The sequence below is a fragment of the Podarcis cretensis genome, assembly GCF_951804945.1.
Source record: "Podarcis cretensis genome assembly, chromosome: 2".
NCBI lineage: Eukaryota > Metazoa > Chordata > Lepidosauria > Squamata > Lacertidae > Podarcis > Podarcis cretensis.
In genome coordinates, this window is record NC_137171.1 from 113722764 (window position 1) to 113792077 (window position 69314).

General features: G+C 46.2%; 5 protein-coding genes across 6 annotated transcripts; 4 read left to right on the forward strand and 1 right to left on the reverse strand.

Moving 5' to 3' along the window:
- Positions 1-3102: 3102 nt before the first annotated feature.
- On the forward strand, positions 3103-18385 carry LOC307208686 (tripartite motif-containing protein 10-like). Its single transcript, XM_079963554.1, has 8 exons — positions 3103-3171; positions 5724-6149; positions 9437-9532; positions 11158-11388; positions 11932-11954; positions 12636-12751; positions 15034-15087; positions 16354-18385. Exons 2-8 carry the CDS (start codon positions 5736-5738, stop codon positions 16905-16907), a joined length of 1488 nt encoding a protein of 495 aa, XP_079819680.1. The 5' UTR covers positions 3103-3171; positions 5724-5735; the 3' UTR covers positions 16908-18385.
- Positions 18386-22824: 4439 nt separating this feature from the next.
- On the forward strand, positions 22825-34838 carry LOC307208717 (zinc finger protein RFP-like). The gene is made up of 7 exons (XM_079963601.1): positions 22825-23322; positions 26079-26174; positions 28009-28239; positions 30262-30284; positions 30408-30526; positions 31590-31616; positions 33419-34838. Exons 1-7 carry the CDS (start codon positions 22921-22923, stop codon positions 33964-33966), a joined length of 1446 nt encoding a protein of 481 aa, XP_079819727.1. The 5' UTR covers positions 22825-22920; the 3' UTR covers positions 33967-34838.
- A 6110-nt stretch (positions 34839-40948) lies between these two features.
- Positions 40949-46265, forward strand: LOC307208827 (uncharacterized protein). 2 transcript variants are annotated; one of them, XM_079963812.1, is made up of 5 exons: positions 40949-41178; positions 41778-42270; positions 43428-43532; positions 43801-43875; positions 44823-46263. In XM_079963812.1, exons 2-5 carry the CDS (start codon positions 41778-41780, stop codon positions 45308-45310), a joined length of 1161 nt encoding a protein of 386 aa, XP_079819938.1. In that variant the 5' UTR covers positions 40949-41178; the 3' UTR covers positions 45311-46263. The 2 variants fall into 2 exon arrangements, with proteins under 2 accessions (XP_079819938.1, XP_079819939.1); XM_079963813.1 differs by lacking the exon at positions 40949-41178 and adding an exon at positions 41217-41255 and having other exon boundaries at positions 44823-46265.
- A 4296-nt stretch (positions 46266-50561) lies between these two features.
- On the forward strand, positions 50562-57354 carry LOC307209005 (E3 ubiquitin-protein ligase TRIM11-like). Its single transcript, XM_079964081.1, has 3 exons — positions 50562-50969; positions 53225-53428; positions 54836-57354. Exons 2-3 carry the CDS (start codon positions 53353-53355, stop codon positions 55471-55473), a joined length of 714 nt encoding a protein of 237 aa, XP_079820207.1. The 5' UTR covers positions 50562-50969; positions 53225-53352; the 3' UTR covers positions 55474-57354.
- A 479-nt stretch (positions 57355-57833) lies between these two features.
- Positions 57834-66311, reverse strand: LOC307209058 (galectin-1-like). Its single transcript, XM_079964156.1, has 4 exons — positions 66211-66311; positions 62068-62147; positions 60097-60268; positions 57834-58051 (listed from the first exon to the last, which is right to left on the reverse strand). Exons 1-4 carry the CDS (start codon positions 66217-66219, stop codon positions 57905-57907), a joined length of 408 nt encoding a protein of 135 aa, XP_079820282.1. The 5' UTR covers positions 66220-66311; the 3' UTR covers positions 57834-57904.
- Between the last annotated feature and the right edge of the window lie 3003 nt (positions 66312-69314).

Here is a 69314-nt window from a genome sequence, read left to right on the forward strand (position 1 = left end):
TTGGCCACGTGAGGCTGCCTATCCCACTAAAAAGCCCCTCTTTTATGTTGCTTCCTTTCAACTTGTGTGCACAGAGAACCTGATTATCCAAAACAGTGCAACGGACAGAAGCTGCTAATCTTGTTTTGTGGTCTTGGCAGTGATCCCTCTTTTTAACGCCAAGGACACACAGCTGTTCCACCTTTCTTCATCTTTTAATGGTTAGCAAAGCCTAGTAGCATAGGTGCATTTGCATGCAACCCTATTTGAGTCCTCGGCCAATAAAGCAAGATTAGCGCCTCAACCCATATTCCCCTCTTTTTCCCTTTCTCCTCCTGTGATGAGGCTGTATTTTAATGATTTAATGTTGTATTTTAATCTTGTTTTTAAGTTGTATTCATTCAACTTGTATTTATTATTGCTTGTTAGCTGCCCTGAGCCCAGCCTTGGCTGGGGAGGGCGGGGTATAAATAAAAATTATTATTATTATTATTATTATTAAACTCCAGAGTCATTCACGACTGGACTTAACTGTCAGGGGTCCTTTACCTTTTTATTGAGTTCTGTGAGGTTTCTTTCAAGGAAACACCAGATTGCAGCCATGTTACTGTGAGATTATGACCAGCTTCTGCCCGTCTGAAGCTGATACAGGCCCCTTATCTGGAGCCTGCTAGATGAAAGGGTTTTCCGTTTTGGAGGCGCTTCGCAAAACGAATTTCCCTATGGGCTTGCTTCGCAAGACGAAAATGTCTTGCGAGTTCCCGCGGGTTTTTTTCACTTTTTTCACCCTTTTCCTAAGCCGCTAAGCCGTTTATCAGCTGATCCGCTGATAAGCCACTTATCAGCAGATCCGCTAAAAGCCGCTAGACCGCTAATAGTGCTAATCCGCTAAGCTGTCAATGGGCTTGCTTCGCAAGACGAAAAAACCGCTAGACGAAGAGAATCGCGGAACGGATTCTTTTCGTCTTGCGAGGCACCACTGTACAAACATGCATCTTGCCTCTGCGAGAGCAGAGAAGCAACTCCTCTCGGAAACAAAGAACACCGAGAGAAACAGTGAAAAACAGGAAACCAGTGAACGTCACATCCAGTCTCCCATTCCCGTGGGAACCCAGCAGTAACGCTGACTGTGGAATGTAAACAACTGTCTTGTGACAAGCATTTTGCTGCACAGTGAAGGAAGCAGAAACCAACAGTTACCTTCCCAAGGAATCTAGTTTTGGCTCAACCAGCCAGGCAGGACCTGGGAGGGGCCTTATCTTAGGTTTCCCCCTCTTTTGCATGTGGTAGGTGAGAGTTTGCACCAGAAGCTTCCATGGGCATAACCAGGATTTAGGAGGGGCAGGCTTTGTGTTTGGGGGGGCAGAACTGAGTTATCTGTGACACAATTGACCAGTTAAGTATTTTATTTACTTACTTGATGGGGGGCAGCTGCCCCCCCCCCAGGCTATGCCCATGGCAGCTCTCCTGCTTCACCCTCAGACCCTAGAGTGAAATATTTTGATTTCCTTTTGAATAACACATAAAACACTACAGTCATACCTCATGTTACATCCGCTTCATGTTACGTTCTTTCAGGTTACATCCTGCGGGGACCTGGAAGTACTGGAAAGGGTTAGTTCCGGGTTTCACCGCATGCGCAAAATGACGTCGCGTGCGTGTGCAGAAGCGGCGAATCGCAACCCACACGTGCGCAGACGCGCTGCTGCGGGTTGTGTTCTTTTCATGTTGCGAACGGGCCTCCAGAACGCATCCCGTTCGCCACCAGAGGTACCGCTGTTTATGCATATATGGTGTACATTTTTTCAGTGATAATCTTAATTGCGTTATCCTTTTTCGTAAACCGCTTTTGGAGGTGTTTCCCTATAACTGAGACAGATATAAAATTTTATGAAATAAAAAAATACAGGGAGATTTCCCCTATCCCCCCCCCCAAAAAAAAGCTCATAAAGATCCCATACCAAAAAAATAATTAAAAATCTTATTTCATATCCTGGTGGGCTCTCCTTCCTTGGAGGTTTCTAAGCAGAGGTGGGATGGCCATCTGTGACGGATGCTTTGGCTGAGATTCCTGCGTTGCGGGGGGTTGGACTAGATGACCCCTGGGGTTCCCTTCCAACTCTTAAATTCTAATAATTCCTTACACGGAGGTTTCAGAGAGGGGACTCATCCAGCCACTTTGCACAGGGCTGGTCCCAGGTTCAAATCCCCGTGGGAGGCAGCTAACACTTCTTCCCAATTCTTCCCACCCCAGACAGCATCGCAGGTAGGGGTGGCAAGAAACTAGATTTCGGGGCGGGGTGCGTTTGTGTGTTGTAATTGCTCTTGGTCCGCCCCGCCCCTCTCCCCGATTGGCCAGAGGAGCGCAGCCTGAAGCGTCCTGACCAATCCCAGGCGAGACGCTTTCGAATTTTCAGCGGGACTAGCGCCTTTTATCCCCCTGGTTTTGTTTTGTCTCGAATTCGCAGCCTGGGAAAGCGGCGCTCGCTCTGCAAGCGGAAAAGCTAAGAAGGTGATGGTTTTGTGCAGCAGGGCTGTGAGAAGGCAGAGAGCCTTCTTTTTTTTGGGGGGGGTGGTTTGCAGGGTTTGGGTGGTCCCTTGTCCTGAGCAAACAAAACAAGCCACCGTGCGAGAAATTCAATCCTCCTCCTCCTCTTTCGTAGAAATATTAGAAAGTATGTATTGTATTTAGTTGCATTTTCTATTCCGTTTTCCATCCGAGGAGCGCAAGGTGGTGCACGTGGTTCTCTTCCCGTTTAAAAACGCTTATGTGTAATTTGTTAGTTTCTGAATTCTTTTTTTTTTTAACACGGTGTTTTAAATGGCTGTGATCTGCCCCGAGGCCTGGGTAGGCAGTAAATCAAATACAGTCAGTAAAAAAAAAAAAAAAAAATGTATATCTGGGTTGCTGTTCTTTTAATTTTAATTTACTTTAATTTCCTTCTGGATTTCAGCAGCTTTTCATCTACCGTTTTTACTAGAGCCTGCTTTGATTAAGCGGTTCATAAATGCTATCAGAATGAAAAGTGACACACGTGGGTTTAGCAAAGGGGTGCGTAAGAGAAAGCGAGAGTGAGGGATAAGCGTTTCAAAGTACCAGTTTTTTAAATGCCCCCCCCCCCGCTTGAGTTTGCAACAGGGTGTGGTTAGCAGCCAAGAAAGCTTCAGCTTTCAGTTTGGAGGCAAAACGAGGTAAGGCAGGAAGGCAGGGCCTTGCTGTTTCAATGTGTTGGCCCCACTTTGATTCAGTATTAAATGCTGAACATTAAATATTTCAGCTATTGGCTCCCCTTTCCCATCTATAGTCCATTTGTGCCACAGCCCCATGTAAAGTTTTATTCTACAGTGGCACCTCGGGTTAAGAACTTAATTCGTTCTGGAGGTCCGTTCTTAACCTGAAACCGTTCTTAACCTGAGGTACCACTTTAGCTAATGGGGCCTCCCGCTGCCACCGTGCGATTTCTGTTCTCATTCTGAGGTAGAGTTCTTAATCCGAGGTACTATTTCTGGGTTAGCAGAGTCTGTAACCTGAAGCGTCTGTAACCTGAGGTACCACTGTACTTGAAGTGTGCCCAGTCGTATGTGAAATGGTATTCAGACATCTTGTGAAGGCGTATCTTCTTCCTCAGGAGTTGCCTGCTCCTTTATTTTATCATTGTATTGTGTTTATATCGCATTTTCTCAGAAGAGCTCAAGGTAGCGTTCAGCATTTTCACCCACCCTCCTTTTTTCAAGGCTTTTTCAACAACCCTGTTAAGCTGAGAGTTGGAGACTGGCCCAAGGTCACCCAGCCAGCTTCTTGTTGGGGATTTTAACACTGGTCTCCTGAATTTCTGTTTTTATAATGCTGTTTGTTTGCATTTTTTTTGTGTGTGTGTGTGTGAGAGAGAGGTAGTCTTGTAGCCTTTATTTGTTATTTTGTTATATCCCCTGGGAATTTTAAAGTGATTTAGGTGTGGATTTTGAATGAGATAAATAAAATCTCAAAACAATACAGCTTTTGAGCAAGTGCAGAGTAATAATGACTCTGAGGCTCCTCTTCCAAAATTGCAAGTGCCGTTCTCCCTCCTCATAGGAAGAAAAGCACATTAAAAAGAAAAGGTGGAAACAGGAGCCCTCTTTTGCCTTCAGCTTTGTCTAGCATGACAAAAGGACAAAAAGCTGAATGTGGCAAAGGAAACATTTTTAAAGAAACGGTTTGATTGGTAGAATTAAGTAGCAATGGAAAATTTAGTTTTTTCTCAGTGTACAACAGCGAAGCTCTACAGATTCCTCTTTCCAGTCCATCTTAAGGAGCAAGAGTTGTGTCTGTACTTCCATAGGTGGTGGTTTGTGTGATGGTAATTATATGGGATTGTCCCATATAAAAGAATCAGAGCAGCAGAGGAGTGAATGTAAAAGAACTGGAAAAATACATTAAATGAGGTGTGCGAAAGCAGTCATGTGGACCCAGGGGATCTCAGTGGGTCTCCCTGCCCCCATCTCCCACAGTTCTAGGCAGGGAAAGACAGTGTGGTGTAGTGGTTAAGGCTAGGACCTGGGAGACCAGGCTTCAAATCCCTGCTCAGCCATTTTGTTCACAGGGTGACTTTCTTGTGGCCTTCCTCACAGGCTTGTTGTGAGGAAAGACCACGCATGCTTCCTTCAGCTCCGTGGGGGGAAAGGTGTGATAAAGACAGGGCTTGTTTTTAGCCGGAACTGAGTTTCCGGCACCTCTCAGGTGGGCGCCATTGACATCCTAAGAGAACAAGGAGGTATTCATGGTGAGTTCTGGCGCCTCTTCCCCCCCCCCCCCCAGAAAAACAGCACCAGATAAAGATGTACAGTGGTACCTAGGGTTACATACGCTTCTGGTTAAATACACTTCAGGTTACAGACTCCGCTAACCCAGAAATAGTGCTTCAGGTTAAGAACTTTGCTTCACGATGAGAGCAGAAATCGTGCTCCAGTGGCGCAGGGGGAGGCCCCATTCGCTAAAGTAGTGCTTCAGGTTAAGAACGGACCTCCGGAACAAATTAAGTACTTAACCCGAGGTACCACTGTACAGTGGAACCTCGTGTTACAGACAAGATCCGTTCTGGAGGCCCGTCCGTAACACAGAACTGACGCAAGCCGAAGCGCCACATTTCCACATGCACACATGCAATTTATCGCTTCTGCGCATGCGTGAGCAGCGAAACCCAGAAATAACCCATTCTGGTACTTCAGGTTGCTGCGGGACGCAACACAAAAACATGTAACCTGAAGCGGACGCAATATGAGTGTGACTGTACAGTGGTACCTCGGGTAAAGAACTTAATTTGTTCTATAGGTCTGTTCTTAACCTGAAACTTTTCTTAACCTGAGGTACCACTTTAGGTAATGGGGCCTCCCACTGCTGCCCCCCCCCTCTGCCTCACGATTTCTGTTCTCATCCTGAAGCAAAGTTCTTAACCCGAGGTACTATTTCTGGGTTAGCAGAGTCTGTAACCTGAAGCGTCTGTAACCTGAGGTACCAATGTAGTGATAAATAAACGAAGCACAGCCTCATTGGGTTGGACAAATTCATGGCGGACCGAACTATCAATGATGACCATATCAGAGGAAATGCTTTGCTGAATAACAGGGGGAAGGGAGGGATGTTGTCCTCACGTCCTCCTCACAGGCGTTTGGTTGGCCACTGTGAGAAAATATTGCAGGCCTTCGATGGGCCTTTGGCCTGATCCACAGAGCTCTCGCTAACTAAGCCTGTCCTTTTGCTTCAGAGGGAGGCAGCCATGGCAACCAGGAGTCCCACCAGCACGTCATTCTACGATGAAGTAACCTGTCCCATCTGCCTGGACTACTTCGAAGACCCGGTGACTGTAGACTGCGGGCACAACTTCTGCCAAGCGTGCATCACCCAATATTTGGGGGAGTCTAACGCAGACCCTTCCTGCCCGCTGTGCAGAGAACGGGTTGAGGCAAATAACTTCAGCCCAAACTGGCAACTGGCAAGCCTCGTGCTTATCAAGAAAATTCAGGAGGAAAGACAAGTCGAGGGAAAGGATGGGGTATGCAAGACGCACGGGGAACCCCTGAAACTCTTCTGCATGGATGACAAAGTCCCCATCTGCGAGGTGTGCGACAGGTCGGACTTGCACAGAGGCCACAGCGTCTTTCCTGCTGAAGACGCTTCTCGCCAGTATAAGGTAGGCAATTGCTGTAGCAGGTGGCTGAGGAGCAGCGTTCGAAATTAGCCAGGCGCATTTTGCACCTGGCTACCGGCCACTTGCTGCGATGCGGGTGGCGCTGTGGGTTAAACCACAGAGCCTAGGACTTGCCGATCAGAAGGTCAGCGGTTCGAATCCCCGTGACGGATTGAGCTCCCGTTGCTTGGTCCCTGCTCCTGCCAACCTAGCAGTTCGAAAACACGTCAAAGTGCATGTAGATAAATAGGTACTGCTCCAGCGGGAAGGTAAACGGTGTTTCCATGCGCTGCTCTGGTTCGCCAGAAGCGGCTTAGTCATGCTGGCCACATGACCCGGAAGCTGTACGCCGGCTCCCTCGGCCAATAAAGCGAGATGAGCGCCGCAACCCCAGAGTCAGTCACGATTGGACCTAATGGTCAGGGGTCCCTTTACCTTTACCTTACCGGCCACTTGCGACCCATTGAAGATGCCTGGATGTCAGGATGGCACCTGACATCTCCACCATCTAGGGATCTTTGGATCTGGACTGTTTTCTTTTTTTCAATTTTTAAAATTAATTTTCATATTAATCACATAGAAAAGGAACAAGAAAAAAAGTAAAAAAGAAACATTACAATACACATTACATTGATAACTTTCATTACATTGATAACTGACTTTCTCGAATCCCCTCTAACTGAATTTCATTATATCACCTGATTAGCAATTCTCCAAATTCATATTTCTAATAATATTAACTTCTTTCATTTACTAACTTCTTTTCTATTATTAATACTCCATTCCTTAATATTTATTAACAACGTAATCTTATTCTAACCCTAGGCCTTTTTTTTACTTCCAAGAGGTTTCTCTTTATCTTATATTACAGTATTTAGCCAAATATTCTTTAAAATTCTTCCAGTCCTTTTGTGTCTCCTCTTCTTTCTGGTCGCGGATTCTTCCAGTCAGGTCGGCCAGCTCCAAAAAATCCAACATCTTCATCTGCCATTCTTCTATTGTTGGTATCTCTTGTGATTTCCAGTTTTTTGCTAATAAAATTCTTGCCACTGTAAAGGTAAAGGGACCCCTGACCATTAGGTTCAGTCGTGACCAACTCTGGGGTTGCGGCGCTCATCTCGCTTTATTGACCGAGGGAGCCGGTGTACAGCGGGTGAACCAGAGCAGCGCACGGAAACGCCGTTTACCTTCCCGCCGGAAGTTTGACGTGCTTTCAAACTGCTAGGTTGGCAGGAGCAGGGATTGATCAACGGGAGCTCACCCCGTCGCGGGGATTCGAACCACCAACCTTCTGATCAGCAAGCCCTAGGCTCTGTGGTTTAACCGACAGCACCACCCGCCTCCCCTTTGCACTGTAGTGGCATACAAAAACAATCTAACATCTTTTTTGGGCAATTCCAATCCTATTATTCCAAGTAGAAAGGCTACTGGATCTGGACTGTTTTCACACACTGATACCCCTATCCTGTAGAATTCTATCCATTATATTTTATCTGCGCAGTCGGAATGAATATATTGGAACCCAAATGCTTCTTCTGTGCAGCCTGAGCGAGAGCAGTCACCATTAAGGAGCAGAGGCAGAAATAGGCTGATATATATGTGGACTATCCCTGGATCAAGTGACTTTTAAAAGGGACGCTGATGGCACTGTGGTCTAAACCACTGAGCCTCTTGGGCTTGCCGATTAGAAGGTCGGTGGTTCGAATTTCTGCGTTGGGTTGAGCTCTTACTGCTCTGTCCCAGCTCCTGCCAGCCTGGCAGTTTGAAAGCACACCGGTGCAAGTAGATAATTAGGTACCCCATGGCGGGAAGGCAAATGGTGCTCGGTGTGCTCTGGTTTCCGTCACGGTGTTCCGTTGCACCAGAAGTGGTTCAGTCCTGCTGGCCACATGACCTGGAAAGCTGTCTGTGGACAAACACCGGCTCCCGTGGCCTGAAAGCGAGATGAGCTTTCTCCGGCAAGTCTTGCCCAAAAAGTTCTTGCAAAACTAGGAGCCAACACTGATTAAGTGCCGGAAAGCCCTATGCAGATGTCCAGTACTATTATGGTTATCTCCATTTAAGCATGGTATTTAGTAATAATAAGTTTTACTTTGGTTTCAAACCTTCTGGGTTTCCTGTTTTCAGTTGCTGTTCGCTGTTCTGTTTTGCATTGGTATGTTGTTGTTGTTTAGTCGTTTAGTCGTGTACGACTCTTCGTGACCCCATGGACCAGACCACGCCAGGCACTCCTGTCTTCCACTGCCTCCCGCAGTTTGGTCAAACTCATGCTGGTAGCTTCGAGAACAACTGTCCAACCATCTCGTCCTTTGTCGTCCCCTTTTTCTTGTGCCCTCCATCTTTCCCAACATCGGGGTCTTTTCCAGGGAGTCTTCTCTTCTCATGAGGTAGCCAAAGTATTGGAGTCTCAGCTTCAGGATCTGTCCTTCCAGTGAGCACTCAGGGCTGATTTCCTTCAGAATGGAGAGGTTTGATCTTCTTGCAGTCCATGGGACTCTCAAGAGTCTCCTCCAGCACCATAATTCAAAGGCATCAATTATTTGGCGATCAGTCTTCTTTATGGTCCAGCTCTCACTTCCATACATCATTACTGGGAAAACCTTAGCTTTAACTATACGGACCTTTGTTGGCACAGACGCTGGTATAAAAAGGTAAATGTACCCCTGACCATCGGGTCCAGTCATGACCGACTCTGGGGTTGCGCGCTCAAGAGGCTGGGAGCCAGCGCTTGTCCGCAGACAGCTTCCAGGTCATGTGGCCAGCGTGAACAAGTCCTGGCGAACAAGTGCAGCACACGGAAACGCCATTCACCATCCTGCCGGAGAGCGGTCCCTATTTATCTACTTGCACTGTGAGGTGCTTTTGAACTGCTAGGTTGGCAGGAGCAGGGACCGAGCAACGGGAGCTCACCACGTCGCGGAGATTCGAACCACCGACCTTCCGATCGGCAAGTCCTAGGCACTGTGGTTTAACCGACAGCACCACCCGCGTATAGAAGGCGATTAATAGCAATAATGAAGCATGTGACCCCAAAGTTTCAACTTCTTATTGAAGTTCTTCCCATCTCTTCCCAAAATATCGCCACTAGGCTAGTCAGAGATGGGGACAAGAAGAAGAAGAAGAAGATAAAAGCAGTGACACTTGATTGTCCTGGAATAAAAGGGGGGGGCGGGCAGGGCAGGGCAGAATCTGTTGTCTTGAATCGGGCTTTATTTTCTAAGGAAATGACTGGTTTACATCAGGTGGGTTGAAGTCCTGTCAGAGCTAAATGACTTTTCTGTTCTTTTCAGGAGAGAATTGGTGTCTATGTGAAGTCTTTGAAGCAAGAGAGGAAAAGGCTTGTGGACCGGAAATTAGCTAAAGATCAGAAAAAGCAGAAATGTCTGGTAGGTTTATGTCATTACGGTGGGGAATCTGTGGGCCAGTATTGACCGATGGACAGGGGCCACCCACCTATCAATCAAATGACATCATGGCCACGTGACTGATAAAGTCACCTGTGAAGGTCAACCTGCAGGACTGAGATGGGAAGGGGTTTGCCTCTCCAGTACACTTCATGCAGACAATCTCTTGTCGGAGAGATTGTGGGTACGATACTGAGGCAAGGTGCCTCCTTTTCTGTACCCGTAAGTTCTGAACAACCAGCCGTGTCGGTTTTTGTAATTTAGACCTGCCTGGCTTGGTGCCCTCAAGACTGTTTTAAAAATAAATAAATTATTAAGACTTTTCATAATGTGTTACACTAAAAAAACTTAATCTAAACAAAAATAAAATCAGAAAAAGAATAATACAAATCCTCTCTCCATGGGCATAGCCAAGGGGGAGCGGGGGCCAGTTGCCCTCCCCATCAGTAAAAATTAATACAAATCTGAAGTTCTGTCCTCCTTGCAAAAGCCTGCCCCCTCCCAAAAAATCCTGGCTACTCCCATGCCTCTCTCAAAGGTAGATCTTAAGTTTTATCCCACTACGAAAGAGGTAAACTCTCCCAGCTGTCCCTTGGGAGCTTCTCTTCCCATCAGTCCCAACAAGGACAACCAATGACCAGGATGGTGGGATTTGTTGTTCAGCAATATCTGAAGGCCTCCAAGGTTCCCCAGCCTGATCCACCCCCACTCTCTTGGGGGACCCCATAAAAATTAAAGGGGGAAAAACTCTACATTTCCAAAATTATATTTCAGTTCAACAATTACTTTGATAAAATGCATATTTTGTTATGTGCAAATGGCTTTAGATACCTATGAGGTCCATAAATTACAATATAGCATATATTCAACTGAAAACACAGCGACAATTTGTTGACAAAGGACAGCTGGACATATAAAGGGCCCCATTACGTTCAGTAGCTTGTTGTTGTTTAGTCGTTTAGTCGTGTCCGACTCTTCGTGACCCCATGGACCAGAGCACGCCAGGCACTCCTGTCTTCCACTGCCTCCCGCAGTTTGGTCAGACTCATGCTGGTAGCTTCGAGAACACTGTCCAACCATCTCACCTCGTCCTCTGTCGTCCCCTTCTCCTTGTGCCCTCAATCTTTCCCAGCATCAGGGTCTTTTCCAGGGAGTCTTCTCTTCTCATGAGGTGGCCAAAATATTGGAGCCTCAGCTTCAGGATCTGTCCTTCCAGTGAGCACTCAGGGCTGATTTCCTTCAGAATGGATAGGTTTGATCTTCTTGCAGTCCATGGGACTCTCAAAAGTCTCCTCCAGCACCATAATTCAAAAGCATCAATTCTTTGGTGATCAGCCTTCTTTATGGTCTAGCTCTCACTTCCATACATCACTACTGGGAAAACCATGGCTTTAACTATACGGACCTTTGTTGGCAAGGTGATGTCTCTGCTTTTTTATATATATCATATATTCAACACAAAAACCAGTGACAATTTGTTGTTGGCAAAAGACAGCTGGGCATATAAAGGGCCCCATTACCTACAGTAGCTTAGGGCCTCCTCAAACCTAAATCTGGCCCTGTTCTTCTCCCTTATTTTTCCTTAATGTATTCTCTCCCACTCCCAGAAACAGTTAGAAACAGAGAAGCAGAAGATCATGTCCGCCTTTGAGATAATGCACGAGTACCTCATTCAGAAACAGCACCTCTGGCTAGAGCAGCTGGAAGACCTGTCCAATGAGCTGGAGAGGAAGCAGGAAGAGAACCTCACCAGAGTCTCTGAGGAGATTTCCCGGATCAATGGGCTGATTGCGGAGATGGGAGGGAAGTGCCGGCAGCCCCCGAGCGAATTCTTGCAGGTGAGACTTAGAATCACATACACACAAACACACACAAAATGCATGTTTCAGGAGCCTTGGAATGAAGGAGGCACGATCCTAGGAACGGCCATTTGCTTTCCACAGACAAAGAAATCACCACTAGGACAAGAGGAAGCCCTGTGTGTGTTTTGTCTGTGTAAAGGTAAAGGGAGCCCTGACTCTTAGGTCCAGTTGTGGCCGACTCTGGGTTGCGGCACTCATCTCTCTTTATTGGCCGAAGGAGCCGGCGTACCGCTTCCGGGTCATGTGGCCAGCATGACTAAGCCGCTTCTGGCGAACCAGAGCAGCGCACGGAAACGGCCTTTACCTTCCCGCCGGAGTGGTACCTATTTATCTACTTGCACTTTGACGTGCTTTCTGCTAGGTTGGCAGGAGCAGGGACTGAGCAACGGGAGCTCACCCCGTCACGGGGATTCGAACCGCTGACCTTCTGATCAGTCCTAGGCTCTGTGCTTTAACCCACAGCGCCACCCGTGTCCCTTTTGTCTGTGTAGCTGAGATCTATTTCTCTCTTTCTTTCAGGACGTTAGCAATGTTATCAGTAGGTATGTAGCTCCCCTTTTTGTGTCCTTTGCTCTTTGCATGGACGAGTTTCGATCACACTGGGGGTGTTCCTGCAAACAAATGACGCGGTTTTCCTTCACTGTGTGTGGTTCACACTGTTGTCTCTCTGTCTCTTTTAATTTTGAGTTGGTGCTGCCCTGCTATTTTTCCCGGGGGGGGGTGTGTTCCACCCCCTCACACATTTGTTTTCATTTTAAAAAACAAGCATAAATGGATCTCTGCAAAATATGGTTCTAACATTCCTTAGATACACTCAACTGCTGCAAGCAGTTTTCTTCGTAGGTGTAATATGGAAGATTGTGACTTTCTTATTTCCTCTGCAATGTGAGAGCTGTCTACCTGCTTTTGGGGTTTCATGGAGGAAAGTTTGTCAACGACAAAAGGATACTGGGCCAGATACAATCTGGGCCTGATCCAGCAGGAGAGAAGCTCTTTTTTATTACTATTTTACATTGTTTTATGTCACCCACTTGGAGGTTTTTTTTTTCTTTTATGATTAAGTGGTCTATAATTTTTATTTTTACTAGGGGTATCAAGCTTTAGAACACCAGGCCCAGGCACTTGTTCAAGAGAGGTTTTTGAGTGAAAAGCCCGTCTTGTCCTTTAATGATACAAGTTCACGGGAGAATGGCATTATTTTACTATTTTGTATTTCCTTCCAGGTGTGAGGAGAATTTAGTAGAGCCTGTGGTGGACCTTCATTCCTGCTTGGAAGCCCGTTTCAGAATCGCCATTCAGAAACCCACTGCTTTAGAGGAGGCCATGGAGAATTACAAAGGTACAGTTTGTTGTTGTGTGTGCAGCATTTACACTTGGCTTTTCTTCTTCTAATAGACTTGCAGCGGAGTTTCCTTTTAACTGAGTATCTTTATTATTTACAAACATGTACACTGCTTGAATACAAATAAAATAACACAATCCTTTCCTCTTCTACCCATCTGGCCAGAAACTCATGCTCATTTACACACCGACCCTTGTTGATCACATGCCGTTAATAAAGGCACCTGTTGCTGGGTAGATTTTTTTGTTGCCTGGCAACCTGTTCAAGACCAATTCTCAAGTTCTTTCTAGAATATTCCAACACAGTTGACGTTTGAAGGAAGGGAAATGGCTACAGGTGTTCTCAGAAAGTTCCAATTTCAGGCTCCTCTGCATAGCTGTCAACTTTTCCCCTTTCTTGTGAGGAATCCTATTCAGAATGAGGGAATTTTCCTTTAAAAAAGGGAAACATTGACAGCTATGCTTCTCTGCAACAAATGTCATTAAAAAGGGGGGGTCAATTCCCCTATAAGGTCCCTCAGTAGGTCTTCAAAAAAGAGGCATCGCCTGCTTCTATTTCTCCTCCATACAATCTATATTCCAATCTATACGGAATTTGCCACCACAACATGTAAGGCTGCTGTCTTAGATGAGTTTACAAAAGGCTCTTGGTGGCTACAAATCATGATAGCTGCAAGTCCTGTGAAGGTCCTGAAGTGTAGGTGGGATCCCACAAGGCAAGACACAGTGAATAACAGCAAGAACCTTTATTGAACTAACAGAACTGGACAACAGGGGCAAAGCAACTGCTTATATACCTTTCTGAAGGCATGGGCCACTCCCACCCCCAACGTGATTGGCTGTCTGAACTTCCAAGCTGCCAATTATGACTCAGCGTTTCAGGGCCAATGGCAGAGGCCCAAATCCTGAAATTTCCTGTGATTGGATATCATGTATCGAATCAGAACCCAGGGGCTCAGAATCCGTAGTCCAGACTCAAGCTCAGGCAAACACAGCCCACTGAATAAATAAAGGGTGATCCTTTGTGGCTTGCTCAGTAGGGCAGGTGGGCATGGTTGACCGAAAAGGCTTCACAGGTATAAATGGGCAGATACAGCACCACCATTGCTCTGTCTCTGCCCCAGTTAGCAAAAAGTCTCTGAGTGCACCGGCACAAATGGAAAGAGCCTCCTCTTCCTGCTTTGGGAATCCTCCCCTCACTTTCACCTCCGTATGTCATTGGACTCGATTACAGGCCTTAAGAATACAGTGTAATTCCAAACAGCATGATCTCAATTTAAATGCTGACTCCCTAGGGTTTTCTGCACCTTGAGAGAGCTGGTTTTTGTTGTTGCTGTTCGTGAAATCACCATCAAAATAAAATTTATATGCCGGCCTATACCTGCAGGGCGGTTCACAAGATAAAATTACAATAGGAAAAACACAAAATACATAAAATATAAACAAAAGTGGCTGGATAACTCCCCCCCCCAACACACACACACACACAGAGTGTTAAAAATTTTTTGAAAACGCAGTTACAAAGCAGTTTAAAAGAATGTAAGCAGTACTCTCTGCTGGATGGTAAGCAGTCCTTTTGTAGTCTAGATTCAGGTAGTAGTAATAATAATAATAATAATAATTTTTATTTATATCCCGCCCTCCCCAGCCGAAGCCAGGCTCAGGGCGGCTAACAACAATAAAACAGTACAAAAGTACAACACAAACAACACTCTAAAATCATTCTTTATAAAATTAGGTAGGTAGTCGTGTTGGTCTGATGCAATAGAAATAATGATGATGATAATAATAATAAATATTGTTGGACGAGATGGTTGGACAGTGTTCTCAAAGCTACCAGCATGAGTTTGACCAAACTGCAGCAGGCAGTGGAAGACAGGAGTGCCTGGCGTGCTCTGGTCCATGGGGTCACGAAGAGTCGGACACAACTAAACAACTAAACAACAACAACAACAACAATAATTAATTGTCCAGTAGCACCTTAGAGACCAACTAAGTTTGTTCTTGGTATGAGCTTTCGTCTGCATGCACACTTCTTCAGATACCAAAAGCAGATACGAAAGCTCATACCAAGAACAAACTTAGTTGGTCTCTAAGGTGCTACTGGACAATTTATTTTATTTTTTATATATATTTCTTTTGTAGTCTGTCAGGCCCCACTCTAGGCCTGGGGAAGAGAGGCAGGAACAGGACCCTCAAACTCTCTGCAGATGTTCCTTCCTTGCCCCTGGCCATTTTCTTTATGTTTGAGGGTCTGAGCAATTTCCCTCTCCTTCACAGATTCCCTGGAGCGAGCTCTGGACGCAAACAACTTGGAGGAAGCTGTCAACACAGGTAACTTCCCTGGGGAGACAGAGAGAGAGGGGACATTTTAACAGGAGGTGGGATTTAGGCGTTGGGGTCTAAGAGAGCCCCCCCTGCACAACCAGGTGGCTTACTTTTGCAATGAGGATGTACGGGAGATGGAATAGCATAGGATGAGGTGAACTGCCCTGAGCGTGAGATCAAATGGCAGTCCAGCCACGAACCCACAAAATTGTTTGAGGAACCTGTGGCTATTTGCTGTGCCTCCTTGCCTACATTCAGCTGAAGTTTTGGGGAAGAGGCTGGGGGTGATTCTGCAGCAGCTGAAGATTATCCTTTGCATGGGAAGCTGTGTTGTACTGACTCCAACTACAGTGATACCTTGGTTCTCGAACGGAGTCCGTTCCGTTCAACTTCCGAAAATGTTCAGAAACCAAGGTGCAGCTTCCGATTGGCTGCAGGAGCTTCTTGCACTCAGTCGGAAGCCGTGTTGGACATTCGGCTTCCAAAAAACGTTTGCAAACTGGAACAGTCACTTCCGGGTTTGCGGCGTTCGGGAGCCAAAACGTCTGAGTCACAAGGCGTTCGAGAACCAAGGTATCATTGTATTGGCCGATCCAGTTCAGTATGGTCTACAACCAGGGTTTCCCGAACTTAGGTCTCCAGCTGTTTTTGGACTACAACTCCCATCATCCCTAGCTAGCAGGACTAGTGTTCAGGGATGATGGGAATTGTAGTTGGAGACCCATATTTGGGAAACCACGGCCTCTCCCGGTATGCCCCACGGAGAGCCTCAAGGTCCATAAATAGCAACACCCTAGTGGTCCCGGGCCCTAAGGAAGTTAGATTAGCTTCAACCAGAGCCAGGGCCTTTTCAACCCTGGCTCCAGCCTGGTGGAACGCTCTGCCTCATGAGACCAGGGCCCTGCAGGATCTGATTTCTTTCTCTGTAAGACAGAGTTGTTCCGCCTGGCCTTTAGCTTGGAGCCAATTTGATTCCCTCCCCCTCTTTCTTTTTTCTTTTCCTTTCTCCTCCTGCGATGAGGCTACATTTTAATATTTTAATGTTTCAATATTTTAATGTTGTATTTTAATTTGTATTCATTCAACTTGTTTTTATTATTGCTTGTTAGCCGCCCTGAGCCCGGCCTTGGCTGGGGAGGGCGGGGTATAAATTATTAATTATTATTATTATTATTATTATTATTATTATTATTATTATTATTCTCATTACTCTGACATGCAAGTCACAGGCCTTCTTTCCTGAAGCCACTCAATCTTCCCTCTTTCCTGCAGTGAATGTTGTTCTGGATCCAAACTCAGCACACCCCTATCTCGTTCTCACTCCGGACCGGAGGAGCGTGCGATGGGAACCGTCGTGGAAGGAGAGGGAGTGGAGGAGGAAGAATGTTTCCCAGCATTTGGACAGATTTGACTGGGAGGTCTGTGTGCTCGGCTGCGAGAGGTTCATTTCGGGGACGTATTGGTGGACGGTGGAGGTCTTGGGAGAAGGCAGCTGGACCCTGGGGGTGGCGAGAGACTCGATTGCGAGGAAAGGACCCTTCAACGTCAGCCCTGACCAGGGCATCTGGGCTCTGAGGAAGCCGTTTTGCGACACGTACCTGCCTCACGAAATCTTGGCCTTAACTTTCCCCGAAACCACTCCATTGATGTTGACAAAGGAGCCCAAGAAGATTCTGGTGGCCCTGGACTACGCGTTAGGCTGGGTGGGCTTCTTCGACGCCGATACCGACGAATTCATCTTTGCTTTCCACTCGGTGTCGTTCGCTGGGGAGAGGATCAGGCCCTTTTTCCAGCTGCGGGAGAAGGGATTCGCTCTGAAGTGCTGACTCTTGAGGGGGCCTCCTGTCACCCCCAAAAATCCCACCCAGAATGGTGGTGACACACTAGAGTTTTATCTGTGACTATATAAGGGCGGCCATTTTAACTGGTTTTCAGGCAGGATTCCGTTTCCTGACCACAGCTTTTAGATTGTTTCCCCATCTGCTTTATTTGCATGTTTCCAAGAAGGCTTAGAGCCCCTCCGTGTCATTACTGTGTTTTGAAATAATGATTCCTTCTAGCTTTTTTTTATATATAAAAAAAGCTGCAGACAATCGAAAAATTTAGGGGTATTGATCCAGTACCTTTGACGGGGGGGAAATGAACGGATTTGAGAATTGCCCTCACTGTGCAAGTGTCGGGGGCAAACAAAAAAATGTGAACTCTACCAGAAAAAAATTATTTTGGGGTAGAAAGCAGGTGTTTTTCAGGATATTGCAGTTGGAGGAAGCGTCTAACTGTGCTCACTTTGGGCTTTTGCGTTTATTTCCCTGTGCTTTATTTCCACCATTCTTTCCCTCCGTATGAAGGAATATATATATATCTGTCCCTCAACAACTGCAAAGGGGCACGTTGGCCCTTTGTAGCCATTCCACGCAATTGGGTCCCCTCCGTGACCAGGGGTTGCGATCGCAAAGAGTGGTCTGTACTTAAACAGTTGTTCATGCCTTACTCTCTCTTTTGGAAATGTCAAGAGGTGGGTTTGGGGTGCAATTTTGGGATGGGGCTCACGGTGCCTGCCTCTGCTTCCCTTCTACACAAAGAGGCTTGTAGCTGCAATGGGGAGGTCTCACTGGTGAGGAATGCGTTTATTTTGGTGGGTGAAGGGCTTAGGTAGTCATGTGACATTCTAGGTCAGGTGACTGAATCTGAGAGCCTAGGCAGGGGTTTCCTGTGGGAGGGGAGCCACTATAAAGAGTGGACAAGTGTGGTAGTGGAATGAGGTCAGAATAAGACAAGCTTAATTCCCATCTTTGCAATACGTTTGAAGCTGTTTTGAATAGTCATGGCTTCCCCAAAAGAGTCCTGGGAATTGTAGTTTATTAAGGGTGTTGAGAGTTGTAAAGAGCCCGCTATTTCCCTCTCAGAGCTAGACTTTCCCTGGGAATGGGGAATGATTGGAAACCACTCTGGAAATTGAGGCGTGTAGGGGTTTCCTAACAACCCTCAGCACCCTCAACGAACTACAGTTCCCAGGATTCATTGGGACTCTACAAAGTGGCACGCTACAGCTTTAAATATTTAGTGCAGATGGGTCCTAAGAGATTGGGACACACCCCTCAAGTGATTTGATTGCTAATAGGGAGAAATTCCCACTTTTAAAATTCTTATTTTATTACTTTTGACACGATACTGATTTGGGAACATGTAGGTCACACTTTCCTCGTAAAAGTGTTGTTACTTCTGTTTTTAGGGATTTTTTAGCCATCACTTGTGTGCTTTTAAAAGGATTATGTAACAGAGAATAAAGTTACTTTTTTTGAAATTTACATTGCTTCAGCTGGCTATGTGTGTTTCCTCCCACCCCCCAAAGCCTGCAGGTGTTCATAACATTTTAAAATACTTGCAATTTGAATGCTAGCAGCTTGAATTAAATATTTCTGTCCTGTCATTATGCACTCTTACAATATTGCATGTCTGATTTTAAACACACACACACACACACACACACACACACACACAAAAGCAAGCAGCTAAAACACACCAGTTCCACTTTAAAACCCGTAGCAAAATAGTCCCGATAGGCATGTTTTAGAAAACAACCAACACAAAACAGCTGTTCTCAACTTTTGGGCCTCAAAGCACTCTCTAAAGAAGAGGTGGCGAACCCGGTGACCCTCAGGATAATAGTTTTATAAGCAGAGGTTGGGTGCCCATCTGCCACGGATGCTTTAGCTGAGATGTCTGCATTTCAGGGGGTTGGACAAGATGACCTCTGGGGTTCCCTCCCAACTGTATGATTCTATGATCCTTGCAGATCCTGCCATCTTCCATTCTGTCGACGTGGAATAGCATAGACGTCGCTGAGACAGGCATGTAAACACCTGACCATGAACCTGTTTACTAGCAAGCAGGGCATCACTTGCAAACAGAAACCCTTCTGAGAAACGAAGCTGGTGGAGGCGAGAGGACAGAGAACATCTTGGACAAAGAGGATGATTCAGAGATATCATTAATCCTCTCCAAGGTTGCAGAAAAGGCCTTGTTTTCTTCTCAGTTCTCCTCCCAAGGCCAAATCAAGCCCTCAGTTGCCTGCCAAAGCCTTGTGCTCAATTGACTTGCATGCAGAATGGTTACACTTTTAGATATCATAGTAGAGTTGGAAGGCACCCAGTGGTCATCTAGTCCAACCCCCCGGCAATGCAGGAATCTCAAGCATCCATGACAGATGGCCATCCAACCTCTGCTTAATAACCTTCAAGGAAGGAGAGGCCGCAACCTCCTGAGGGAGTCCGTTCCACTCTTGAACAGCTCTTACTGCCAGAAAGTTTTTTTCCATATGTTTACAGTGGTACCTCGGGTTAAGTGCCGAATTTTTCGCTCTATAGGACGCACCTTTCCCCCTCCAAAAATTAAGGGGAAATGTGTGTGCATCCTATGGAGCGAATGCAGGCTCCCTGGCTTCAGCGATAGCAACACGCAGCCTCCGAAGCCTTCGCGTTGCTTTCGCTGAAGCCAGGAGAGTCTGGTCTTTGAGGCTGGCAGTGGGGGAAAGCAGCGCTTCCGCCCACCGCCAGCCCCACAGGCTCGGGGGGCAGCGGGAAGGCGCGTGACGCCTTCCCGCTGCTCCCCGACCTGGTTTTGAGGCTGACCGCCAGCCCCACAGGCTCGGTCGAAAAGCCCACAGGAGCCGCACGTTCTTTAAAAGGTGCGCGGCTTCTGCGGGCTTTTGCAGGAGATGGGGGAATTCTCCCACCTCCTAGCAAAGCCCGCAAGAGCCGCGCAGCCTTTAAAGATCGCGCTGCTCGAGAAAGTTGAAGAAGACTGGAAGAAATTTAAGATTTATTTTAAAAAGCATTGTAATTTGGTTGAATGTTAAGAAGGATGCTAGATCATAAATAACTGAGCACCACTAAACTAGATGGAATTAGGATGACAAGTGAGATTGAGGAAAAAACATAAACCTTTGGGAGAAATATTAGATTATATTTTAAATGAATGGGATACAAGAATGTAAACAAGATGATAAATTGCGGGTAAGAATTGACAATGATGCAAGTGGGAGCGGGAGACGTGAGGGAGTCCCATGAAGCTAAGAAAATATGTTATGATATATGTTTCATTGTTTTTTATTTCTGCATTTATGTTTAAAAATTTTAATAAATATATATATATATATATAAAAATAAAAATAAAGATCGCGCTGCTCTTGGGGGCTTTTCCCCAAGGAGGAAAAAGGGACTGACTGGCCGAGTCCGTCCCTTCTCCCTCCTGTGGGCTTTTGCGGGAGATGGGGGAATTCCCCCACCTCCCGTAATAGCCTGTCTGCTGCTCCCAGAGCTGGGGGGAGGGGGAATATTTTTTCCCTTCTGAAAACTAGGTGTGCCCTATGGTCAGGTGTGCCCTATAGAGCGAAAAATACGGTACTTAATTCGTTCCGGAGGTCCGTTCCTAACCTGAAACCTCTGGCTAGGTTGCCCCAGCCACTCTGGGCGGCTTCCGACACATACAAAAAAAAAAAACATAATAGAAACAGAAAGCTCCAAAGAAAAGCAGGTGGTCTTCTCAGGGAAATATTGGAAGGGGAACTCACTCGCCCCAATAGCTGTGGGTTCAGCCTGGGCAGCCAAAAGAACCCAGGCCCCAATTTGTCTGTGAAACCGGGTGTCTTTATTAAAAGCATTGCAATGGTTGTCACTTCACCCCCACAGGTACCCTTTAGGCAAAGTGCCACTGCCTCGGGGTAAAAGACACAATATTGATGCCTCAAGCATTCATAAACAGCAGATGTTCCTCCTTGCTCCGGCAAAGTTGCATAGCAACGGCCTTCGGCCTTCACTCCTTATCTCCTCTTCCCTCCAACCTCCTCCTGCTTACGTGCTACTTTGACCTTCTCTTTTGAAAAAGCAAACTTCCCATGCTGAACCCTTCCCACACATATTTCAATTTTCATTCTGTAGTTTCTATAGTCACTCCAAAAACCTGAGTGGGCTTATTCAGGCACACCCCTAGCAATTTTGTGGGGGTGAGAATGAGTTAATCAGCTTTTACCCACTGCTCGTATTAAAATGTCCCATCTAAAGCTTTTTTGACATTGGCCGAAAACATTTCTCCCATGCGTTGACAAATGAGAATCAGGGAATTGTAGCGTTGGAAGGGACCCCAAGAGCCATCTAGCTGAACCCCCTTGGCCATGCAGGAATCTCAGCTAAATTAGCCTACTTTAATTTAATTTTTCCCATTCATGTCTGTTTGGACACCTTAATATTGTTTCTTTGCAATCTGTATACAGTGGTACCTCGGGTTACATACGCTTCAGGTTACATACTCTTCAGGTTACAGACTCCACTAATCCAGAAATAGTGTTTCAGGTTAAGAACTTTGCTTCAGGATGAGAACAGAAATCGTGCTCCAGTGGCGTGGCAGCAGCAGGAGGCCTCATTAGCTAAAGTGGTGCTTCAGGTTAAGAACAGTTTCAGGTTAAGTACGAACCTCCGGAATGAATTAAGTACTTAACCTGAGGTACCACTGTAATGCTTTATTTCATAAAATGTGTACAGTGGTACCTTGGTTCTCAAATTTAATGCGTTCCGGAAGTCCGTTCCAAAACCAAAGCGTTCCAAAACCTAGGCACGCTTTCCCATAGAAAGTAATGCAAAATGGATTAACCTGTTTCAGACTTTTAAAAACAACCCCTAAACACTCAGAATGCAGCACGTTTGGCTTCTGAAAATAGGTCGCAAACCAGAAAACTTACTTCCGGGTTTGCAGTGTTTGGGTTCCAAGTTGTTTGAGTATGAAGGCATTTTGAGGACCAAAGTACCACTGTATACGTCTTGATGGTAAAAAAAAAAAAAAGTGGTTTTGTAAAAACGATAAAATGATGAGTACAAACAGCTATTTAAAGCATTCAAAAAGTAATCAGAATCAACAATAAGCTAATAACGGACGCAAACGCATGTCAAATGTTGTACAGTGGTACCTCGGGTTACATACCTTTCAGGTTACAGACTCTGCTAACCCAGAAATAGTACCTCTGGTTAAGAACTTTGCTTCAGGATGAGAACGGAAATCGCACAGCGGCAGCAGAACCCCCATTAGCTAAAGTGGTTCTTCAGGTTAAGAACAGTTTCAGGTTAAGAAAGGACCTCCGGAACGAATTACCGTATTTTTTGCTCTATAAGACTCACTTTTTCCCTCCTAAAAAGTAAGGGGAAATGTGTGTGCATCTTATGGAGCGAATGCAGGCTGCGCAGCTATCCCAGAAGCCAGAACAGCAAGAGGGATTGCTGCTTTCACTGTGCAGCGATCCCTCTTGCCGTTCTGGCTTCTGAGATTCAGAATATTTTTTTTCTTCTTTTCCTCCTCCAAAAACTAGGTGCGTCTTGTGGTCTGGTGCGTCTTATAGAGCGAAAAATACGGTAAGTTCTTAACCCGAGTTACCACTGTATTTTGTAAGTCTTATAGTCAGGTGGATGGTTTGATTGGAGACGGTAAGCTGTTCTATGGTGGCATACATTTTTGCAGGGCTTTTTTTCTATTAAAAAAAAAAGTTTAAATGTACTCTCATTTTCCTACTCATTTTGAAATACTGCCCCTCAATGAGGCCAGACGTAGATTCACGAAATGTTTAGGGGTATGCATACTCCTGCATACCCCCAGAAAAAAAGCACTGCGCTTTTGAACGAATCTTTGGCAACTGTCAACGCCCACCTTTTAATATGAAGGGATGTGGCTTAGAACACTTAATCTGGGATGACTCATGCTGGAGAGCCTGGCAGTTCCAGGAAACAGTCGGTGCCTTGAAACCAAAAGCAAAACATCCTCCCTTTCTCCCTTCTGCTTCAGAGCGGAGCAGACATGGCAACCGTGCGCCTCACCAAGCAGTTCCTGGACGAAACCTCCTGCCCCATCTGCCTGGACTATTTCACAGACCCGGTGATTCTGGACTGCGGGCACAGTTTCTGCAAAGCCTGCCTCGCCATGTGCTGGAAAGAAACCCAAAGACCAGCATCATGCCCCAATTGCAGGCAAGTGGCCCAGAGAACCAGCTTCAGGCCGAACCGGCAGCTGGCCAACGTGGTGGAAATAGCCAAGCAGCTCAGGTCTCAGGCGGAGACAACCGATTGTGAGAGACATGGGGAGCCCTTGGAGTTTTTCTGCAGGGTTTGTGTAGCCCCCATCTGCAACGTCTGCAAGAGGTCGCAAGAGCACAGCGAACACGCCTTGATTAATCTGGACCGGATTTCACAGCAGATGAAGGTAGGAAATCTCCTTCAAGCATCAATTCTCAGAACTGTGTCTTAGGTAGCATGAGCACTCTACCTGGAAAGCCCATTTTCCCCTTCAAAGAATTCTGGGCATTGTAGTTGGTTCCTGAGAGTTGTAACGCTGCGTAGGCTAAATTATAGCGGCCAGAATTATTTGAGGAGGGAGATGTGCTTCAGAGGTCTAGCTTTAATCCCCACCGTACTATGATGTATAGATGGTACCTAACGCCAAGCAAATTAGCCAAAATATACCGTATTTTTCGCTCTATAAGACGCACCAGACCACAAGACGCACCTAGTTTTTGGAGGAGGAAAAGAAGAAAAAAAATATTCTGAATCTCAGAAGCCAGAGCAGCAAGAGGGATCGCTGTGCAGTGAAAGCAGCAATCCCTCTTGCTGTTCTGGCTTCTGGGATAGCTGCGCAGCCTGCATTCGCTCCATAAGATGCACACACACTTCCCCTTACTTTTTAGGAGGGAAAAAGTGAGTCTTATAGAGCAAAAAATACGGTATATAAATCAACGTCAGAGCTTTGTTGGAAATGTAAAGAAGTAGAAGTATTGCATAAATAAAAGTTTGTAGGGAGGTACAAAGAAATTATATAAGAAATATGTAACTGGGCGGTATAAAGTAATGGATAGATAAAGTACAGTGAGATTGGAAGTCAGTTTTAAATTTCTTCTCTGTAAGTTTTATAATTGTGTTCAATACCAGGAGTGTATATACGATGAGAATTATATTAATCTTCTTATATCTTATAGTGTGGTGGTTTGTTTGATCATTCTGTTATTTGTTTGTTTGATTGTACAGTATGTTTGTTTACCTGTATATATGTCTGTTTTTTCATAAATGTGTTTATTTTAAATTAATAAAGATACATTTTTTAAAAAAATAAAGAAGAAGTAGAAGGCTCCTTTTACCACATGTGATGGACGTGCAAAGTAGCTAAGGACTTTTGGGAGATTGATTTATAATGAGTTGGAAAAAATATTTAAGGTAGCTTTCCCAACAAGACCGGAAGTGTTGTTGTTTATTTCCTAAGGTTAACTGGAGCAGCCTTTTCCATTTGCAGCTTCTGCTTAAAAGGGGGTAGCTGAGTCACCTCCAAAGTGCGTGTCTGTCCTTTAGCATGAGAAAAGTTGAGCTACAGCACACTTCACCCCCGAGAATAATGCCAGGGCAAAAGGTTTAGTGCAGTGATGGAGAAACTCGGCCCTTCAGCTGTTTTGGGACTACAACTCCCAACATCCCTAGCTAACAGGACCAGTGGTCAGGGATGATGGGAATTGTAGTCCCCAAACAGCTGGAGGGCCGAGTTTCACCATCACTGGTTAGCGGTTTCCAAAGATGGATTTGTTATCAGTAGGAAGTGGTATCGTTGATTTTGCGGCTTAATTCTATGTTTTTATATTATTAAGTGCCCTGTGATCTTTAAATCTTCAGGCGGAGTGTAGCGTTTAAATTTAATACAGTGGTACCTGAGGTTACATACGCTTCAGGTAACATACGCTTCAGGTTACAAACTCCGCTAACCCAGAAATAGTGCTTCAGGTTAAGAACTTTGCTTCGGGATAAGAACAGAAATCATGCTCCGGCGGCACGGCGGCAGCAGGTGGCCCCATTAGCTAAAGTGGTGCTTCAGGTTAAGAACAGTTTCAGGTTAAGTACAGACCTCCGGAACGAATTAAGTACTTAACCTGAGGTACCACTGTAGATGTAATAATTAATTGCCAGTGGATTATGTAGTGCGGAGCCTACTAATAGATCTTTGGTGATGGAAGGAATCGGGAGGAAGGATTCCACTTATAAATGGAATTAATAAATAAGATATTGGCAAGGATTTCTGACTCTTAATTGTTTCACAATGGCGCCACCTGCACATTTGGAGCACTATGCGTTTAATACCATTTCAACAGCCATGGCTGTTCTGGGGGCTGGAGCTTGTAAAAAGTGCTGAGCGTTGTTAGGAGACTCGCTCTTCCCCTCACAGCTACAGTTCTCAAAATTCCCAGGGAAGAGGGATTGGTTGTTAAACTAGGGTTCTCATATTTCAAAAAAGTGAAAATCTGGACACAAAGGTGTTGAGGTGTGGGGTTTTTTTTTTTTTGGCAAAATCTCCAAAAATATTTTAAAGGAATTTTCCCCTCAGGCATTTTAGACGTCTGGAATTGTACCTCTGAGAGGCGAATGAGGGGGTCTCCAAACAGCTCTCAGCACCCTAAGCAAACTACAGCTCCAATAATTTTTTGGGGGGCGGGGGGGCGGGAAGCCATGACTGTTTAAAGTGGTATGGCAGTACTTTAAATGGGGATAACGACAACAGCAAAAAGACCCTTTCTTTCTCTCTCTCCACACACCCATCAAACTTCTGAAATGAGGAAGCTTGTGGGGCAAAACTGGGTTCTTGAAAAGTGTGGTAAAAAAAAAAAAAGACTAATAGCATGTACACATACCCCACAAATGAATAAAAATGAATGCTCAATAAAGACTGGATATAAGGCACTTCCAAATGACTTGTTTATTGAGCATTAATTCTGATTTGTTCGGAAGCTATTTGATTAGCGTTAATTCCGGTTTATTTCTGGGGACGTTTGATGACTTTTATCCCATGCTTTCCAGTGCATTTCCTTGTCACTCTCCTTATTGCAAAAATAAAAATAAATCCAATATTTTGTGGGGGGAATTGTGTCTGGGCATCAAACTGACTGATTTCTCACAGGTCAAAAAGCCTCATTTTGTTTTCCACAGCAAGGAATCCAGACTCGGGTGCAGTTTCTGGTGCAAGAGAGACAAGTGGTTAGGGAATGGAAACTGGCTGAAGAAGAGAGGATCAAGGCATTTCCGGTAGGTCTTTGCTGTTATAGTTCCCACATTGGGGATGAGTCCTGGCTGGCCAACAGTTCTGTCATCCTAGATATGTATGCCGTCAGATGTATCAGGCTGTGTTCACGTTTGTTTGTTTTTAATGATTTTTATTAAGTTTCTAGGGACACGGGTGGCGCTGTGGGTTAAACCACAGAGCCTAGGACTTGCCGATCAGAAGGTCGGCGGTTCGAATCCCTGCGACGGGGTGAGCTCCCATTGCCCGGTCCCTGCTCCTGCTCCTGCCAACCTAGCAGTTTGGAAGCACATCAAAGTGCAAGTAGATAAATAGGTACCACTCCAGCGGGAAGGTAAACGGCGTTTCCGTGTGCTGCTCTGGTTCGCCAGAAGCGGCTTAGTCATGCTGGCCACATGACCCGGAAGCTGTACACCAGCTCCCTTGGCCAATAAAGCAAGATGAGCGCCACAACCCCAGAGTCGGTCACGACTGGACCTAATGGTCAGGGGTCCCTTTACCTTTACTATTAAGTTTCTAGCAAATATAACACCTATTACAACAGAAACTGAAGAGACAAAATTAATAATATAAACAAAAAAGATAACAAGAAAAATAAAAACACATATTAACAAACACCCAAACCACACAAATGAATTGACTGTTTAAACTTCTAGCGTCATTAACATCATTTCGACTTCCTCTGAGCCCTCCTTTCTGAATTTCCTTGTATTTAAATGTAGCAGTTTTCCAATATCATTATTAAAACACAATATTCCAATTAAATTCTAATTTGTTAACTTTTCTTAAAGTTCAGATCTCAGTTATGTTACAACTCTTACTGAGCCCACCTGAGCCCTTCTAATCAAAGACAGGGATAACATGAGGGAGCAATGTTATGGCAGGCAGCCTTTGCAGGGCTGGATTAAGACCTTTGGAGTCGCTTAAAAAATTTTGGTGCTCCCATATATATCTAATTCAAAATATAAACACATAAACCTTGGTGAACCGAGTGGCCATTTTTACCAGTTACCTGATTCTAATTTTGTTGCATTCCCAAGATTAATGTATATCATTAATCTCTAATATTGCTATTTATCTATTTATTGAGTGTATTGTGTGTACAGTGGTACCTCAGAAGTTGAACAGAATCCGTTCTGGAAGTCCGTTCGACTTCCAAAACGTTCGGAAACCAAGGTGCTGCTTCCGATTGGCAGCGTCAGACGTTCGGGTTCCAAAGAACGTTCGCAAACCGGAACAGTCACTTCCGGTTTTGCGGCATTCGGGAGCCAAACCATTAGACTCGCAAGGCGTTTGGGAGCCGAGGTATGACTGTAATTTTTTTCATTTATTGTGAGAGCCTTTCCCCCCAGCTTGCACCATAGGCTCTATGGTAAATCTGGCAATGGAAAAATTTCTGTGGTGTCCCCCTTCCAAAGTCAGTACAGTGGTACCTCGGGTTAAATACGCTTCAGGTTACATACGCTTCAGGTTACAGACTCCGCTAACCCAGAAATAGTACCTCGGGTTAAGATCTTTGCTTCAGGATGAGAACAGAAATCGTGCTCCGGCGGCAGCGGGAGGCCCCATTAGCTAAAGTGGTGCTTCAGGTTAAGAACAGTTTCAGATTAAGAACAGACCCCCAGAACGAATTAAGTACTTATCCCGAGGTACCACTGTACCACCAACGAAAAAAAGGTTCTTAAGAATCCTGTGGAAATTTACTGCACTGTGGTATGTTAAAGAAGCATTATGTGTAGAATTCTTTTGCAGTATCCGTCACAGGCCTGTAGCTATGCTCCCCTGAACGGCACTCAGCTTCCACATCTACTCCCTCCCCAATTTCTATTTCCCCTTCAGGCGGAGCTAGAGGAGGAGAAGAACAAGATCACGGGCGCTTTTGAGCAAATGCACAACTTCCTGCACGAGCTGCAGCGCTTTTGGCTGACCGAGCTGGAGGATCTGGAGAAAGAGATGAAGAAGAAAAAGGAAAGTAATATCGTCAAGCTCTCACAGGATATCGCCTTTCTCAGTAGCCACATCACAGACATGGAAAATAAGCGCCACCTGCCGCCTTTTGAGTTCCTGCAGGTGAGACAGAGAAACACAAAGGCAGCTCCCTGATCCCGGGAGTACGGGTCCCTAGTGAAATATACTCAGAGTCGAGAGTGGATTTCATGCTCTTTATTCAGCTCATAGTGGTGAGGAGGAATGAAAGTTTCCCCAAAGTATCTGCTTTATATACATTATTTACACAATGGGCTGCACGTGATTGGCTAATTCCGGAATTCTCCCGTAGGCCAATCAGGTTGTGGATTTACTTCCATCTGGAGCTGGATTGGGTGGCTCCTGCAGACCAATCATACCGCTGCATTGTTCTAGGACCAATCAGACTGCTGCATTTTGGATCCTATTCAACTCAGTACATAACACCTGGGGAGGACACTTGGGCTCTGTACAAACTTATTATCCGTTTGTTGCGCAATGGAGTAGCTTTTTCTCAGCGTTGAACCATGCATGCTCATCCTCAACATGCTGGTTTCAGTCCAGGTTGTTTCTAGAACCTTCCATCCCCAAAAGTGGGTGTGGTTACTTGATACACATTTGAAGATGCTCTCCTTGAATTAGGTTTTCTATGGCTTTTCCTCCCTGCCCCATATCCCAGGTGAACGAAGAAGGAATTGGGGGTTGAAATATTGGCGTACACCCAGCCACAGTGACATTGGGCAGGTCCCAGCCCCCATTTTCAAATGGAGGGGGGCGGGTAACACAGAATTGATCTGCATTAAGCTTTTATTTTGAGAACGAAACTGATTTGTGAAAAAGCACTTTTCCCAGGGCACTGAATATGTAATAGGTCCAGGTTGTATATGGACTACTTGATAGAAGAAAATACAGTCTCTGTGTCCATTGAATGTACAATGTTTCTGTGTGATCTGGCTTTTGTCACGGTGTCCCGTTGTGCCAGAAGCGGTTTAGTCATGCTGGCCACATGACCCAGAAAGCTGTCTGAGGACAAACGCCGGCTCCTTCAGCCTCAAAGCGAGATGAGCACCGCAACCCCATAGTCACCTTTGACTGGACTTAACCGTCCTGGGGTCCTTTGTGGTTGTTTAGTTGTTTAGTCGTGTACGACTCTTCGTGACCCCATGGACCAGAGCACGCCAGGCACTCCTGTCTTCCACTGCCTCCCGCAGTTTGGTCAAACTCATGCAGGTAGCTTCGAGAACACTGCCCATCCATCTCGTCCTCTGTCGTCCCCTTCTCCTTGGGCCCTCCATCTTTCCCAACATCAGGGTCTTTCCTAGGGAGTCTTCTCTTCTCATGAGGTGGCCAAAGTATTGGAGCTTCAGCTTCAGGATCTGTCCTTCCACTCGGCTAATTTCCTTAAGAATGGATGCGTTTGATCTTCTTGCTGTCCATGGGACTCTCAAGAGTCTCCTCCAGCACCATAATTCAAAAGCATCAATTCTTTGGCGATCAGCCTTCTATTTTAAAGCTATAAACAAGTAAATACTGTAGAAGTAATTTCAGAAACCCTCTTGTGCTGTATTCAAACATGAGAAGTCTTCTCTTCTCATGAGGTGGCCAAAGTATTGGAGCCTCAGCTTCAGGATCTGTCCTTCCAGTGAGCACTCAGGGCTGATTTCCTTCAGAATGGATAGGTTTGATCTTCTTGCAGTCCATGGGACACTCAAGGGTCTCCTCCATCACCATAATTAAAAAGCATCAAGGTAAAGGGTAAAGGTAAAGGGGTCCTTTACCTTTTTATAATATTGTGTGCATGGAGCCTTCCAAGAAAAGTAATATCCAATACAGTCATACCTCGAGTTGAATGGGTCGAGCGCGTTCGAGTTGCACTCCGCGGCAACCCGGAAGTAACGGAGCGTGTTACTTCCAGGTTTCACTCCTCGTGCATGCGCAGACGCTCAAAATGACGTCACGCGCATGTGCACGCACAGACGCGCTGTTGCATCTTATGTTCCTTTTGGGATACGAATGGGGCTCCGGAATGGATCCCGTTCGCATCCCGATGTACCACTGTAGAGCAAAATGCCCTGTTTGTGTTCTGCCTGTGCAGCTGAGACCCATTTCTCTCATTCTCTCTTTCAGGGCCTTGGGACTTGCGTGGTCAGGTACGTGGCTCTTTCTCAGTCTCCTTCCTATCCTTTTCCAGTGGCCGGTCGCTCACATTTGGTGCTGTTGTTGTTGCTGCTGCTGTTTGAACCATCTCTTAGGCTGACCCACCTTCCTTACAGGTTTGTGCTGTGGAAAAGAAAGCGGACAGTGCTGGGAATCTCTACAGGCATGGAAGAGAGACTCACAAGTTACATTCAGAAAAATTCGTTTCTGAAGGATACCTTGGAGAAATGCAAAGGTATTCTTTGGGGTCTGGGGGTCAGTTCATGGAATGAGGAAGGACGCCGTTTGTCAGGCAGTTCCGCATCTCTGTTGGTTGCTGCGAAAGTCAGAATTTTGCTAAAGAGGAGCTGACTCTTACCTGGAATGATCCAGCGGGTCTCGAACCACATTTCCCTCATTCCATCCACTTCCTAGAATCCCTTTGATGCAACTATCCTCCTTGGCCGTGCACACACACAGCCATTTGTAGCACAAAAATGCAGTTGATCTCAGACTGGAATTTTTTCCTCCTCGTCCTCAACATGCTGTTTTCAACCTAGATGGATTCTAGATCCTGCCATCCCTAATGGGGTGTGTGGTTACCCTATAGGTGTTTGAAAACCCTTCCCTTGAATAGGTTATCCATGCCTTTCCCTCCCTGAACATGCCCCAGGTGAGCGAAGAAGCAAGGAAGTGGTGTTTGTGATCTTGGTATATACATGGCAAGGTCACGCAGAATCCATTTGCGATTATATTTTTTTCTCCACATACCAGGGATACTCTGAAAAGGAGAGGGGATGAGAAAACCTGGGATTGGGGAAGGCGAAAGTGTGGGGAGGTGCTGATTTAGAGGAGACCGATCATTTGGGTAACAGAGAATTGACGGAACCTTACGGCCCACATTAAACAACAGTATGGACAAGCCCTTAGAGGAAAAGAGGATGGAGAGAAAACTAGAAATAGTTTTCTTTGCTTGTCATTGACTCTGGCGCCATCTAAAGTTTGCCTTTATGCCTGCCTACCCCCCCCCCCATTCCCAATGGCAGCCATCCACTGCTGATCTATGAGCAGAACGTGTGCCAATTTTATTCACAGTTGTTGTTTTTCTTTTTAGGCGATGCATATCCTTGTTTTTCGTCTGTGAGTAATTGGCCACCTGACCCATCTTCCGTCCCCCCAATTATATCCACGATAGGCCTCATTAACCAAGAATTTAGTATGAGGGTGGGGCTTGAGGGGGAAGGGACGGTTAACAAATTATATACTTGATGGACTTTTGACCACGTTTTTAATTAGTCGCTCTTTCTTCTGTATAACAGGGCTGCTGATGCAGGCACCGAACAAAGGTAAACTATCTGTAAGGAATGGAAGAAGAGAAAATGTTCACAAGTGTTCACAATTTCAACTGGTTGCCTTCATTTTTCTTTTATTTAGTTTGATAAATTTATATATCCAATCTTCATCAGAGGATCTCTGGGCCTTAGGCGGGTGGCTTGTTGCAACCCTCTTCTGGAAAAGTCAATTTATTTCCTTTCATATGAACAGAAATTGGGCTCATTAATGAGAGAACAAATAAGATGCTGGATGGCAGAGATTCCACATATGGTAAAGTCAGTGCCTGCTTAATCCAGAATGGGGCAGCTAGACTGGTGACTAGGACTGGCCGCCGAGACCATGTAATACCGGTCCTGAAAGACCTACTTTGGCTCCCAGTACGTTTCTGAGCACAATTCAAAGTGTTGGCCTTTAAAGCCCTAAACGGCCTTGGCCCAGTATACCTGAAGGAGCATCTCCACCCCCATCGTCCAGCCCGGACACAGAGGTCCAGCTCCGAGGGCCTTCTGGCGGTTCCTTAACTGAGAGAAGTGAGGTTACAGGTGACCAGGCAGAGGGCCTTCTCAGTGGTGGCGCCCGCCCTGTGGAACGCCCTCCCCTCAGATGTCAAGGAAATAAACAACTACCAGACTTTTAGAAGACATCTGAAGGCAGCCCTTTTAAGGGAAGTTTTTAATGTGTGGCATTTTAATGTATTTTTAATCTTTGTTGGAAGCCGCCCAGAGTGGCTGGGGAAACCCAGCTAGATGGGCAGGGTACAAATAATTTATTATTAGTATTATTAGTATTATTAGTATTATTAGTATTATTAGTATTATTAGTATTATTAGTATTATTAGTATTATTGAACCCCTGCCTCCTGAGCCTTAGTCTGACACTCTGACCACTACACCTCACTCCCCCTCCTCATAAACAGTAACAGCCCACAACTTCACTAAGAAATTAAACACCCTTGACTGGAATTACTGCATGCCAGCCAGCTGAAACCTGCAATGTCCAAGTTTCAGTCCATACCTTGTGCCTTTGGGGGAACAGGTGGTGAGCAGGTGTTTCTGCTTCTTTCATCTACTGCCATGTAACCTTCTTCATCTTCCATCTTCTAATATCTCTCTTAAGACCCAAGGGGAGGAGGTTCAGCAAGCAAGGTAATTCCTGAAAGCTAGACTTTCCTTTAAAGCCCTAAACGGCCTCAGCCCAGTATACCTGAAGGAGCGTTTCCACCCCCATCGTCCAGCTCGGACACAGAGGTCCAGCTCCGAGGGCCTTCTGGCAGTTCCTTAACTGAGAGAAGTGAGGTTACAGGTGACCAGGTAGAGGGCCTTCTCGGTGGTGGTGCCCGCCCTGTGGAACGCCCTCCCCTCAGATGTCAAGGAAATAAACAACTACCAGACTTTTAGAAGACATCTGAAGGCAGCCCTGTTTAGGGAAGTTTTTAATGTTTGATGTTTTGTTGTGCTTTTAGCATTCTGTTGGGAGCCGCCCAGAGTGGCTGGGGAAACCCAGCTGGATGTGCAGGGTATTAATAATAATAATAATTAATAATAATAATTTAGGGATGTGGGACTTCCAAAATATCCATATGTGAGTGGGGGTCCACAGTGCCTCTCTGTCCTCAACCTGCTTGTAATTGAAGGAGTGGTCCTTTCCACTCTTTGCTGGGCCCCAGAAACAGGCCTGGAGTGTTTTCGAGTCTCTCTCCAGTAGTGAGACTGAGCCTTCACCTGGCATCATCAACCACCCAACCTCCTTTGTCATATCCTCCTCCTCCTCCTCTTCTTCTTCTTCTTCTTCTTCTTCTTCTTCTTCTTCTTAGTGAGCATCACTCTGGATCCAGGAACCGCCCACCCCTTTCTTGTTGTAACCGAGGACCTGAAGAATTTGAGAAGAAGACGGGAAATGCAGGACGTTCAGGACAACCCTGGGAGATTCGACAGCATGCTCTACGCGCTGGGCCATGCAACATTCACCTCAGGAAGATATTGGTGGGAGGTGGTAGTGGAAGAGGAGAAGGAGGAAAGGGAACGGGCCAACTGGGCCGTAGGGGTTGCAAAAGAGTCTGTCAGGCGCAAAGGCTTTGTCCGCATGCTTCCTTCTGAGGGGATCTGGGCCATTGGGAAGGGAAAGGATGAGTCAGCCTCATCTGATCCCTTCTGGGCTTCAACCCTCCCTGAGCGGACCCCTTTGAGCTTGAGCTATGAGCCCAGGAAGATCCGGGTGTCCCTAGACTATGATCAGGGCTGTGTGGAATTCTATAATGCCCACACCGACGACTTGATTTTCAATTTCCAACAAGCCACATTCTCTGGAGAGAAGGTCCAGCCCTTTTTCCATGTTTGGTGGGGAGCTGATCTGAAGTGTTGAGTCCTGAGGACGATCCTCACTGCTCCCAGCTCTACCACCCCCACCCTGAAAGGAGGTGACAGCCTAGCATTTTCTCTGCAGTGTCATGAATTTGTGGGTGCCAGACACCCTAAATTTCTGGATCCAGTAAATGTTAGAATTTAATCTGTGTGTGGAGTGTCAGAAGTGGATGCCAGACAGTAGGTTTAGCAAGCTTTAAAATATAAGCCAGGCCAGCTCCCCCATGTCAGGAAATGCCTGGGAGACGAGCCATGACACTCACACCAGCTCTACCACCCCCAACCTGAGAGGAGGTGACAGCCTAGCATTTTCTCTGCAGTGTTAAGAGTTTGTGGGTGCCAGACACCCTAAATTTCTGGATCCAGTAAATGTTAGAATTTAATCTGTGTGTGGTGTGTTAGAACTGGATGCCAGACAGTAGGTTTAGCAAGCATTAAAATATAAACCAGGCCAGCTCCCCCATGTCAAGAAGTGCCTGGGAGACGAGCCATGGCCCCCACAACATTATTTTTCCACTTTATTTTGTACAACTTTATTTTGTGCAACTAAAAAACTTTGAAATGTTAATAATAAAAGAACTACATAGTAGAAGGAAGAAAAGAAGGAAGGAACGAGCCATTAAGAAAAGTCAAGGAGAATGGGATTCTGGACCAGATAGCTGTTGGGTGGGGCCCCTCCTGCAGTTCTGAGTTGGTTCAGAAAACAAAGCAGACTTTGAAAGGAGAGTCTTTAGAATTGGTAACCTAGGGGGAAAAGGTTGCAGTCTGGTAAAGGCGGCAAGCTGGGGAGAGGGGGAGAGCACAACGGTTGATGTTATTTTCTATGGAAGAGTTTGTTTTTTGATAAATAAAAAAATGAAAAAAACCTACAAACTTTTGCAATCCTATTTCATGTTCTTCACACACACATTCCTATGAGGTCAATAAAGGTAAAGGGACCCCTGACCATTAGGCCCAGTCATGGCCGACTCTGGGATTGCGGCTTCTGGCGAATCAGAGCAGTGCACGGAAACACCATTTACCTTACCGCTGGAGCGGTACCTATTTATCTACTTGCACTTTGACGTGCTTTCAAACTGCTAGGTTGGCAGGAGCAGGGACTGAGCAACAGGCGCTCACCCCGTTGCGGGGATTAAAACCGCCAACCTTCTGATCAGCAAGTCCTAGGCTCTGTGGTTTAACCCACAGCACGTCCCATGAGGTCATTTGGTTGTTGTTGTTTAGTTGTTTGGTTGTGTCTGACTCTTCGTGACCCCATGGACCAGAGCACGCCAGGCACTCCTGTCTTCCACTGCCTCCCACAGATTGGTCAAACTCATGCTGGTAGCTTTGAGAACACTGTCCAACCATCTCGTCCTCTGTCGTCCCCTTCTCCTTGTGCCCTCCATCTTTCCCAACATCAGGGTCTTTTCCAGGGAGTCTTCACTTCTCATGAGGTGGCCAAAGTATTGGAGCCTCAGCTTCAGGATCTGTCCTTCCAGTGAGCACTCAGTGCTGATTTCCTTAAGAATGGATAGGTTTGATCTTCTTGCAGTCCATGGGACTCTCAAGAGTCTCCTCCAGCACCATAATTCAAAAGCATCAATTCTTTATGGTCCAGCTCTCACTTCCATACATCACTGCTGGGAAAACCATAGCTTTAACTATACGGACCTTTGTTGGGAAAGTGATGTCTCTGCTTTTTAAGATGCTGTCTAGGTTTGTCATTCCTTTTCTCCCAAGAAGCAGGCGTCTTAATTTCATGGCTGCTGTCACCATCTGCAGTGATCATGGAGTCCAAGAAAGTAAAATTTCTCACTGCCTCCATTTCTTCCCCTTCTATTTGCCAGGAGGTGATGGGACCAGTGACCATGGTATTAGTGCACTATACAGTAGTGGAATAGCAGACTTGTAGAACTAACCTTTTGTTTATCTATTGAAACATGCAGAGAGTAGAAAGGACATTGACTGGAACAGTTGCTTCAAAATGTGAAGGGAAGGGTTTTCCTCTGATTGCTTCCTCTTTTGATGCTGCTTATCTAATTTCTATTCCCACCCCCCCACCCCACCCCCACCCTGCTGCTAATATAAATAATTACTCCAGTTTCCGGAGTAAAAAACAGTGGGGTGGACAGGCACTTACAGTAATAGCCTAAAATGGGTTTGAGACCCTAAATGCCCCTACTCTAGAGTAACCCACCCGAACAGTGGGTGATTTACTCCTGATCGACGCCTCATGATCACGTCACCTTTTTTTTTTTTTTGCAAGCAAACAAAAATGTGCACAGACTTACAGCCAGATGGGAAGCCACAATGCAGAACAGCTTGTTCACCGTATGTGAAAGGAACTGAGCATTTCCTAGAAATGATTAAGCAATCGTGAGGATTTGAGGGAAAGGGGAGGAGATTTATGCCCATTTTATGCACGGAACATAGCAGAACATGCATTAAAAATGCTACACAGTTGCATAGAATTCCAGATCTGATTCCCCAGAGAACTTAAAAATGGAAAATGGACAGTTGCAGAGTGCTAAGGACTAGAGATGATAATACGTCTGTTTCCATCTCACTCTGTTTCTTATTGTTCTATACTTCAATCTACCGTATTTTTTGCTCTATAGGACACACTTTTTCCCCCTCCAAAAATGAAGGGGAAATGTGTGTGCGTCCTATGGAGCGAATGCAGGCTCCTTGGCTTCAGCGATAGCAACGTGAAGCCTCCGAAGCGCAGAGGGAGAGCTCCCCCCGTGCTCCCGAGGCTTCGCGTTGCTTTCGCTGAAGCCGCCTGAAGCCCCTGGAGCTTCAGGCAGCTATCCGCAAGCCTTCTGAGCGCAGCAGGAGTTCCCGCTGCGCTCCGAAGGCTTGCAGATGGCCACCTGAAGCCTGGAGAGCGAGAGGGGTCGGTGCACACCAATCACTCTTGCACTCCAGGCTTCGCTTCATTGGAGAGGCGCTGCACAGTTTTCCCTCTCTGAGCAGCGCTCCTTCAGCGAAGCGGGAGGAGAAAAGGAAGGGGCTCCGTTTCTCCTGCCGCTTCGCTGAAGGGGCACTGCGCAGAGAGGGGGAGAACTTTTTTTCTCCTGTTCTCCCCCTCCTATGGTCCAGTGCGTCCTATAGAGCGAAAAATACGGTATATCCTGCCTTTCCTGCAAAGGGACCCCTTCCTGACCTCTTTAACTGGAACTTTCTTAGGTCCAGCTTGAGAGTCCCTGTGGCCCCACCAGGAATCCTGGGAACTATAGTTTTCCCCTGGAAAAGGGTGCCATTTGTGGCATCCTCAACAAACCACAGTTCCCATGATTCTTTGAGGGGGGAAACATGTGCATTGAATATGCTTTAATTGTATAGCACGGATCCACCCTAAAAGCTTTTATTCATGCTAATCAATAAAATTGGAAATAGAACTAGCGTGGCTTTCTGACCAGAGATGTTATATTGTAGGTGTAAAGTTGTGGGCGAACATATCAGACAACACAGCGATTCTTCAAACAGCTCTTCTTTATTCTGAGGCCAGAACTGAACTGAGCTGAAGGGCTCAGTCAGCCTGCTTATATAGAGCTCCGGTACCTTGTTACTGTAACAACTTTCTAAAACTATCCAATCACTGAACGTCACTTTTGATCCTTCATTTGCATACAAACTATCCAATCACTGAACGTCACTTTCGATCCTTCATTTGCATAACTATCTACAGTATCCCCCTGCTGGCCCAGGGTGAGAACTTCAGTACATAACAGTAGGAACCATTAATGCCTCCATGTTCTGGTTGTCACAAGATCCCTTTGCGGCCATCGCTCATCCACAAGCCTAGGGGCTGAGGTCCTTTCACACACACCCCAATAAAATATTTGAGGCGGCTGCCCGCCCAGTTGATGGCCATTGCCATTCAAATGGTGTTCGTGCACCCCGTCATGTGATCAATTATGTGAGGCGACGCTTACCTGGGCTCCCCATTCAACTTGGCACCCCTGTCGCCAAGGGCATAAACGTGCTTCCTCACACCACTGAGGCTGGGTTAGGTGAAAGATGTGCACCTGTTCTGTTGACCTGTATCCGAGATAGATAAGGTACCTCCAGAATGGGATTCAGTTATGTACTGTCAAATTCAGATTGCACCACAGAATCATAGAATCATAGAGTTGGAAGAGACCACAAGGGCCATCGAGTCCAACCCCCTGCCAAGCAGGAAACACCATCAGAGCACTCCTGACATATGGTTGTCAAGCCTCTGCTTAAAGACCTCCAAAGAAGGAGACTCCACCACACTCCTTGGCAGCAATTTGGCGTGTTGTGGATTAAACCCGCTTCCCCTCCAAAAGCACTGGGGAAATGCTGGGGAAAAGCACTGGGAGGTGTCAGATAACACTTGCTTTGATGCAACATCATTTCACTTCCCTGAAATCAAATCAGGATGTTCCATAAACAGCCGGTGCCCCTGTAAGCTTTCTCAAAACAAATCAGACATGTTCTCCGGAAGCTGATAGCTGAATAGATATCACTGGGCAGATTTCATCAAGGCTGTCCAATTCTGGAATTAATTTCTGACCAACTGGAGGCAACAGGGACAATTCCGCTCAGGGTCAGCCCAAGACATTTTGCTACCCGACAGAGAAGAGCAAATAACACACACACACACCAAGTTATTTTGGAATCCCATAAGGACCTCTTCCATTCCCTAACTGGAAAAAGCACAGCTGTAATAAATAAAACAATTTGAGGCCCTTTCATGATGCCAAAATTCATGTCACCTGAGGCAGTCCTATAGGTGGAGCTGGCTCATTGTAGGGCTCTGTCTCTGCATTTTGATGGGGGGGGGGGATACAGATATTTCTCAAACAGGGGAGCTTGTACAGTGGTACCTCGGGTTACATACGCTTCAGGTTACATATGCTTCCGGTTACAGACTCCGCTAACCCAGAAATAGTACCTCAGGTTAAGAACTTTACCTCAGGATGAGAACAGAAATCATGCTCCGGAGGCATGGCGGCAGCAGGAGGCCCCATTAGCTAAAGTGGTGCTTCAGGTTAAGAACAGTTTCAGGTTAAGAATGGACCTCCAGAATGAATTAAGTACTTAACCCGAGGTGCCACTGTATTGCTGGTGCTAGTCTGAGCAAGCAAGCTCTCCTAGTGATCAGTTTGTTGCATTTGATTTTTGTGACTGCCAGCTGAGTGTAAGCGTGTTTTTTTCCTACCTTTAGCCCAGTCAAGGTAAAAGTGAGAACGGAATCCCCAAACCTTTTAACAAGCTTGGTAAGTTGACTGTTTTTGTGCTGGTTTTTCATACATATTTTTCTGCTTGGCCACAGGGAGGTGTGGGGTGGGGACTCCCGGCCATAGCAATAGTTTGGAATTGGGATTGACTGAGCTGATTTGACAGAAAATCGCCTCAAGGAGTTCAGATGGGGAGGTGAGGAGGTATGGTTTTGAGAGAGGAAACCTTTCACTTTTAGCTTTCCATTCTCTTTGCCAGATAGCGGGTGCGTTAATGATGTACAATTATATCCCTAAGATGCTGAAGAAACCCTGAAGAGAATCTTTGTGGCCTTTTGGGTTGAGGCATAAGCTTTCATGGAATAGAGTCTACTTCATAAGGTGCATGAAGCGGTGTGTGTGTTGTGCTAAGTGCTTACTTTGGTGCTACTTTTGGATGTGAAATTATTGGTGAGCTTTAAATGTTGATATATGTCAAACAACTTGCTTTCTGTAGGGCTGTAGCAATATACAGTGGTACCTCTGGCTGCGAACTTAATTTGTTCTGGAAGTCCGTTCTTAACCTGAAATCGTTCTTAGCCTGAGGTACCACTTTAGCTAATGGGGCCTGCCGCCGCTGCGCAATTTCTGTTCTCATCCTGAGGTAAAGTTCTTAACCCGAGGTACTACTTCTGGGTTAGCGCAGTCTGTAACCCGAAGTGTTTGTAACCTGAAGCGTATGTAACCTGAGGTACCACTGTACACAACCTTTAGAAGACATTTGAAGGCGGCCCTGTATGGGGAAGTTTTTAATGTTTGATGTTCTATTATGTTTTTATATGTGTTTGAAGCCGCCACTGTCTCTTACCCTAACCTACATCACAGGGGTGTTGTGAGGATGAAATGGGGAGAAGGAAAACCCTGTACACCAACTTGAGCTCATAGCTGTCAACGTTTCCCTTTTTTAAAGGGAAATTCCCTTATTCCGAATAGGATTCCTCGCAAGAAAAGGGAAAAGTTGACAGCTATGCTTGAGCTCCTTGGAAGATGTAAAGTGGTAGAGGTAAAAGGACCCCCAATTGTTAGGTTCAGGCGGACGACAACTGGGGTTGCAGCACTCATCTGGCTTTATTGGCAGAGGGAGCCGGCACACAACTTTCGGGTCATGTGACCAGCATGACTCAGCCGCGTCTGGCGAACCAGAGCAGCGCACGGAAACGCCCTTTACCTTCCCGCCGAAGCGGTACCTATTTATCTACTTGCACTGGCGTGCTTTCGAACTGCTAGGTTGGCAGGAGCAGGAACCGAGCAATGGGAGCTCACCCCGTCCCGGGGATTTGAACCGCCGACCTTCTGATCGGCAAGCCCTAGGCTCTGTGGTTTAGACCACAGCGCCACCCGCGTCCCGTAACGTTGCATATAAATGTAATGTATAAAGAAGTAAAACAAGGCATGTACGCCACATGCCAAAGATAGATTGTTCCACAAAAAGGGCAACCCATGAAATAATAAAAAAAAAAGCTTGTGCTTCTTTTGCCATGCACTGGCCAAGATCGGCTATACTACGAAGGGCTGCCTGCGGCCAAAGAGGGAGGCAACCACAGAATCGGGACCCCCAGAGTCATCTAGTCCAACCCCCCTGCTATGCAGGCGTCCAACCTAAAAAGGAGGCTGAAGGAGCTCTGCTGCCCCCCTGCGCCAAAACCCGGAGTAGCATGCTTTCAGTAACGATACGTGAACACAGCCCAGTGCACCTCCCAGGAAGGAGCAATCCGAAAGCAAACCTCCACGGATCCACCCACTTCCGCTGACTTTCCGCGCGGGGCGGGCGGAGAAAGCCGTGGGAATCCGCGGTGTCCCCCCCCCCGCCCCCGCGCCTCGCTCCAGGATTGGACGAGGGGGCTTCCTGGAACGTTCCTGAGCCGCGCCAGGTCCAATCAGAGGAGCCGCTCCGCGCCACCACCCCCTGCGACTCGAGCTGCCTTTTGTTTTGGGCTCCGCTTTGCAGGCGCGGCTCTTGCTCGTTGCTGCTTCCCTCCAAGGTGAAAAACCCGTCGGTATTTTTTTTGGGGGGGGGGCGGCAGGGGGGTGCAATGGTTTCCGCGTGGACTCCCACCTCGTAAGATGTTCCTCGTAAGCGGGGAGGCAGGCGGCGGGTGCCCCCTCTGCGCTGAATCGGGAGGCATTTTAGGGTGGGGTGGGGCAGACGCAGGGCCGGATTGAGGTTTGATGAGGCCCTAACCAGCCTTTCTCAACCTGTGGGCCCCCAGATGTTGTTGGACTACAACTCCCATCACCCCCAGCTAGCAAGGCCGGAGCTCAGGGATGATGGGAGTTGTAGTCCAACAACATCTGGGGGCCCACAGGTTGAGAACCGCTGCAAGGTAATGGGCCCTTAATATGTCCAGCTGTCCTTTGTCAGCAGCAAATTGTCGTTGTTTTGTGTGTGTTGCTGGGGTGATGTCTAATACTTGCTTAGTTATTTTACATATTTCTCGTATGGCTGTTGTCCAGAACTAGATTAGCTTTTTTGAGGTCTCTTCAGTTTGGTTAGCTTTTAAGGCTCTGTCGGTTGTAGCTGATGCATTCTCTGGCGTGCGTTTCGAAACTCTCTTTATTTTCCTCCCCGTCGTTTCGATAGATGACTGGCAACAGCAGCGGGGGTACCAGCAACGGCCGCAAGGGCCGTGGCGTTTCATGGCGGCTCCAGGAAACCTTGAATCTCCTGGACATCTGGGGAGAGCAGAAAATCCAGGACCAGCTCCGCAACAGCCACCAGAACATAGACTTTTTCGAATACATTGCCCAGAAGATGGCCACACGGGGCCATCGCCGGACCGCCCTGGAGTGCCGCTCAAAGACCAAAGTGATGAGGCTGGAATACAAGCGTGTGATTGATCACAACTCCAAGGCGGGGAGCAGCAAGGTGACTTGCCCTTTCTACGAACAGCTGCACCGCATCCTCCAGGGCAACGCAAGCATGAAACCCAGCCGGGTGGGCCGAACCCTGAGCTTCCACCTGGTGCTGCAGCCGGAAGCAGCGCAGGAACAGCCGCAGCCGGCAGCGGAAGAAATCATCCCACCCGACGTTCATGTGGTTAATGTTGGAGAATACCTCAAGCAAGAGGACTCTGGTAGGTTTCCACAGCCACAGCTGCCCCGAGTCCTGCTTACGTTATTCGGTCATTTTAATATTTCTCCACACCGATATTTAGCGATGCCTGCTCAACATTTCTAGGGGGGAATTTGATTGGCAGTATGCATTGCAGCCTCCTGTTTCCTTTCTCAAGAGAAAATTGCCGCAGTTACAGTTTTGCTCTGTAGCGTACAGTGGTACCTTGGTTCTCAGACTTAATCCGTTCTGGAAGTTGATTCCAAAACCAAAGCGTTCCAAAGCCAAGGCGTGCTTTCCCATAGAAGGTAATGCAAAATGGATTAATCCATTCCAGACTTCTAAAAACAACCCCTAAAACAGCAAGTTAACATGAATTTTACTATCTAACGAGGCAACTGGTCTATAAAATGAAAGCAATAAACAATGTACTGCAGTCACACAATCAATCAGTAGCTGAACTGGGTTCCACACAGTCACAAAAACACAACAAAAAGAGCCGCAAAAACAAAAGCGCAAAGTTAGCAAAGACAGACAGACCTCAGCATGACATTCAAAACGAAAGCGTGGCACTCGGAAGAGCATGTTTGGCTTCTGAAAGAAGTTTGCAAACTGGAACATTTACTTCGGGTTTGCAGTGTTTGGGTTCCAAGTTGTTTGAGTACCAAGGCATTTGAGAACCAAGGTACCACTGTACATGAATAAACTCTATTCTCTATGTTATCTTTTTCAATCCTCGGTGTGACTGGAATGAAATTGGGGGGGGGGGGCTGTAACTTTTTTTACCCATTTCAATAGGCCAGCCTTCCCCTATCTAGTTTCCCCCAGATGTTTGCGGCTACATCCAGTAGTCTAAACATCGGGGGTGGGGGCACCAGTTTGGGGAAGGCTGACCTGGGCTATTGGTCATTTTCACCTGGTGATATCCTATTATTTTAGCACCTGCCATGAATTATTGTTGAGGGTCGAGTGTTCAGGGGTTGGCATGAAAGAGAAAAAATCGAGCATTTCTTTATTATTTTTTTAAGTTGTGTTACAAACATAACCAATTGTCTGAAATATTTGTATAAGCAGTAAAGCACCACCCGTGTCTCTGGAACGTGTCTCTGTCTATTTCTTCTAGCTGTTTTAACTTTGTAAACAGGTGGGTATTTTCCCCCTGCTTGCTTTGTTTTCCAGATGACACAGGAATGGTGACTGTGAATGGTACTGAGGAAGGCATGGCAGAGGCTGGGGAGAACGACATGGCAGCGATGAAGGAGGAAGACAGCAATGAAGGCAGTGGTAAGAGTTGGCCCCTTGCCCCTTGAACTGTGCATTTGGTGGGTGTGTTGCTCTGCCCTGTGGGTGCTGGAGAAATTGCGGTGAAAATGGTAACTCTGCTGTGAATCTTTTTGTTGTTTCATTTGCAACACCCTTAATCTTTTTGTGCAACAATTTTTTAAATAAAAAACAAACAAACCGTGCATTTCTGTTGTGCAAACCCAGCTCTGCTAACCTCCTTTGGTCTCAGATATTTCTGCTTTGTTTTTCTCCCTGCGTTTTGCCACAGGAAGAGACCTGGATTATCAGAGACCCCAAGTTAACCAAATAAGCCCCTTGCATCAGGATGCGCCCGTCAACACAGGTACGTGTTGTCCAAATACAACTCTTGGTTTTGTTTTGTCTGCAACATAAATTTACATTCAAGAATAGTCACGGCTGCTGTTTTTACTGTTCATGCAATTAGTGTACAGCCGTACCTTGGTTTTCGAACAGCTTAGTTCTCAAACGCCGCAAACCTGGAAGTGATTGTTCCACTTTGCAAACTATTTTTGAAAGCTAAATGTCCGATGGGGCTTCCGCGGCTTCTGATTGGCTGAAGGAGCTTGCTTTTTCCTCTTCTCTCACCTCTAGATTAATGCTTTAGTTTGGACAAAAAAAAAAGATATTTGACAATAATCTTTCTATTTTTCTTTATAAACTAATAAAAATTATTATTATTATTATTATTATTATTATTATTATTATTATTATTATTGAATGCTGTAGTGCTTGATTTCCTGCCTTGGTAGTGCATTGGGCTAGATCATCTGACTCCAAATAATACTACAGTGGTACCTCGGGTTAAGAACTTAATTTGTTCTGGAGGTCCGTTCTTAACCTGAGGTACTACTTTAGCTAATGAGGCCTTCCACTGCCTGTGTGCCACTGCTACACAATTTCTGTTCTCATCCTGAAGCAAAGTTCTTAACCCAAGGTACTATTTCTGGGTCAGCAGACTCTGTAACCTGACTCTGTAACGTCTGTATAGACTCTGTAACGTCTATAACCCGAGGTACCACTGTACATTGTTTATTGCTTTCATTTTATGGATCAGTGGTCTTGTTAGATAGTAAAATTCATGTTAACTTGCTGTTTTCAGGGTTGTTTTTAAAAGTCTGGAACCCGAAGTACCACTGTACCTGTGTGGGCATGCATCATTTGACGAACCATTGCTTCATTTGTTGTTGTTGTTGTTGTTGTTGTTATAAAAAGTTAAATAAAAGTAAATAAGTAAAATAAAGTCATCATTTGTATTTCCCCCACCCTCAGAACCCCCCGTGGCCCACCCGCCCCCAGCCCCATCTCCCCTGGCTGACTTTGCCATACTGCGGCCCAAGAAGAGGAAAGGGGCCGAGACCCTGTTCCAGGAGTTGCTGCAGCAGTCGAGAGAGGAGCAGGAGGAGCTTCTGCTCGAGATGGGCCGCGACAGGGAGGTGGCGCTCAGTCTCCTGAAGACCCTGAGGCAGGACGCGGCCGGGTGCCGGGAGGAGCGGAGGCAGATTATGGAGACGATGCGCGCCCACAACGAGATTCTGAAGGGACTGGCCGCCAACCTCAGCAGCCTCACCGATGCCTTTGCCAGCCACCCGCAGGCCAGGACACCTCGCCCAGGCATGCCCAACAGCGCCAACGCCCAGAGGGGCCACGCCAGGCCGAATGACGAGAATTGCAGCCCACGGAGCCCCCTCCGTCGGTTGCACTCCAACAACCTGTCCTCATTGCTGTTCCCCGCCAACAACACGCACCACATGGCCTAGCCCTGGAGAGACCAAAGAAATGGTGGCCACGAACACTTGTGGAAAGGCAGGAGGAAATCATCCTTTAGTTGGGTGCCCTTAGTTGTGTAGCTAATGCTTCCTGCACATGCTGAAATAACAACAACAACAACAACAATTTATACCCCACCCATCTGGCCGGGCTTCCAACAAAATATTAAAATAAAGTGGTATCTCAGGTTAAGTACTTAATTCGTTCCAGAGGTCCGTTCTTAACCTGAAAATGTTCTGTTCTCATCCTGAAGCAAAGTTCTTAACCTGAAGCACTATTTCTGGGTTAGTGGAGTTTGTAACCTGAAGCGTATGTAACCCGAGTTACCACTGTACCGCAATGCATCAAACATTAAAAGCTTCCCTAAACAGGGCTGCCTTCAGATGTCTTCTAAAAGTCTGGTAGTTTTTCTCTTTGAGGGCGTTCCACAGGGCGGGTGCCACTACCGAGAAGGCCCTCTGCCTGGTTCCCTGTAACTTGGCTTCTCGCAGTGAGGGAACTGCCAGAAGGCCCTCAGCGCTGGACCTCAGTGTCTGGGTAGAACGATAGGGGTGGAGACGCTCCTTCAGGTATACTGGGCCGAGGCCGTTTAGGGCTTTAAAGGTCAGCACAGACACTTTGAATTGTGCTCGGAAACGTACTGGGAGCCAGTGTAGGTCTTTCAAGACCGGTGTTATGTGGTTTTGGCGGCCACTCCCAGTCACCAGTCTAGCTGCCCCATTCGTCCAGCCCCTGGCTTAATTATTATTATTTATTGAATTTATATACTAAGGAATTCAAGGTGCTGTACAGGGTTTTCCTCCTCCCCGTTTCCTCCTCGCAACAATCCTGTGAGGTAGGTTAGAGTAAAAGATAGTGGCAGCTTCAAACACATATGAAAACATAATAGAACGTCAAACATTAAAATCTTCCCGATACAGGGCTGCCTTCAGATGTCTTCTAAAGGTTGTGTATACAGTGGTACCTCGGGTTAAGAACTTAATTTGTTGCAGAGGTCCATTCTTAACCTGAAACTGTTCTTAACCTGAGGTACCACTTTAGCTAATGAGACCTCCTGCTGCCGCCGCACGATTTCTGTTCTCATCCTGAAGCAAAGTTCTTAACCCGAGGTACTATTTCTGGGTTAGCAGCATCTGTAACCTGAAGTGTCTGTAACCCAAGGTACCACTGTATCTTTATCTGAAGGAAGGGCGTTCCACAGGAGGGTGCCACTATTATTTTATTTATTATTATTGATGGAATTTATATACTGCCCTATACCCAGAGGTCTCAGGGCGGTTCACAAAACAAAATCAAAATATAAAACCATCAAATACCTAATCAAAATAAAAACAACAACCCAATAACCTCACCCCACCCCCATTTTAAAAGGTCAATCAACATCCAAAGGCCTGGTTAAAATGGAGTGTTTTTTCCTGGCGCCTATTGGTGTATAGTGAAGGCACCAGGCGAACTTCCCTGGGGAGAGCATTCCACAGACAGGGAACCACTGCAGAGAAGGCCCTGTTCTCGTGTTGCCACCTTCTGGACCTCTTGAGGAGGAGGCAAATGAAGAAGGGCCTCAGAAGATGATCTCAGGGTCTGGGTAGGTTCATATGAGAGGAGGCAGTCCCTGAGGTATTGCGGTCCTTAACTAGAGTGTTACGTCTTCCCTCTTGTTTTCTCAAACAGTTTCTGGGGTGGTTTACCAATCCCCTCTCTCCAGGGAACTGGGAATGGTCGTTCGTGGAATAGGGATCTCCCAGCAGCGGCGTAGCGTGGGTTGTCAGCACCCGGGGCAAGGCAAGTAATTTGCGCCCCCTAACCCGGGGCAAGGCAAGTAATTTGCGCCCCTAACCCCTAACCTGCCGCCGCTGCCAGCTTCTTCTTGCTGCTGCCTGGGCTGGTCGGGTGTGGTTCTCTCCCGCGCTCAGCGCTGCGCTGGGCGGCCGCTGCACTGTCCCTCCCCCAGATAGTCCCTCCCTCGCTCTCTCTCCGCTCCGCTCCGCACCGCACCGCACGCCTGGCACCCTCCCCCTCCACAGTGGGCGGCGACCCGGCAGCTCGGATCGGATTCAGACAGCCAGCACTGCAGTGAGAGAGAGTGAGCCAGGTAGGGGCAGAGAGCTGCGAGTGCGAGCGCGCGCCCCCCCCCAAATGTTGCGCCCGGTGCGGCTGGCCCCCCCCCTGCACCCCCCACGCTACGCCACTGTCTCCCAGCAACACTTTTTAACAGATTACATTTCCCAGGATTCTTGGGGGAAGCCATGCCTGTTTTAAAATGGCGGGAAACTTCTCTAAATGTAGAGAGTCTTGTGCATCTGTGGTTGCTATTTTGTATCATTTGTTCCTTTGGAAATAAACAGTTAAAGAGCAACTGCCGCAGAAGAGATAAGGAGTTTCCACCCTGCGGTTTCTGTTTCTCGTAATCACCAGCTTTCTTTTTCTCCTAAGTTTCAGTTTCCTGGGCTGACCCTTTGAACCACTTGGTACAAACAGTTGCGGGGGTTAATGATGGTAATTTTATTATTTGTACTCTGGGTTACCCCAGCCAAACTGTGTGGCTTCCAGCATATAGGTAAAGGTAAAGGTACCCCTGCCCGTACGGGCCAGTCTTGACAGACTCTGGGGTTGTGCGCCCATCTCACTTAAGAGGCCAGGGGCCAGCGCTGTCCGGAGACACTTCTGGGTCACGTGGCCAGCGTGACATCGCTGCTCTGGCGAGCCAGAGCCGCACACAGAAACGCCGTTTACCTTCCCGCTGGTAAGCGGTCCCTATTTATCTACTTGCACCCGGAGGTGCTTTCGAACTGCTAGGTTGGCAGGCGCTGGGACCGAGCAGCGGGAGCGCACCCCGCCGCAGGGATTCGAACCGCCGACCTTTCGATCGGCAAGTCCTAGGCACTGAGGCTTTAACCCACAGCGCCACCTGCGTCCCTTTCCAGCATATAAACAAAGATAATTAAGCATTAAAAACCTCCCTATACAGGGCTGCCTTCAGAAAACAACCATCATGTTATCATGGAAACCAAATAGAGCTGGTGAGACCATTTCACTCCTGCACAAAAACATATACAGTGGTACCTCAGGTTAAGTACTTAATTCATTCTGGAGGTCCGTTCTTAACCTGAAACTGTTCTTAACCTGAAGCAGCACTTTCGCTAATGGGGCCTCCTGCTGCTGCCGCGCCACCGGAGCACGATTTCTGTTCTCATCCTGAAGCAAAGTTCTTAACCTGAAGCACTATTTCTGGGTTAGCGGAGTCTGTAACCTGAAACGTATGTACCCCGAGGTACCACTGTATGCCCAATTTTCCAGGTGTCTGTTATGAGCTCTAGCTGGATAATCCACCGACACAGCTTTTTCCACCCTCAACTTTTATACTTGCAAGCCGCCTGGAAGCTTCAGAGATCTTTGACAGACCACTTCATAAAAAATATATTTATATATGTGATTCTGTGAGAGTGGATAGGGAAGGGGTTGTACCTGTGGCCTGGGGCTGGTCCTGGGATCACTAAGGGGATTTGAGGGTATGGATGAGGAGCAGGAGAAGTTTGGTTCATTTTGCATCTCAAGCTGAGCCTACCGGATTCACACTTTCTGAAACAGCACAAGAACTGAAAGGCAGCCATCCTTTGAAACCCGCGCTTCTCCAGATTTTGCAATGCAGCTGTCCATTTGTGCGTGCAAAAGTGCATACAAATGCGTATAATGGATGGGAAAAACATACACCTATGCGTTACATTAGGCAAAATTGCTTTGCAAAAATGTATCTATTTGGAGAAGGGGACATTAAAATGCGAATTAACTTTCACGAGTCCTTTAAGAATAAAGGCACCAGAAACAAATGTGGAGAATGGAGCTTGAGATTGGAAAAATGAGAAACTGAAAAAGAAATTGAGACATTTGCCCACCTGTACTTGATGGACCTTTGTACCCGGGTTTTAAACATGCAGCTGGAAAGTCCCAAGTTTACAACTGAGATTGGAAATGCCAGGCTGAAGGCAATAAAACCTTTAGTTGGCCTTACGATAAATCATATAAACCTGAAAGTGGCAACAAGAGAAGTGCCCTTGAAAAATGGGCTGTATCCCTCTAGATTGGAGCCCAATCCATATTATACCTTTAAAATAGCACCATATCCCTCTAAAGAGTCATGGCTCCCCCCTCATAAAGTCCTGGGAACCGGAGTTCATTTAGATTTCTGAGAATTGTTAGATGAAACGAACCCTGTTCCCCTCACAGAGCTTCACACAGAATGAGAATGAGAGCTCTGTGCGGAGACCTAGAGATGTCCTAGCAGTTCTCAGTCACCTGTATCATAAACTACAGATCTTTTATGGGGTCCTTTTGAGGGGCTAGCCATGACTGTTCTAAAGTCTAGATTGCTTTGAGTCTATAGTGCAGATGTGGCCTTCGTTCCCATGCAAATCAATGGGCCTGAAGTCATGACACATGATGTCCCATTGAACAGACTACAACTGGGCAGACTGGGGAATTTTTTCTGCCTCCAAGCCCCCCTGGAAAAGGGTGCCTCGCTGGCTGGCTGCAGAGAGCGCAGCTGAACTGCTTCTTGGATGAAGTGTCGATGTCACCTGTCGGCTTTCCTCATTGACTTTGTGGGCTCCTGTGGTTGGACTAGAGGACCCTTGCCGCCCCTACAGTTCCTTTTTTAAAAAGATTCTTTATTATAAAACAATTTACACAGAACATAAAATGGAAAACAACATAAATAGACCATAAAAGGTAAAGGTAAAGGGACCCCTGACCATTAGGTCCAGTCGTGGCCGACTCTGGGGTTGCTGCGCTCATCTCGCTTTATTGGCTGAGGGAGCCGGCCTACAGCTTCCGGGTCATGTGGCCAGCATGACTAAGCCGCTTCTGGCGAACCAGAGCAGCGCACGGAAACGCCGTTTACCTTCCCGCCGGAGCGGTATCTATTTATCTACTTGCACTTTGACGTGCTTTCAAGCTCCTAGGTTGGCAGGAGCAGGGACCGAGCAACGGGAGCTCACCACGTCACGGGGATTCAAACTGCCGACCTTCTGATCGGCAAGCCCTAGGCTCTGTGGTTTAACCCACAGCGCCACCCATGTCCCTCCTGTGCATAAAGGTACCAACCACTTTTTTGCATCTCCAGCAAATGTCAGAGCTTTTCTTGTGCATCTTGGCCAGTTTGGCCTGGGTGAGATACTACTGGTACAGCGTTTTCATTAGGTTTTCTCTCAAATTATAACATGCGGGTGAACCTTATGTCTTCTCTCCACGCTGCATACAGTTCCATGAGGAGGCTTCTCTGCCCCCCAGACGGTCGTCCTTCTCACATCTTTCCAGGGTGCCGCCCTGAGGCAACCACCTCGACTCGCTTTTCCCCGATAGCTCATAAATACAGGCTTGTTTGAGCACTTACGTCCGGTTACGTGAAATACAACCGTTTATGAGAAATGCAAAACCGATAAGCAAAGGTATCATTTTGCAGAGCTTGGCCTTGCCAAAAAGTCCGCTGAGTAAACAGGATTGCATCGTATGGAGTAGTATCAAGGGCAGGCTATAAAACCACCTGAGGAGGGAGGTGGCGAGAAACATTGATGTGAAGTCTCTGCCTGGAGGCTGCTGTCAACTTCAGAGACACGGAAGCTTGAAGACTGGAGAGGTCCGATTAGCCAGCAGGTCTGTTTATTGCACTGTTTCATGTCCTATTGTGGATGGAAGTGTGGTCTGAGTTTTCCCCGGCAGCCTCATCTTGCGGCTTTGCTTGATATCCCGAGTCTGCCTTGGCTTTTGTAAGTTCCCTTGTATGTGTGCGCGATAACTGCAAATGTGCATTTTGCAGCGATGCCTCTGGTTGTCTTGAGTTATCCTCTGCCTCAAAGCAAAAAGGTTTCACAGACAGAGGAGTTCTGGGTCTGGGATCAAGGTAAAGAGGAAGGAGCAAGATATTTGTTTGTTTGTTTGTTTATTTATTGTGTGCTTACTTGCTTACACTCTGCACCTTCAAAAAGTTCCTGTTTTGTTTTTTTAACCCCCCCCCCAAAAAAATCATTTAATTTTAAAAATAATTTATATACCTCCTTAAGTACCACAGTTTCTAAGCAGCATACAAAACACAGATACGGCAATAAGAAATAGCACCATATAAACGGAAAACCTCAAGAATATTAAAACTTTGCAGAATAGAAAAGCAGGATAAAAGCACAGTGGAATTTAGAGCATTTATAAACTCCCATTAATGGGTTATATTTGCTGAGACTGGTATTTTTTATTTTATTTTTTAAAAAGCAGATTTGGGATTTATGCTGGGAAGCAGTAGTTTTTATACTTTTTTGTCTGTCCCCCCAAAAACCAGTGATTCTCACACTTCCTCCTCACTCCCATAGACTACTTGAAAATTGCTGATGGTCGAAAACCTAGAGAAGATGATGTACCGGTGGTATATTACCCCGGTCAAATTGGCGAAAATGTACAAAACAGGAAACAAAGTTTGTTGGAAATGTAAAAATAAAGATGGGGGCCTTTATCATATGTGGTGGGTATGTGAGAAAATGAAAAGATTTTGGAACCTGATATATGATGAACTAAGGAAACTTTTTAGATACACCTTCCAAAAAAACCCGGAGGCATTCCTATTAGGGATAATAGGGGATGAAATAAAAAAAGAAGACCATAAGTTATTTCAATATGCAATGGTGGCAGCTAGGGTCCTTGTAGCACAAAAATGGAAGTCATCAGAGATTCCAATAGTTATGGAATGGCAGGCAAATCTTTTTGAATATGCTGAATTCGCAATAATGACAAATAAAATTCGACACCAAAAAGGGTCAAAGTTTACAGAAGAATGGAGTAAATTTATGACATATATAGAATTGAATTGTAGAAGTTTAAGAACTACAGTAGGATTAGGATAATTCTTGTGACGTGTATAGAAAAGCAGAAGAAACTGTAAGAGGAGATGTACATTAAGAAAACCGCAACTGGGAGGGAAGGAAGCCGAGGCGTGATTTAGCGCAATGTGGCGCTGTGGGTTAAACGACAGAGCCTAGGACTTGCCGATCAGAAGGTCAGCGGTTCGAATCCCTGTGATGGGGTGAGCTCCCGTTGTTCAGTCCCTGCTCCTGCCAACCTAGCTGTTCGAAAGCATGTCAAAGTGCAAGTAGATAAATAGGTACTGCTCTGGCGGGAAGGTAAACGGCGTTTCCGTGCGCTGCTCTGGTTCGCCAGAAGTGGCTTAGTCATGCTGGCCACATGACCTGGAAGCTGTACACCGGCTCCCTCGGCCAATAAAGCGAGATGAGCGCCGCAACCCCAGAGTCGGCCACAACTTCCCTCAGCGCTGGAGAGGCAGAGAAAGAGGAGGTGGGGCTACCTTTGAAGGTGACCCAGAAACTACAACTAATCCAGAATGCGGCAGCTAGACTGGTGACTGGGAGCGGCCGCCAAGACCACATAACACATGTCCTGAAAGACCTACATTGGCTCCCAGTACATTTCCGAACACAATTCAAAGTGTTGGTGCTGACCTTTAAAGCCCTAAATGGCCTCGGCCCAGTATACTTGAAGGAGCGTCTCCACCCCCATCATTCAGCCCAGACACTGAGGCCCAGCTCCGAGGGCCTTCTGGCGGTTCCCTCAATGAGAGAAGCCAAGTTACAGGGAACCAGGCAGAGGGCCTTCTCGGTGGTGGCACCCACCCTGTGGAACGCCCTCCCACCAGATGTCAAAGAGAAAAACAACTACCAGACTTTTAGAAGACACCCGAAAGCAGCCCTGTTTAGGAAAGCTTTTTAATATTTAATAGACCATTGTATTTTAATATTTTGTTGGAAGCCACCCAGAGTGGCTGGGGAAACCCAGCCAGATGGTCGGGGTATAAATAATATATTATTATTATTATCCATTGCCTTCAGATTAAACGTTTTGCCTTGCAGGATTCATGCCACACCACAGTCAAGGGAAGGACTGACCTCTGAGTGAACGTTTTATTCTTGCCAAAGTCACCCCTCTGCACTGCCGAAGCCACCCATTTTTGCACCGTTGTGCCGGCAACACCAAACCCATGGCAAAGTTGTGCCTGCATGAAAAGTACAAGGAGAACATGCCTCTACGAATCCTTTCACAAACACGGAAGAAAGGTAGATCTCCGCGACTGAAACATAAGGGAGCTTTTGGCTCTTTAAATGCATGAGATGGAGGTCAAGTAGGGGGCCTTTACATTAAATCGCACCTGCTCCCCATGAAAAACATGATTTCAGTGTAATCCTATGTCAAAACAAGCATTTCTTAACATAAGATTGCAGCTTGCTATATGTTAGAGCACCTAGGTAAATCTAATAATCGGTTGCCAGTCCAGTTCTTGGTGAATTTAAGGTGCTTTGCTGGTGGTGTTTAAAGCTCTAAATGGCGCCAGGCAGCCATTTAAATTTCATTGCATTGAAATCCCATACTTTTGTAAGCTCGAGGTGGCTTACGTTGCTCATATTTAATACTGTATACTGTGTATAGTTTTACTGTGTATACTGTGTTAGTTTTATGAGCCCGGCTCCAGCCGGGGACGGCGGGGTACAAATAAATTTTATTATTATTATTATTATTATTATTATTATTATTATTATTATTTCCCACAACACCTCTGTGAGGTAAGTTAGGCTGGCCTCCTGACCAGAAGCCGGTGGAAAGCGAGTTTTGTGAGTCCCTCTCTGGTTAAGTTTATGCTTCTACTGGCACCATCCAACAAACCTCCACATGTGGTAGGAGTGCCCCAAAATCCAACTATTCTGGACAACAGCCACACGAGAAATATCTAAAATAACTAAGCAAGTATTAGACATTACCCCAGAATTGGCCCTACTAAACATCTTCCCAGACAACAATGCCCATTTACACCACAAAGAACTCATAACCCGCCTACTTTCAGCAGCCAGAAAGACCATAACCAGACACTGGAGAGACCTGTCAGGAGTAAGCATGGACCAATGGTACCAAATAGTATGGGAAACAGCCCTAATAGAAAAATTAACCAATAAACTGAAACTGACACGGGGACAAACAGAAGACGCCTTTACCCCGGTATGGCTCCCCTTTATCACATACACAGCCCAACAAGACAATGACAATAATCCACCAACAGCATACAAATCAATATGGCTAACCTGATCCAAAACACCCACCCACCCCACTCACACACGAAAACAAAGATCACCACAGCCAATCACAAACAAACAACCACACCCTAGGCCAACCCCAACCTCTCTCACCACCAAAGGAACACAAGTGAACAGCACAAGCAACGCTGACACCAAACCCTACATACGTTAAGCATAATAGAAATATCGCCACCCGACCCCCCCATCTCCCCCTTCCACCCCTTTTTTTCCCTCCCCCTAATGTCTCAACAAATGAAACGGATTTGTAAAAATGTTACATGGAAAAAATACGAGAGACATTACACATACTTCTGTAAAACAAGAAAATCTTTAATCCAAAAAAAAAAAAAAAAAATCCAACCATCCTTCTTTCCTTATTTTTCCTCTTCTCCGCAGTGAAGGTGACTCTGGATCCCAGCACAGCTCATGCAAACCTCATCCTCTCCCAAGACCTGAAGAGCGTAAGATGGGGATGCAGGACGCAGGACCTGCCTGACAACCCTTCGCGATTCGACTGGGAGCCCTTTGTGCTGGGCCAAGAGAGGCTCGCTTCGGGAAGACACTGGTGGGAGGTGGAAGTAGAAGAGGCGACGCCACAGGCCCTGCGGACTTCGCGAGAATCATCCGTCAGGAGGAAAGGAGAGTCTCGTCCAATTGAAAGGCAATGGGAGTTGAAAGAAAACATGGAGATCTGGGCAGTGGGAGCTGCCAGAGAGTCCGTCGTGAGGAAAGGAAAGGTCAGTTTCAATCCCAACGGGGGAATCTGGGCTCTGGGCAAGGCCCTGCCAGACACACTGAGGACACCATTGTCTCCTTATCGGCTCACGGCGTTTACATCCTCCGAGAGGACCCTCTTGAGCTTGAGATACGAGCCCAGGAAGATCCGGGTGTACCTGGATTACGAAGGAGGTCGCGTGGATTTCTTTGACGCCGCTACGGATGACTTGATATTCAGTTTCCCTGCAGCCTCGTTCTCTGGGGAGAGGATCTGTCCCTTTTTCGGGGTGTATTGGGGAGTCAGGCTGAGCTGCTGAAATCTCAAATTCCCCAGCAAAACCCAATGGCTGAGTGGCAAATTCTGAACTGCGAATGCTCTGTGACCAGCCGCACATCAGGCATAAAAGGGAAATGGATTTTTGACCGATGCAGATGTCAAGAGCAAGACAGCTTTCCTCCATCACTCCTCTTCCTTGCTTTGCTTAAAACCTAGTTCTGGTGGACTCAAAACCTTTTATGATTTTATTGTCTGGTTTTATAGATCGCTGTAAACCACTGACATTTTTTTTATGATACAGCAGTATAGAAGATGAAGAAGAGTTTAGATTTGATATCCCGCCTTTAATTCCCCTTCAGGAGTCTCAAAGCGGCTCACATTCTCCTTTCCCTTCCTCCCCCACAACAAACACTCTGTGAGGTGAGTGGGGCTGAGAGACTTCAGAGAAGTGGGACTGGCCCAAGGTCACCCAGCAGCTGCATGTGGAGGAGCGGAGACGCGAACCCGGTTCACCAGATTACGAGTCCACCGCTCTTAACCACTACACCACACTGGGTCTCTTATATAAATATTTATATAAATAGCTAAATAACTAAAAGTTTGCTCACCAATTTGTGACATTTTGGTTGGCCAAAATGTTAAACTAATTACAGGTAGGTTGGTCTGCCTAGTCGAAACAAAATAAAAAAAAAATTAAACAAAGACAGCTGTAAGGAGACAGTTACCATATTATGGTGAAGGAAAAATCTGAACACATTTCTTTCAAGTACAGCCATACCTTGGTTTTCAAACAGCTTAATTCTCAAATGTTTTGGCTCCAAAACGCCACAAACCCAGAAGTGAGTGTTCCAGTTTTTGAACATTCTTTTCGAAGCCGAACGTCCAACGGGGCTTCCGATTGGCTGCAGGAGTTTCCTGCAGCCAATCAGAAGCCACGCTTTGCTTTCTGAACATTTTGGAAGTTGAATGGACTTCTGGAACGGATTCCATTTGACTTCCAAGGTACAACTGTACTGCATTCATTGTATTACACTGGGTGCTCGTGTAATCTCACTGTATGCAAGTTGTACAAGTGACAATAAAATATTTCAATTTCAATTCTTTTAAGGCACCAAGGGACCAGACTGCTGTCACCAAGAAGCTCAAATACATAAGGCCAAGGCGGCATTTGTACTTTTCACACACACTGCAAGATCATGGGAGCTGTAGTTTACGCTCAGAGAGATACAAAGCTCAGCATCCTTAAAACTAGAGTTCCCAGCATTTTGGGGGAGGGTCCTTTAAGCATATGGTGTGTGTACACTGCCAGAGGGTTGTGCCACACTTTGAAAGAGCTCAATGCTTTTGCTTCAGAAGTTCACTGGCAGAATTATTGCATTTCTATACATTCTATTAAATGCTTATTTACTGAAGTCACCTGAAATGATAACCTGACAGGAGGTAAGAGAAGAGAAAGCCACAACTTTTTGCTCCTGCTCTCTTTGAACAGCTTCCATCCCAGCTGGTCATTAAAAGAAATTGTAACTAAAAACTGGTCTGAGTTTGCTTACTTCCTCCTCCCAATCCATTTTCCTTTTGTGTTGTCTTTTTAAGAACTGGGACTGTTTCATTTTTGTTGATCTGGGAACAGCAGGGTAAAAACACTAAATTAAGTTCAATGAAACATGGGCTCTAGATAAATTTCATTGAACATAATGAAATCGTGCATGCATTCACACCTTAGCCAAGGAGAAAACCTGGAATTCAAACCAGGAACAATCTAACTTTAATCCAAGTTTGCATTTGTCTTTGGCTGGCATCTGTTTGCCTCCCAGAATGGAGTGGTAATTGTATGTCAATAGGAATCCAATGACAAGCAATGACAAACCTAGACAACATCTTAAAAAGCAGAGACATCACCTTGCCAACAAAGGTCCATATAGTTAAAGCTATGGTTTTCCCAGTTGTGATGTATGGAAGTGAGAGCTGGACCATCAAGAAGGCTGATCGCCGAAGAATGGATGCTTTTGAATTATGGTGCTGGAGGACACTCTTGAGAGTCCCATGGACTGCAAGAAGATCAAACCTCTCCATTCTGAAGGAAATCAGCCCTGAGTGCTCACTGGAAGGACAGATCGTGAAGCTGAGGCTCCAATAGTTTGGCCACCTCATGAGAAGAGAAGACTCCCTGGAAAAGACCCCGATGTTGGGAAAGATGGAGGGCACAAGGAGAAGGGGACGACAGAGGACGAGATGGTTGGACAGTGTTCTCAAAGCTACCAGCATGAGTTTGACCAAACTGCGGAAGGCAGTGGAAGACAGGAGTGCCTGGCGTGCTCTGGTCCATGGGGTCACGAAGAGTCGGACACGACTAAATGACTAAAGAACAACAAGGAATCCCCAAGAAAATGGCAAGGCAGACAAGGTCAAGCAACACATTTTATTTTCTGTTTTTCCTTCTATAGACATACAAAATAAGACATGGCTGAACTTCAGTCAAACTTGACACTTTTGATCGCAATGTCTCCCTCCACTGAGAATATTTTTGCAGAATTCGCCCCGAGCCGATTAGGGAACTTGACTTCCTGGTCTCCATTGATCTTCACAGTCACTGCCTCGTAATCAAAGGACAAACAGATCTGGGAAGAAGAAGAGTCAAGGAGTTAGGGTCATGGGTTGATCCTTGGAAAGAGGCAATTAGAGGCTTCCAAGAGATTTATGGCCCAAACAGGAGTGGATTAATGGAGGGAGGGAGGGAGGGAAATAAACAAACAAACTACTATCACCCTTGCAATTGCACCGCCTGACCAATTTTGTTTGGGGGGTTCTGTTAGGGCAGTTCAACCTGAAACCATGACCCTCATCGTTTGGCTGCAGAAGTTAAGGTTGGGGAGAGAAATTCAGAGTTGTAGCCAAAGCTAGTTCTACTTAGGGTAGGCCCCCTGAATTAACAGGCATGGAAAAATAAAGCTCATTCATTTCAGTGGGTCTACTGTAAACAGGACATGGATGCAACCCTCTTTTTTAACATTTTAATGGGGAAAAAACCAGCTAATTGATGCTTTTCACACCAAAACACATCTATCCTTTCTCTCCCTCTAGCAGTGCAGCAATAAAATTGCTAGAATATTTGAAAAGCTAAGCAGGGTCTGGTCTGGTTTCAAATTGGATGGGGAACCATGTGTTGAGATGCCTGCATTGCGGGGGGTGTCTGGAGGCGGTTGGAGGATGGATGGCGGCTAACAGATTGAGGTTGAATCCTGACAAGACAGAAGTACTGTTTTGGAGGACCAGAGGTGGGCAGGTGTGGAGGACACCCTGGTCCTGAATGGGGTAACGGTGTCCCTGAAGGACCAGGTGCACAGCCTGGGAGTCATTCTGGACTCCCAGCTGTCCATGGAGGTGCAAGTCAATTCTGTGTCCAGGGCAGCTGTTTACCAGCTCCATCTGGTACGCAGGCTGAAACCCTACCTGCCCACAGACCGTCTCACCAGAGTGGTGCATGCTCTGGTTATCTCTCACTTGGACTACTGCAATGCGCTCTATGTGGGGCTACCTTTGAAGGTGACCCGCAAACTACAACTACAACTAATCCAGAATGTGGCAGCTAGACTGGTGACTGGGAGCGGCCGCCAAGACCACATAACACATGTCCTGAAAGACCTACACTGGCTCCAAGTACATTTCCGAACACAATTCAAAGTGTCGGCGCTGACCTTTAAAGCCCTAAATGGCCTCGGCCCAGTATACCTGAAGGAGCATCTCCACCCCCATCATTCTGCCCGGACACTAAGGTCCAGCTCCGAGGGTCTTCTGGTGGTTCCCAGAGTTACAGGGAACCAGGCAGAGGGTCTTCTCGGTAGTTGCACCCACCCTGTGGAACGCCCTCCCACCAGATGTCAAAGAACAACACTATCTAACTTTTAGAAGACATGTGAAGACAGCCCTGTTTAGGGAAGTTTTTAATGACTGGTGTTTTAATGTATTTTTAATCTTTTGTTGGAAGCCGCCCAGTGTAGCTGGGGAAGCCCAGCCAGATGGGCGGGGTATAAATAATAAATTATTATAAGAAATTATGTGCCGAAATTGAGAGATTCACCACAAATGATCATACTTCACTTCAGAACACCCTCAGAAAGGCAGAAGTAGCAGAAGAGAATTAATTCATTACATTCCTATCTGGTTAGCAGCCCCTCTGAGGATGCTATAGCCCAGGGGATAGAGCAATCATATCACATGCAGAAGACCTGGGTTCAATTTTTGAGCATCTTCAGGTAGCCTCTCCCTGAAACCCAGGTGTTATGTATTGAAGTTCTCACCCTGGCCACCAGGGGGTATTGTGTATATAGTTTTCACTCAGGTCCACCGGGAAACCCTGGGTTGTTGTTGTTACAATGTTGACAGTCAGCTGCCTATAAAAGCAGGCCGGCTGAGCTGTTTGCAGTTCAGTTCAGTTCCAGTTTACTTATAAAGAACTACCTGGAGAAATCTCTGTCATCTGCTATGTCCACTCACTACTTAATACCAGGAGAGTCAATGCCAGGTAGCGAAGGCAGTGCTGAGAGAGATGGAACAAGGATCCAACTTATTTTGAAGTTCCCAGTGCCCAAGGCACCCCCCAATCTAGGAATGACCACTGCCTCTCCTTGGAAGTTCTGGCGGTGCTGAGGCTATTCCTGCTCACCTTGGTGTCTTCTCCCTGCTGGAAGGGGAACAGCGGCTCCCGCAGCTCCGAGTCCCACTGCCCATTCGTCTTTGAGTTGCACACAATGGTGTTGACGTCTCCGTGACTATCAAAGCGAGGATTGAAGTGGAGGATCGTGTCTGAATCATCGTGGCACAAGTTGAGGGCAAAGCTGGAAAGAGGGGAGGACCACATGAGACAAGCACTCAGATTTAGCAGGAGCTGGTGGAGACAAAGACTAACGGTTCTATTGTTATGGGGACATTGGAAGTAGAATACTGTTGCCGATTGACCCAGCCTGGGTTTGTGACTTGGCAAAAGCCTTTGTCTTTGCAAAGTCCTGTTTGGCAGTGGTGTAGCGTGGGGGCAGTTACCCGGGGCACAAATTTCAACCCCCGGTGCTGCTTCAATACAGTTGTGTGCTTCCATCGCTGGGCTCCACTGAAAACAGCTTCTCCATGTGACCTCTCCAGACAAAGTAATAACTCTTCTCATCCCTGCAGCTGCCATCTCCCATGTGATGCGGATGCCGTTAAGCAGTTGAATGTGCATGCGTACTACATCCGTTTACCTCCCTCTCACCCCCTCCATGTGGCCCCGGGCACTGCCAACCCACGCTAAGCCACTGCTGAAGGTATTTGACTGCATCTTTCAAGTCCTTTAACAGACTGGTGATGGTGATCATGGAACCTTTTAACTTGCTTGTACTAAGAGGAGTCAGATAATGATTAATGAGAAGATATGTAACCTCCCCAAAACATCTATGCTCTGCCTCCACAGTCAGAACAAACGCTCAATAAAGAGCATAGAATCATAGAATCATAGAGTTGGAAGAGACCACAAGGGCCATCGAGTCCAACCCCCTGCCAAGCAGGAAACACCATCAGAGCACTCCTGACATATGGTTGTCAAGTCTCTGCTTAAAGACCTCCAAAGAAGGAGACTCCACCACACTCCTTGGCAGCAAATTCCACTGTCAAACAGCTCTTACTGTCAGGACGTTCTTTCTAATGTTTAGGTGGAATCTTTTTTCTTGTAGTTTGGAACCATTGCTCCATGTCCGCTTCTCTGGAGCAGCAGAAAACAACCTTTCTCCCTCCTCTATGTGACATCCTTTTATATATTTGAACATGGCTATCATATCACCCCTTAACCTCCTCTTCTCCAGGCTAAACATGCCCAGCTCCCTTAGCCGTTCCTCATAAGGCATCGTTTCCAGGCCTTTGACCATTTTGGTTGCCCTCCTCTGGACACGTTCCAGTTTGTCAGTGTCCTTCTTGAACTGTGGTGCCCAGAACTGGACACAGTACTCCATACAAAGCAGGCATTGTATAAGCTCCACGTAAGCTTTGAAAAGCAGGATGGGCAGTTCATCTGGAGGAGCCCATAAAAGCACACAAAATAGCATCTATTCTTAAGGAAAGTTAAGCTAAGCATCCTTTATCAGTGATCAGCATCAGTGGCTGGTTAGATTACTAATTAAAAATATATGGTTGTACTGCATCTTTTACCTTATCATTCCAATAACGTATTGGTTGCTGCAACCGCATGGCTCTCATAAACTATGATTGAGTTCCTATACCAATAATTTAGGCACTTTCACCACTTTGTAACCAAGGTAGGTTTTACTGCCTGTGCAACTTTTCTGAAGCACATGAATTTGGCCTTTGGAGAGTTTGTAAGTAAACCATTTATAACATACCAAACATGTGGTCTTTTCTTATGCAGGGGGAAGAGAGACACTTTGGAAAGATTTTTTTTTAAGGGGACATTTTGGAGGGGCATATTTTAAATACAGCCTGTATTTCCACGCTCTGCTTTGCTGCATATTTTGTGACTTTAAATCTCTGCTGGAGTTCCTTCACCAAAGAGTACTTACCCCAAACTTAGAGCTTGGCATTCATGAATTCTCCTTTCTATTTTTTTCCCCCACCAACAAAAATAGACCAGCCCACCTTCAACAACACAAACCTTTTGGCCTCTGGTGGCACTTTCCCCTTCACTTTGATGCATTCACCAGGCTTGACTGACAAGTGAGAAAAAACCATTTGCTGGAGGAAAGGCAGAAACAAAGAGCATTAGAATCCACACAGGTAACATCTTATCACTGTCATTCCTATCTGGAAAGGGGAACCATTTCTTTTTTTTCAAAATAATATTTATTACTTTTAAAAGGAAAAAAGACAGAAGAGAAAAAACAAAAGAGAGAAAAAAAAGACAATACAATACAATGGAAAGGGGAACCATTTCCACTCCAGTTTCTCTTGGAAGAAACTCCCTGCAAATATTTGCAGTTCCCAGAAATGGCCCAGCTGCACCCTAATCAATGAAGTATTGTTTCCTTTTCCCCACCCCCCATTGGCTTGGCCTCTCTATTATTGAACACACAAACCCTTAAACATGCCCACAGTTCATTGGGTTCCAGAATTATCCACCTATTCCGAATGAAGGAGACATGTAACAAGCTTCTTTCTGTCAGTGAGTGGGGACAGTGGCCATTATTTCCATTGATGGAGGGGACATGTCCATATCATGTTCTGGTACATAGCTGCCAACTTTTCCCTTTTCATGATAGGAATCCTATTCGGAATAAGGGAATTTCCCTTTAAAAAAGGGAAACGTTGACAGCTATGTTCTGCTTCTGGTCTTTCAGATGTGGCGGCCATTTTGCATTATGCTATGCTGCACTGCTATGTGACGGGACGCGGGTGGCACTGTGGGTAAAACCTCAGTGCCTAGGACTTGCTGATCGTAAGGTTGGCGGTTCGAATCCCCGCGGCGGGGTGAGCTCCCGTCATTCGGTCCCAGCTCCTGCCCACCTAGCAGTTCGAAAGCACCCCTAAGTGCAAATAGATAAATAGGTACCGCTTTATAGAGGGAAGGTAAATGGCGTTTCCGTGTGCGGCACTGGTGCTGGCTCGCCAGTTGCAGCTTCATCACGCTGGCCACGTGACCTGGAAGTGTCTTCGGACGGCGCTGGCTCCCGGCCTCTTGAGCGAGATGAGCGCGCAACCCTAGATTCGGTCACGACTGGCCCGTACAGGCAGGGGTACCTTTACCTTTTTATGCTGCACTGCCACCGCCATCTTGTATTGCGCCACAATTCCACAGGCACCATTTTGCATTATCCCAACCCCACCACAACAGCCATGTTATGACTGGTGCCCACCCCCCAAAAAAGGTTAGGAACACCCCCACCCTTTCCCAGGAATCCTGGGAAAACTGTAATTTTGCAAGCATGGAAGGGGAAGGGAGAAGGAACCAGAGATCCAACTGGAGAAGTAGGTCACATCTGTATTATACATTTAAAACACTCATACCACTTTAAAACAGCTTTGTTCCCAAAGATTCCTGGGAACTGCAGAGGGTGCCAAGAGTTGTTAAAATCTTAAACCACAGTTCCCAATATTCTTTAGGGGAAACCAAGTATATGAGTGATTTAAATCTATGGTCTGGACATGATCACAGACAAAGTGTTACACAGCTGTTATTGCTGGTTTCCAGGTGAATGCTCCCATATGCAGAGCAGGGACACAGGGCAAGAAATTATAAGCCTTCCCCGTTTCCCAGCGATTCTAGGAATCCAGCTGAAAGAGGCATTTTCGGAACAGCTCGCCTGTTGCCTCCAGCTCCCATCAGACCCCAGCAAAATGGTCAATGGCCAGAGAGGATGGAGTGGGAGCCCCCAACAGCTGGAGGGCAGTATGCTGGTTGCAGGTGTAGTTCAGGTCAGACAAGGGAGTCACACAAAGAGTTCATTACTTCAGAACAAAATTATGATGTGGGGCGAGGCACTGTGATAGGAATTTTGAGGTCTTAGATATATGGTAATGTTCATAAGTGTACCAACCAAGCACGTACATAGATCAGCACAGGAGGACCGAACTGAAACCATTTTGATTCCCAAACTGAGCAAATTATTTCTCTGCAAGGTCAAAGTGGGAAACCTCCCCCTTGTCTCTTTCCTCACGGATCCTGCCTTGGGGGCACATTTAAGATATGAATAGGGTGTGAACCTGTGACCTGGCCCAGGAACTAAGTATTTATCATTACAAAAGGCTGGCCAGGCTCCCCAGGCAGTCCAATCAAATAGCCTGCCAGATGGAAGATAAACAACGACAGGAGAAAAACAACATTCAAATTTCTGTTTTAGACCGCCTTTTTTGTGATGTAGGTGTGATGTATCTGGAAGGTGGTCTTAGGTTACACCCCTTCTGTGATGTATGTATGATGTTTCTGGGGGTGGTCTTGATCTACAGGGTGGCAATTTCAAAAGTCTTTATAAGACCTTGCACGCCATTGTTCTGAGTTCCTCTTCATTTCCTGCGGGTGAGAGGAGCACCCTGTTGCAACAGATCAATGAAGATCAAGCTTACTAGCTGCTTTGCTTCTCAATATTCTCTGGTTGGCCTCTGTTATTTTCTCCTATCAATAGGGAACCTACGTAAGGACTCTATATGGGCTCTTGGATACCCCATAAGGGAAAAAGGGCAGATTTTTGTTTACAACAGCACAGAAAACCATTAGTGCTTTACAAATGTGTTTGTACAGGGGAGAAAATTCGGCTATTTCAATTCCGTTTCACAAGAAGCCAGCTGCAGTTAATGAGTAAATGAGCAAGACAAGTTGTTTGAGTTTCTCTGACCCAATCCAACAGGAATGTTCTTTTTTTGGTTAAGATAATCAAAGACGTCTTTTTTCAGGAATGTCCGTTATCATGAGGAGCTATAGCTAAGCGTTTGCCTTTCCGTTTTGCTCACAAGGCCTCTGCCCTCCTCAAGGCCAAACCAGACAATGGCTGGCATACTCCTACCCACAAGTCTCCCACAAAGTATCATGGCTTGCAGAGCAAGAGAGAACATTTACAACTCCTAATACGCCCAGTGGAATCATCAGAGAAAACTTTCGGGCAGAGATTCAGGGCCACACTCTGCGGAATATGCCGGAAGGCCCCAAACACAGCAGAGTTTGCTTTGCTACAGTTTGAAGTGAATTTAAGTAACAGGCATTATCTAAACAGGAAAACAATAAGAAAATGAAGCCCGGAGAGCTTTAAGCAATTTAATATCTAGCTGCACCGCCGAATAATTTCTAAAGGCATGCCTGGTCACATGCACAGCACAATAATTAAATTAGTTTATTACCAGCCGTTATATCAGCAAATAGCTACTCTGAAGGCATGAGTAACTGCCGTAGCCTTGACTCCTTCTGTTCATAATCAACTCATGGATAAACATAACTGTACAGTTGGAAGGGACCATGAATGTCATCTAGTCCAACCCCTGCAATGCAAGAATTTTTCATCCACCAATGACCCCGAGATTAAGTGTCTCATGCTCTACTGAGCAAAAACAGGAATGACCGTGAAAGATACATTTTGTTGCCCAAAGCAAATTACGCACAGCCGGCCACCTCTAACAATTTACAGGAACCTTTCCTTTTTCTAGCAGTAAGGAGATACGGGGAGTTAGATACCGCGAATTTGCTACCCTTTCACAACGCCCAGCATCAACTGCCTGAGGCTGGAATGTCACCCGGCCTAAACGGTAGAGCCAGGGCAGTTCTATGAGCTTGAAATACTAGGCAATACTAGCCTTCATTCAGAAGGGACTGCTGCAGCTTTGAACAGTTCATCCACCTTGACCCATACGACAAGGAGCTAGGAAGCTTCCACCACTGGCTGCAATTCTAACCCCACGTTTACACCCAGAAGTACAATAGGATTTGCAACCTCGTAGACCCAGACAGAATTGGATTGCTAGTTCCTTTTGCATTCTGTCCAGCAGCAGAGCTTTTGGGGAGAACGGTTTTAAGGAGGTTTTGCTAGAGCAACATTCAAGAATCCTTAGATACAGTATGGCCATGCCACAATGAGCTGCAGAAACCTATTATTGACTCAGAAGCGGCAACCTCTGTTCCCCGACTCATTAAGGCTGCAATCTCTCAGCTCCACTTAGAAATAAGCCTCCATCAATTCTACCGGGCTGACTTCCAAATATACTTAAGAAGATTAAACAGTAAGCTAAAATGCTTACCAGCTGACCCTATCTAACATTAAAGAACAAACTAAACTCCTCTCATACTCTCATAGCCCACTCCCTCCGGGCAACTTACAGTCTCCATTGGGAAGGTTTGATGACTCAGCTTCTGACAAACACCAAAGCAAGCAAGGCTTCCTTCTTCTGCCTGAGCTTTAAATAGTGGCCAAGAGGAGGTGTGGCCTTCTTCCTGCCAATCAGGAACAAGCCTGTAAGGATCAATCAATCAGTGAGGAAGAGACTGGCCAATGGATATTGGAGTCTCTCCAATCATTAACCAAATTGCTAAGTGACGTGACTTGTGTCTCTCTTGGTCCATTCGATGTCCTTTGCATTCCTGACTCCATGTGAGGAACCCATAATTTTAGTCAGGTCCCAGCATCATGAACATAGAGCAGTGATGGCCAGACTTGGCCCTCCAGATGTTTTGGGACTACAACTCCCATCATTCCTAGCTAACAGGACCAGTGGTCAGGGATGATGGGAACTGTAATCCCAAAACAGCTGGAGGGCCAAGTTTGGCCATCACTGACATAGAGCATGGGTAGACAAACTAAGGCCTGGGGTCCGGATCCGGCCCAATCGTCTTCTAAATCTGGCCCCCGGATGGTCCAGGAATCAGCATGTTTTTACATGAGCAGAATGTGTGCTTTTATTTAAAATGCATCTCCAGGTTATTTGTGGGGCATAGGAATCCGTTCTTTTTTTCTCTCCCAAAAATATAGTCCGGCCCCCCACAAAGTCTGAGGGACAGTGGACTGGCCCCCTGCTGAAAAAGTTTGCCAACCCCTGACATAGAGAAAGTGTTGAACTACAATTCCCATCATCTCTGGCTGTTGTCCATGCTGATGGAAGATCAGGGCATCACCACCCACAAAATGTCAGAGCAATGTTTTTGAGTCTGTCAGTGTTTTTGTGTCTGTCACAGAACAACCCCAGACATCTACTCAGATGTTAAGTCCCACTGAATCCAGGTAAATTACAGGTAAATAAGTATATAGGATTGCTCTGGGCAGCTGCTAATGGAATGATCTCTCAGAGCCTCAATTCTCTGTGTGATTTAACAGTCAATCCCTCAGGATATCTGCGAATCGTTGCTCCGAGGGGAATGGGGTCTCCATGCATCTCTCATTATGCTTAACGAACTACAGTTCTCAGGATCCTTTGGGGGAAGCCATGGAAGTTTAAAGAGCTATGATACTGCTTTAAATGTATAGTACATTGTTGTAGTGCTTGTTGGAATTTGGCAAATACCTTGCAGATATAACTTACATCTGTAGTGACCAAATGTATAGCCTGAAAGTAAGTGACCAAACTTTAGCAGTAGAGAATTCTTACGTTCTTACAACTTTATTTGGAGGCTGAAATCAAACCTTCAGACAAATAAATCTTGTTTTAATCTGCAAGACTTTAAGCCATATATCTTCCCCTCTCTCTGAATTCCCTATGCATGCCTAGAAAATAAAAGCGTGATTGACCTTACAGACACCAGTAAAAACATGGGCAAAATTACTGTGTAATGTATCCAAACAAAATCTTTTCTTCTTCTTTGGGTATAGAAATGATCCCTTTGTCCTGCCAAGGAAATTGAAGAACATATTTATGTATACGACAACGGCGGCAAGAGTCTTGCTAGCACGAGGATGGAAGAACGAAGAAATCCCAACCAAATAACTGTGGCAAGAGAAACTGATGGATTATGTGGAATTGGCAAAATTGACATATAAACTGCGTGATAAGGACAACGGTGACTTTAAAGAAGAATGGGAACCTTTGTAAAAGTACTTAAAGAAACTGCAAAGTGAACTGGACTCCTTGGCAGGTTTTGAATAAACATACACAAATTTATTATTGGTAACATATAGACAGATAAATTAAGGATCTTTACAGTTTTACAATATGCAGAGAATAACATATGCTGAAAAACCAGAGAAAGGACCTGTGGGAAGTCTGGGAGGGGGGAGGGAAAAACTAAGGGGGAAAATGAGGATGATATGTTTTTGATAAACTGTTATGTTGAAAATTCTAATAAAGAATATTTAAAAAGAAAGAAAGAAATGATCCCTTTGTTACAGGGACTCTCACAACAACACCATCATCAAAGTAAAGTCCCACAATTCTTTTGGGGAAAGCCACAACAGCTAAATACTGATTACCGTGCAGCGTTTTTTAAAGGCACTAAAAATGATGATGATTAAGAATCTCTTGTGTGGATTCCTCCTTGGTGAATTCACACTGTGCAAGCCTGTGGGTGACTCCCAGGGATCATTAGCTCAGACACAGTTGGGAGACGTTAACAGCCAAATTACTCCCAAGTGCATCTGCGCTGATGCTAATAAGATGTTTTAAATGGAGACCTGCCAACTTAAAGGGCCCCCTCTGTGCTCCCACAGCTTCTATTTGCATTGAAGCTGATTCGACAGAGACGGTGGGCAGGTGTTTCGCTTGTCGCTTTCCAAAACACCTTCACCTGTCCCCGGGGGGGTGGGGGGGTGGGGAGGATAATCTTAGCTGCTGTCATTATAAGAATTGGCTGGCCTGTTATCATCTTGCACCTTGAACTCCAGAATTGTACATGTACCAAAAGTTATTAATGAGGCCTCTAGAGGCACGTTGGTGACGCTGTGGGTTAAACCACAGAGCCTAGGACTTGCCGATCAGAAGGTCGGCGGTTCGAATCCCCGCGACGGGGTGAGCTCCCGTTGCTCGTCTCTGCTCCTGCCAATCTAGCAGTTCGAAAGCACGTCAAAGTGCAAGTAGATAAATAGGTACCACTCCAGTGGGAAGGTAAACAGCGTTTCTGTGTGCTGCTCTGGTTCGCCAGAAGTGGCTTAGTCATGCTGGCCACATGACCCGGAAGCTGTATGCCGGCTCCCTTGCTGTAAAGCGAGATGAGCACCGTAATCCCGGAGTCGGTCACGACTGGACCTAATGGTCAGGGGTCCCTTTACCTTTACCTTTAGGGGCACGTTGCAGGAGCCACGATGGAAAGAAGTTGCCAATATGACACACTACACAGCAACAGACCACACTGGTGTCTGCCTGTTGGGTGAAAAAGAAGGGGGACATGGGCTGCCCAGAGAAGCTGCCTTCTACCAAGTCAGACCTTTGGTATTGTCAGTATTGTCTACAGTGACTGCAGCAGCTCTCCAGGGGTGTCAGGCAGGGGATATTCCCATC

Coding starts and splice junctions, on each gene's coding strand:
- LOC307209005 (XM_079964081.1), top strand. CDS start 53,353: ATGGCAAAGTTGTGCCTGCATGAAAAGTACAAGGAGAACATGCCTCTA. Junction 53,429..54,835: donor TTCACAAACACGGAAGAAAG/GTAGATCTCCGC, acceptor TCTTCTCCGCAG/TGAAGGTGACTCTGGATCCC.
- LOC307208827 (XM_079963812.1), top strand. CDS start 41,778: ATGACTGGCAACAGCAGCGGGGGTACCAGCAACGGCCGCAAGGGCCGT. Junction 43,533..43,800: donor AGACAGCAATGAAGGCAGTG/GTAAGAGTTGGC, acceptor GTTTTGCCACAG/GAAGAGACCTGGATTATCAG. Junction 43,876..44,822: donor GGATGCGCCCGTCAACACAG/GTACGTGTTGTC, acceptor CCCCACCCTCAG/AACCCCCCGTGGCCCACCCG.
- LOC307208717 (XM_079963601.1), top strand. CDS start 22,921: ATGGCAACCGTGCGCCTCACCAAGCAGTTCCTGGACGAAACCTCCTGC. Junction 23,323..26,078: donor GGATTTCACAGCAGATGAAG/GTAGGAAATCTC, acceptor TGTTTTCCACAG/CAAGGAATCCAGACTCGGGT. Junction 28,240..30,261: donor CGCCTTTTGAGTTCCTGCAG/GTGAGACAGAGA, acceptor TCTCTCTTTCAG/GGCCTTGGGACTTGCGTGGT.
- LOC307209058 (XM_079964156.1), bottom strand. Junction 60,269..62,067: donor GTGCCACCAGAGGCCAAAAG/GTTTGTGTTGTT, acceptor CCCTCTTTCCAG/CTTTGCCCTCAACTTGTGCC. Junction 58,052..60,096: donor AGCAGGGAGAAGACACCAAG/GTGAGCAGGAAT, acceptor TCTTCTTCCCAG/ATCTGTTTGTCCTTTGATTA.
- LOC307208686 (XM_079963554.1), top strand. CDS start 5,736: ATGGCAACCAGGAGTCCCACCAGCACGTCATTCTACGATGAAGTAACC. Junction 11,389..11,931: donor CCCCGAGCGAATTCTTGCAG/GTGAGACTTAGA, acceptor TCTTTCTTTCAG/GACGTTAGCAATGTTATCAG. Junction 12,752..15,033: donor GGCCATGGAGAATTACAAAG/GTACAGTTTGTT, acceptor TCTCCTTCACAG/ATTCCCTGGAGCGAGCTCTG.